Genomic DNA, 70,796 nt, shown 5'->3' with positions numbered 1-70,796 from the left:
CATGCACACGAGTTATCTCTTAACCTGCTAATTGAGACGATTAGTAGATGCAGAAGTGGGAATAAGTACTTTTTTAATTACTTTGTTACTGTTCTTAAGTAGAATTGTCAGATATCTGTACTTTACTTGAGTATTTATATTTTTGCTCCCTACATTTTTAAACAAATATCTATACAATCTGTACAATCTGCACTTTCAAAACAGACTCCTTACTTTAGGTTCAGTGGTATCATCTGTAGCATTTATACTTGGGGGTGTTAAAGTGGGACGGAGGGAGTGCAGGTGTCCTGTTGTGTTTGTGGTACTTCAGAAATATAAGAAAGAAAGGGCAGAAGAGGAAAAAGAGAGCTTAGATTTAAAGGGAAGGACTGCTCAGTAACACTTGATAAACTGCAAATTTAAAGCTTACACGTGACGTCATCATTTTACTCACATATTGGATTTGTATATGATGTGATTTGATAAATTATGTATTTTGATTTATACCAAATAAACTGAGTAGACTGACTTTGTGTAGTTTTGTGAAGGATAAACAGGTTAGTCTGCATTAATGTGGTGAATTCAGAGTGTCTGTGGTGCTCATGGTCAGATTAAGGTTTACATCAAGTATAACAGAGATTAATTTGCATTTAAGATAATGATGTTTGGATTAATTAACTGAATTTTTCATATATACTGGTATAAAGACAAGTATATAGTATATTGTTTCAGTGTAGGGGATAGATAGCAGCCATGATAGCTTGTGAAACTGCTGATGTCTTGTTGAATTCAGTTGTGTAATTCCACAAGGAGCAGCAGGTCAGCTGATCACAGTCTAAACAGAAAATCTACTGAAGCTCACATTATAAATTATTGTGAGCTGTGATTCATTTCCCTGTGCTGAGACTCTACACAGATCTTAGGGTTCCCCCACTTGCTGAATCTCACTTTAAACCCTGAATGTTCTCATTTTACTGTTTAGGTCAGGGCTCCGGAGCCGCATGTTGCTCTTTAGTCCTTATAGTGCGGCTCCGCGTGGTTTGGGAAAATAAATTAGAAGTATTTAGCTGAAGTGTATTTTATTTATGTTAGGTTTTTTTTAACTTGTAGTTCTAAATTGGAAGATTATTGTGATATTGAAATATAAAAATAAAATTATATTCTATTATTTTTTCATCGCTCAAAATAAGCGTCACACTCGCGGAAGCCGGTATACCCGCCAAAACGCCGTGCATTTATCGAGACTTTCAACCCCAAATAGGCCAATTATGGATCTTTGGATCCACATTATGTCAGCAGCTCCACCGTGAACTATAAACAATGAAAGATGTTGGCAGATGTGTAAAAATAACTCAGTTGTTAGGTGGTGGCTTTGGCGGAGCTGCCACAAGAGGCCAGGTGGATGAGGGAAGGGGAGGCAGGAGGAGGAGAGACCCGAGGCAGCACCGGTCCGAGTGTCAGGTGAACTGAACTTCAGGTAAGAAGTTATGACCTGCAGTCTATCCGGGTCAGATATAAACCAAGTTTAGGTGGAGTTTATTTTCGTTATGCTGAGTTTTTACAGTCAGTTACAATAACTCGTACTGCGTACTAGCTAGCATGACGGAGTTTCTATACAGCTGGGTGGGTGCTAGGATGTTACTGATGTTAAACTTTATTTAATTCATAAGGTTAGTTAGTAGAGTTGTCAACCGTCCCGTAAAAAACGCAATCGTCCCGCATTCAGAGAAAATATTACACGTTTGGTATTAAGCTGAAAAGGAACGCAGTTTGTCCCGGACTTCAGCTAGGATGAAAAAAGACACAAAGCTGGAGTTATTCTGTGTCTTTACGCTGTCAGCTGTCTCTTCTTCTTTCATTCAATCATGAAACTGATCAATGATCAGCTGATCGGTATTTCTGGCGCAAGCCCCGTCTCTTGTTTGTTTATCGCCCACTTTGCACCAGAAAGAGGAAACCAGCGGATGTCGCGCTAAACAACAGCAGCACGTTTAAGCTTGATCAGCTGTTGTTAGAATTTATTTAATATTAATTTCTAGTATCAGCTGATGTTTGCTGGAGCCACAGCTGTAAAGCTGCTGGTCATGATATCGGTTTGGTTATCTGGTGAGAGGGAAACATGAAGATGAAACCAGGAGATGTCCTTACTGAACCATCAGAGCTGAACAGGTGATGGAGAAACAGGTTTACCTTTCAGGTGACATGAAGGAGTTGAAGTGAAGTTGTGAACAGTTTCTGAGAGACAAATAACACCAGGATCCTTTTCTAAGCAGCTGACAGCTGGTAACTATGCAGGGGCGGGTCTAGCAAAGTTTTGGCAGGGGGGCAGGTAGGGCATTAACAGGGAGAGGGGGGCACAAAGAAATACTTTCTTATTCTCATTTAAAATGTCTAGCTTTTAACAAATACTCTCCAAACCTTACAACCAAAGTTTTTATCTGACGTAAAATGTATAGAAATCATACATATACCAACAAGACTGTACATCACTGTCACAGCAGCGTTTCTTGTCATTCAAAGGCTTTATGGATTTTCCTGTAATACCTGGGGGGCCGGTCTCTAGTCAAAATGCCCGGACCGATTTTTTTTCCCAGTTCAGCCCTGGGCACGACACGGAGAGAATTAATCTGAGAGGGTGCATTAAAAAATAAATGGCCAGAGGTACACATCGCAAATTAGCTCACATAGACTCATTAGTTGCACCTCTTCTTAATGACGGTATCTCAGCTAACAACCCCAACTACCAGATTCAACTTGTAATTGGCTAAAAATCACTTAGCCTACTGGTGAGAGGGACGTTGCTAGCTGTCAGTTTTTACAAGTGATGTTGAAATTTCCACGTTCTGACATTTCAAATGCTTCAGTAATATAGAGCGATATTACATTTATTGCTAATGCAATTATATGGCACAATGACTTCTGAGGAAATTTTAGATGGCACTCGTCATCAAAAAGGTTGCCTACACCCGATAGGCAACAGGAAATAGTACTTTAACTGCAGATTCATACATAACAGATTCAAAGTAAGGACATTCATTGGAATTAGAATTTAAAGTTAAGGATTTTGTTATTATCATGTACTAATATTACATTATTTTTATCATTATTATCCTGTTAATATAGCACAAGGTTCTGTTTCCTTGTTAGTAGAATTATTCTTCAAAGAGCTACTTTTTCACTTTTTCACTTTGAGTATCAGAGCAGGTACCTTTTTAATTTTACTTGAGTAAAAAAGTTGCTTCAGTACTTTCACTGGAGTATTTTTAAACAAAGTTATCTGTACTTCTACTTAAGTAAAGAAAATCAGCACTTTTACTACCTCTGGTTACTTGTTGCTACATTTACAGCCTTATCTGCCTCTGTCTCATTTTTTATTTTTAGAGTGTGTTGCTGTCGTCAATGTTTAAATGTATTTATGTTTAGGAAATGAAATTAAGTTTGTTGGAGAAAATATTCTAACCTTTTCGTTGTCCTTTTGCTTTTTAGTGTCAGCGTCTTTCCCTGCTTGTTATTGCGTCATCCCTCATTCTTCACTGTGTGTTCTGTTTGCCAACTTGCCTGCCTGTTAGTTTTGCTTTCCGAGATTAGTTAGTTTTCTGTTCTGTCTGCAATCCCACAATAAAGTCGTATGTTTTGAGTTCACTTTGCCTCTGCGCTTCCAGCTCTTGGGTCCACCATTCCTGCCTACCTTCACACAGCCATGACATGAGGTTTGCACATGCTTCCCTTTGGGAGTATCAGTAGAAGGCACAGCATATATTTTCAATGCTGTACAGATAATACCCAACGTTATCTATCCATGGTCTGTGATCCTGAACTGCTGGAATATCTTAAACATATAAAGACCCGGATGACCTTCCTGATTCAAAATCCTGATTAAAACATAGGTCATTGTACCCAGATCTTAAAATGTGCTCTAAAAAATTATTTTGTTAGTGTACTACTTGCTCCTGTATTTTAAATTGCTATTAGTAGAATGTTGGTAATTAATAAAATGAACTAGATGTGTCTGTTTTAATAAATGTATAAATATTTCACATTTATAATAATGGCTTACACAGCAATTGGGAATACATTTCATTATAGTAGATGTATTTCTGAAAGTTAATAATTTTACCAAAACTGTGACTTTAGCCGTGAGAATAGAGGTAAAAGTTAATGAGCAAAAGTATGTCAACAAAGAGTACAACAGATGTGTAATTGTACTGGGTCTTGGACCCAGGATCCCTGTAATACAGTTTTGTAGTTTCTGAGTTCCCTGAATTCAATTAGTCCACGATGGGTTTTTTTTTCCAGCTTTCCCCTGTGTTCTCCTGTGTCAAGTTTCTCTGTTCATTACTTCCTCTTTTAATTGATTAGTTTTTGTCTCTTTAGTTTAGTTCCTGTCTGTATATTGTTAGTTTACAGCAACTTTGCCTCAAGACGCTTTATATTTGCTACTTTTAAAAAAAAATGTATATAAGTTTAAGTAATTGTAAGTGTAACTACTCTCAGGCATGTTCTGAGAGTAGTCTTTGGTTATAGTTCAATAGTTTTAGTGCCAGTGGTGGGACAAAACTTTGTTTATTCAACACAAATGAACCCTGTTGTATACCTTAGAACTGGCTCCGTTTTTTGCATTCTCAAGCAAGCGGTCTCAGAACACAAGTGTATGCACAGCACTGTGGGCCTGAAGCTGACAAAGGCCGAGCTATTAACAAGCTGGCATGAATTCAGAAGGTATAGTATGGTGAAAGTTGTCCAAGGACTGCATCACGGATCTCCGGACACATAAGATCTGTTTATCATTAACATTTACAGCTTTTGGCAGTTCGTCGTCTGAACTTTGGAATAAAACATATCCTGAGTCAGAGGAAGAAACACCATTTACCAGACTGACTGACAGCAAGGGAAGCAGGAAATCTGTCTTTTTGTCAAGAAGCTGTTTAGGTCCATTCACACCTGGCCACTGAATTAGGACTAATGTTGCAAGTGTGCGGTTTGACAATTTAAACAGAATGAGAGTAACAGGAAGTTAATGGCTGCAAAGTCATGATAACAGCAAATACCTAGAGTGCTGTTGCCCTTTACCCATCTGTAATGTGTTTTATTGGTGGACATACACTGATGCTTGGTGAATGTTGAGTGCTATAAAAGAAGAAAAAAAGTGGAACAAGATTTGGTGCTTTTTCTACAGTTAATAATAACAATAATAATAATAATAATTTCTAAAAGTTGATTCTGTTCATCTGGACGTTTTCAGTGGGAGAAACGTTTCGTCACTCATCCAGGTGACTACTTCAGCCTAAGCTGACTGCAGGTTTCCCCAACCTTATAAACAGTATATTTGCACTAAAACTAGCAGCACTGAATGAACAATGGGCTGGGAGGTCAGCTCCTTCATCATAATTCAAGGTTCAAGGTTCTTTATTTGTCACATGCATAGTTATACAAGTATAACACACAGTGAAATGTAGCCTGACACGCTCCTCGACATGTGCACAAATTGGGGGGGGGGGGGGGGCTGTAGAGGAAGAACATTATATATATATATATATATATACAGACATATAGTATATACACTGGGTGAATGTGCAGTAGAATAGATATCTGACTATTTTACAGGATAGACAATATAAACATATTTAAAATTAAAGGAATTGAAATGTACATTGTGCCTTGGTTTAGAGTGTCTGGAAGAGTCCTGTCTCAGTCAATTATAGATGATGTGAGAGGGCGGGTGTGTGTGTTTAGGGCACGGATGGCTTGGGGATAGAAGCTCCTCTTGAGTCTCTCTGTCCTTGCCCGGAAGATGCGGAACCTTCTACCAGATTGCAGAAGTTGGAACAGTTCGTTGCCAGGATGGGACGGGTCCTTCAGTATCTGCGCTGCTCTAGTCCGGCATCTCCTGGTGTAGGTGTCCTGAAGCGGGGGGAGAGCAATCCTGCAGCAGCGTTCTGCTGTATGGATCACTCTCTGGAGAGCTTTTTGGTCCTTCACACAGCTGTTCCCGAACCACGATGTCATGTTCTTTGTGAGGATGCTCTCCACAGCGCCTGTATAGAAAATCCTGAGGATCTTTGGAGAGACCCTGAACTTCCTCAGTTGTCGTAGGTGATACAGGCGCTGCCTAGCCTGTATCCTTGTTGGATGACGCTGTTAAGTGCCAGGAGGATTGCCAGGTGAGCTGTGACGTCCAGAAGAACAGAATCAACTTTTGGAGATTTACTTACCTGGATGATTGAGCAAACATCAAGACAAAATAATAATAATGTAATGCTTTTATCATTTTCTGCTATTCGCTACACAAAATATTACAATTTATTTTTTATTTTTTTTTGCCTGTCCCATTTTGGTTCTTTAGCCATCAGAATTGTTGTCTGAAGACCAACAAGGATACCCAATGGATTTACTTTGCCAAATGGATCATCGTGGCATTGCCGTATTGGTCCATTTGATCGATCTTTGTTTTTATTATTTATTATATTTTATTTTCAGATGTTACAGATGGGACAGACATAAGTGAGGGATAGGAAAGGGAGAGAGAAAGAGGAAGGAAAAGAAAAACAGAAGGGGAGAGGGACAGTGAGAAAGGGGGTGAGAAAAAATAAAAATCTCCTGGATCACCTGTTGAGAGAAGAAGAATAGAAAACAAAAAATATTACAATATTAAGAGCAACCTGTTGAAGAGTAATACCAGATAAATAATAAAGTCAAATTCAACTTCATAGTGTTTTTCTTTTCTTTCTTTCTTTTTTAGCTCCTTCTAATTAAAACCTTTAAATAGAATTTCTTTGTTGAACATTTAAGAATACATAATAGATATTTATACAGTAATACATTGTACGTATATTTATATTTCCCGAATCACAAAGAGATAGTTGAAATCAAATAAAGGCGTTTGATTGGTCGTTATGTAAAATAAATAAATAAATAAAATATGTAACTTAAATACATAAAATCATTGTAGGATTAGGGCCACCGGGAGAAAAAAAGTGGGCACATCTTTTTCTCTTCTTTTACAGAATTCAGAGATAAAAGTAAGAATTCATAGATTAAGGTCACAATTTTCTTTCGTTTTTCTCAGAATTCCAACTTTAATCTAAGAATTCTGAAAACGCCGCACACGCTTCCTCGCTACGATCCGCTCTCCTCTGGGAGTTCAGAAAGCAGGGATGGATCTCTGTTAAAGGTGCGGCTGGCACGTCTCCATTTGAAGGCTGAAGAGAAGGCCCAGAACAGGCGGCTGAGCTAGAGTTCGAAACCAGAAGGCTGGAGATAGAGGCAGACAAAGCTGTAAGGCTGTGAAGGCTTGAGCTGGAGTCTCAGCCACAAGCCTCATCTGCCTCTGCTGAAAATCTCAGTTCCACCTCATCGTCTGCTTCTGCTTTCGATAACAATAAGTGCATTTCTTTAGTGCCTGCTTTTAGTGAAGCTGAGGTTGATACATACTTTGCAGCATGTGAACATATTGCTGGAAAAAGGGGACCCTCTCTGATAAGTGGTGCATTGCCTTAAAAGCAAGGACTATGATGCCCTGCGTGAGTCTGTAATGTGTTTTGTTGGTGTACATACACTGATACATACTTGGTGAATGTTGAGAGCTATAAAAGCAGAAAAAAGAGGAACCAGATTTGGTACTTTTGCAACAGTTAATAAAAAAATAATAATACTAATATTAATAATAATGTTATGCTTTTATCATTTTATGCATAAGCTACACAAAAATATTACACATTATAACATTATGGACACAAAGTAAGAGCAACCTGTTGAAGAGTAATACCAGATAAATAATAAAATCAAATAATAAAATCAAATTCATCTTCATACTGTTTTTCTTTTCCTTCTTTTTTTTTTTTTTTAGCTCCTTCTAATTATAGGGACCAAAATTTTTAAATAGAATTTGTTTGTTGAGCATTTAAGAATATATAATAGATATTTATACAGTGTTGAGATGAAATTATTTGAAGTGCCTCAGTTCTATCCTTTATATTAACTAAAATGCCATATAACCATATAGTGTAGTATTAAATGGACACGGCCCTGAAAAATAAAGGCATTAGACTACGTGTCCTTGGGGGGCAGAATGCTGTAGGCTCTTGCCCACGCTTGCCTGGGAAAAAGTAGATAACAGGGGAGCATCTTCTAGTAGAAAGTTACTGAGACACTGTTGTTTAGACTGGAGTGAGAGAGCTTCTGTAATAAAACTGTTGGGGGTCCACCACCATTTTGAGATCCACTGCAACGGGTCATGCAGGACGCATCTCCCTCCTAGAAGTAATTGTGTAAGAGAATAAAGTGTGAAATGGTCCACTGAGCAGTGTTTTGTCTTCTATCAGATTGAGGAATCAAAAGAACTCGGTGAAGTGTTGATATTTAACAACAATAATACATTGTATGTATACATATGTTTCCAGAACCACAAAGTGATAGAAGAAATCAAATAAAGAAGTTTTATTGGTCGTTATGTAAAAAATAAATAAATAAATAAATAAAATGTAAACGTGAATATAATAAAATAAAGAACTCGTTAAGTAAAGATTTTCAAGAATATAATAAAATATGTAACTAATAAAATAATTAACAAAAAGTAAAATAATATTACGAATACATGCTATTTATGAACAGTTAAGACCTTGAAAAACTTCAACTTGAATACATAAAATTATATACTTGTACTCCTTCCTCCCATACGGAAGGGGATTAGGGCCACCGTAAAAAAAAAGAAAAGAAAAGTGGACACGTCTGTTTTCTTCTTTTCCAGAATTCTGACTTTTTTTCTCAAAATTCTGAAAACGCCGCACACGCTTCCTCGCTACGATCCGCTCTCCTCTGGGAGTTCAGAAAGCAGGGATGGATCTCTGTTAAAGGTGCGGCTGGCACGTCTCCATTTGAAGGCTGAAGAGAAGGCCCAGAACAGGCGGCTGAGCTAGAGTTCGAAACCAGAAGGCTGGAGATAGAGGCAGACAAAGCTGTAAGGCTGTGAAGGCTTGAGCTGGAGTCTCAGCCACAAGCCTCATCTGCCTCTGCTGAAAATCTCAGTTCCACCTCATCGTCTGCTTCTGCTTTCGATAACAATAATTGCATTTTTTAAGTGCCTGCTTTTATTGAAGCTGAGGTTGATACATACTTTGCAGCATGTGAACATATTGCTTGCGCATTGCAGTGACCTAGCGAGTCTAAATATGCATACTTGTGCGTGGTTGCGTTCTCGTGTACTCCTCATACGTCATCAGTCGGAGACCAACTACTGTTCCAATTCAAAGTACGCATCAAGACAAGAACGCAAAACATTCCTGGATGTGTTTTATCGAGCATGCATCGGTGGTGACTTGTGTGGACTTGGTACAGCTAAATATCCCAGAATGCTTTTCTTCCACAACTCAAACGCGGCAATACAGTAGCGGAGAAGCGCAGCTAAAAAATGACTCTTTCTGGGTCACAAAATAAACGTTTACTTTTTTTCAGGCGAGAATGTAGCTGTGTAAACTTCAAATGTCTGCTCAATTTAACAAGACATCACATATTTCTAAAAATGCTCCCACGTTTTCGGAGACGTCTGTTACCCACCAGCTCGATAGCTAGCCAGGGTTTCAACGCTCACTAGAGCCGGCGAGAACAGCAAACTCCCAGCACACTATTTTCAAACCCCCACGATCTTTCGCTACTCAGGTTAAACACGATATATAAGTCACTTAGATCACTTCTAAATGTTAATTTGGTTTATTTTAGTGTTTTATGTGTTCCTGAGTAAATTGGTTTGGGCCAGATTAAAGTTACGCTTCATAACATAATAATCACAGTTAAATTAAGAGGGGATGGCAGTGAAAACTCTGGTGTTTCCAGAACCACAAAGAGATAGAAGAAATCAAATAAAGGCATGTTTTTGGTCGTTATGTGAAAAATAAATAAATAAAATGTAAAAAGTGAATACAATAAAATAAAGAACTCATTAAGTAAAGTTTTTCAAGAATATAGTAAAATATATAACTGATAAAATAGTTAATAAAAAGTAACGTTATATTACAAATACATGCAATTAATGAACAGTTAAGACCTTGAAAAACTTAAATACATAAAATTATATACTTGTACTCCTCGAAACCAGAAGGCTGGAGATAGAGGCAGACAAAGCTTGAGCTGGAGTCGCAGCCTTATCTGCCTCTGCTGAAAATCCCGGTTCCACCTCATCGTCTGCTTCTGCTTTCACTATCACTAATTACCTGCTTTTAGAGAAGCTGAGGTTGATACATATTTTGCAGCATTTGAATGTATTCCTGGAAAATGTCAGATTCTCAGCAAGCCAAAGGGGTTGGTTTTGTAAAAGCTGAAGCCCGTAATGAGGTCCATGGTTGTGGTGGTAAGGTGCCAGACCCCTGTTTATATATATAACTTTTTCTACTCTGATTTTATGTTTTTTGTCTGATTTTAGATCAATTGTGTTAATACAGTATGTCAAAATGAAAACATAACTGTAAATTCAGACACGTGAGGTTGTTCTGAAAAGGATGACACCGAACAAGGCAAAATAAATATTTTTTAAAGGTAAAATGTGGAGGGAAAATCAAAAGTAGTTAAAATGGCCAATTATACCCTGGACCCCAGAGGGTTAAACGTTTTTTAAAAGAACCTTTCAGGTGGTATGTGGAAGGGTTGACGTGACCCTTCAAACATGAAGTTGATGCCGGTGCTGTCGGGGTTGGGGCAGTGCTGTTGCAAGACTTGCAGGGTTTAGACCGCCCCGTTTGTTATTATTCCTGCAAGTTTAATAAAAATCAGGTAAACTACTCCACAAAAAGGAGACCCTGGCTTTGTTGTTGGGGTGCAGCATGTCACCTGTTGTTCTGTACACTGATCACAACCCACTCATATTCCTTGCTCGCATGTTTAATCACAACCAGCATCTCGTGCGCTGGGCTGTGTTATTGCAGGAATACAATTTAAGTATTCATCATAAAAATGGTTCTGAAAATGTTTTAGCTGATGGTCTGTCCCGATTGTAAACTTGTTTTGAGCTGTTTTTTTGTTACACTCTGTGGGGTCTGCTTCCATGCTCTAATCTCTGTAATAAAATATTATGATCAACAAAAAGTCTAAAGTCATCATTGGTGGAGTGGACCTCAATGTTTCCTCTGCCATGTTTCACTGTGGAGCTGGTCCATTGTGGTATCTGCGGTTGTTGAATTTATCCTTCTATTATCTACACTGATGATACTGATCAATAAACAATGTCATCAGAAAATGCTTTAGTTTTTTTTCTCTCCAGTTTTTAGTGGTTTGGGTTTGTTTGGGTTTTTTTTTTTTTTAGGTTTTTCATAACAGTTAAGATTTCAATTAAATTTTATTCATATAGCGCCAAATCACAACAACAGTTGCCCCAAGGCACTTTATGTTGTAAAGTAGATCCTACAATAATACAGAGAGAAACCCAACCATCATATGATCCCCTGTGAGCAAGCACTTTGGCGACAGTGGGAAGGAAAAACTCCCTTTTAACAGGAAGAAACCTCTGGCAGAACCAGGCTCAGGGAGGGGCGGGGCCATCTGCTGCGACCGGTCTGGGAAATAGTTGTAAATGAAAGAGACAGAATCCTTCAATCATTTCAGCTTCATTAGAATGAACAGAAATTTAGCAAATACAGAATATCATAGATTAAATAAAACATTTGACATAAACATGAACCACATTTAATGACTGAAGGCATTATAAATATAATTACCCTAAATGGCACTGCTAAGACAATACTGACACCTTCACTAGTAGTATCTTCACTTTATTCATAGTGCTAATGTATGGAAACATCCTGTGAGTGAAGGTGTGTATGTGTGTGTTAGTATCAGGATCAGAGAACGACAGCTTCCCTCTGTTCCAGTCCAGATTCACTCTGATCCTCTGGAGCTTCTTCTTTATTAGGAGAGCAGTGTCTGGAGCTGATGATAAACATGCTGAGTATTTACCAAAACTTAAAGCCCTCAGAGCCCAGGACAGAGCAGGGATAATCAAACCTCTCTGGATTATCAGGAAGCTGCTGCCTCTCTCCTCCTTGTCTCACACTGGTCAGATCTTCAGACAGGATGATTTCTGGATGAGCAGTGTTTGGGTCCAGGATGAGAGGAGTGTAGGAGACCATGTCCTTCATGTTGTTCCAGATGTTGAAGGTCAGGTTGCCCAGGTGTTTGGCCTGGTCTATCAGAGCTCCTGAGGGCAGCTGTGGATCATCCAGCAGGGGGCAGCGCTGGACTCTTTCCACTGCAGCCTTGTAGTTGTGCAGGAATGAGACGTCTTCAGCTCTCAGCTCCTCCTCTGTGGCTCTGACTGTGTCTGAAAGAGCTGCTATCTCTCTGCTCAGAGCCTCCATCTTCTCCTTCATCATCCCACTCTTCTGCTCCTCTTCCTCCCTCAGTGCAGCCAGCCTGGCCTCCTCTTCCTCTGCTAGAAACTGGTGAAGCTTCTTAAACTGCTCCTTAATCTGCCTCTCTGTGTGTCGGGCCTGGACCTTAATGTGTTCTGCTGTTTGATCAAACTTCACTTGAACTTCTTCACAAACCTTTAACTTCTTCTTTAAGGGCTCCAGAGTTTCCTGAAGTTCCTTCTTGTGTTGTTGTGCAGCTTCATCGATGGGTCTGAATCTGTGATTGGTGTGTTTTTCTGAGTCTCTGCAGACGACACACACTGGCTGCTGATGGTCCAGGAAGCTGATGGTCTACTACCACTTAAGGTGGTAGAGTTTGTATGCCCCTGTGGTCTGGGAGCTGGACTGACCAGAGCAATTGACCCTTTTAATATCACCCAGCATATTGGTTTCAGAACCAATCTCCTGGGTCTGGTCTGGATTGTGTCTTTATCCAGAATGCCCATGGTGAGAGGTTCAGAGTGAGGGATACTAGAGTTATCCTGAAAGATAAAGGTAAAGCCTTTTTATTTTTGCTTTTGCACAAAAAATCAATCCTGAAATCAAGACTTTTTTGGGGGTGGGGGGGTGCTTTGCACCCAAACAGACAGACAGACATCACGTTCGTAATGGTAAGTTTTAATTTCCCATCACAATCAAGACGAACAGGATGATTTGAAAAATTCACCCACTTAGGGTGGTGGAGTTTATATGCCCCTGATGATCAGGGTCTCATAATTCTATGCCTGCTTTGTACTGAAGTCTATAATCAGCCTCCTTAGTCTTGCTGATGTTTAGGAGGAGGTTGTTTTTCTGGCAACAGTTCTCCAGGTTTCTAATCTCTTCTGATGTTGTCAGAGATCAGGCCCACAATAACAGTGTCGTCAGCAAACTTGACAATGGAGGTGGTATCTGATTGGTTACACAGTCATAAGTGTACAGTGAGTACAGCAGGGGGCTTTAAACACAGCCCTGAGGCACTCCAGTGCTGAGTGAGATGGAAGGAGACATGTTTTTTTTTCACCCTCCCTGACTGGAGTCTGTCTGTGAGGAAGTTGAGGATCCACTGACACAGTGAATGAGTCAATGAGACCTAAATCCTTCAACCTGGTGAAAAGCTTTGAGGGAATTATTGTGTTAAATGCTGAACTGTAGTCCATGGACAGCATCCTAGCATAATTCCCTCTGCCAGTGTCCAGGTGACTCAGGGATGTGTGGAGCAGGTGTGATATGGCATCGTCTGAGAAACGATCAGTCAGCTGTATGTTGCTGAAGGATAAAATACTGGTCTAGACCTAATATCTATTATTTTCAAGATGTCTAAAGACACACTCCCACCTCTGTCACACTGCAGGGAAACAAAACAACCTTTTTGAATTCAGAACTTTATGGTCAAAGTTCTCAAATGGCTTTTAGCTTGATTCACATCCGGTAACTGAGGAGTAGTAGGTCTAAGTGCATTAAGATGAAGTCAGTGGCTTTCGGGTCACGATAACAGCTCATGCAGAAGACTGTGCTGTTGGTCTTTACCCACCTGTCACAAGTTTTATCAGTGCACATACTCTCAAATATTCTGGGTGGATTTTGGATGCTATAAAAGGAGGAAGAAAATTGAGTTTCTGGATTAAAATGTTTTCATATTTTTTACAAAGTGACAGTGACAGTCACAAGGAGAGAAAAAAAAGTCCATAAGAAGAAATCATCAGACTTGCACAGACTACACCAAAAACAAGATTTAACAAGAACTGCACCAATACAACATGAACTGTGGATTGTTTCCCCCATATTTTTTTGTTGAAGAAAATTTCTTTAATCCAGATTTAGTACTTTTTGTCACACTTACAACAACAACAACAACAATAATATTGTTACACTACTATATAACACTATTGTTTCTATTATTTGCTCCTTTATTTAAACAATGAGATCAAGATCTCTTAGTCAAAAGAGACCTGTGTACAAAAAATACAAAAATTGAGAAAAAGAGCCAGATAACAAAATGACACATTATAACACACACAAACTCTGGAATAGTCCTTCCAGATTAATAAAACCTTTAAAGTGTAATCAGAGAATGCAACTGCATATTCCTTTACGTTTATCATAGGTACAATTAAATTAACACAAGAAAGAACTTAGTATTGTATTTTTACAATGTGCTAGTAATAAACAGAAAAAAAAAACGAGTCCTCCCTCCCGCCAGACGTTTCTGCGCAGTGACGTCATAGCCAGAGAAGATGGCGGCTGTGCTGAAGGCGGAAGGTAAAGGAGCTTTAAACAGATTGTTTTACCTCCGAACTCTGTGCTGCTCTCGACTGTCTGCTCTCGTCTAGCTCGCTCTGTTTTATACGGTATATCTGGAAAGGAGCCACCGCTGGCTGGCTCGGTGTAGCGTGCTGTGACCGGCAGGTGAAGCCCTGCAGCTGGGCTCCGGGACTGCTTTAATCACCGCGGAGGCGAGCCTGTTACCAGCAGCTAGCCGAGCTCCGCCGGTGGAGTTAGACGGCTAGCAGAGCAGCTAACACCCAAACATCCGCACTCGCATCTGAGTTCCCCTCCGAGTGTAGATCATGAGGGCTTGAATAAATGCAGCGCTGCGTTAAAACCTGTTGTTGTCTGGGTAACTGTGCTAATTGTTAACGCAAAGGCGTGAAACGTTAGCTTTGACCAGCCAGCTGCAGCTGAGCTCCCGCGGGCGGGGTGCTGTGCTCTGAGAGGCGGCCATAGCACCCATGAGAATCCGGGGTCTGAGCCCGGCCTGTGGAGACCGAGCCTGTGTGGGAGGAGGATGGATCCTCTACACAAGAGGCTCAGCGTCATCTGTTATCTGTGAACCTGCCTCAGTGAGCGTCTTGATGATTAGAACTAAATCAGATATCGATCAAGTGACAGCTGGCATGTTTTCTGTGTGTGTGTGTGTGTGTGTGTGTGTGTGACAGCAGGTGATGTTTGGGTTTTATTCACGAATTAATCAAAGAAGTCATTCTGTGGGTTAATCATCACACACTCACACCGTGAAGCTGTTGTTATGTAACTAAACACACACAAACACACTCCTATCCCAACACACACCCACTTTACACGCTCTCCATGTAAAGTGGGTGCAAATTCAGCTGTTGCTAGGCAACAGGGAGCTATTGAAGAAGTGCGTGGCTGTCTGTGTGTGTGTGTGTGTGTGTGGAGCTAGCCAGTTGAGATATCAGATGTGTGTGTGTGCAGCTCTTGTTTGTCATTGATCACACTGATGACCTGTTCTGTGTGTGTGTAGCGGGGCAGTGCAGGCCGCCTTGCCTTGTGTGAGACTCATCCTGCATGGACTCGTCACCATGAGCAACAAGGAGATGGTTTCCCCGGAGACAGGTCAGTCCCATCCACCTGCACACAGACAGTGACTGCATGGTGTCGCGTTTGTGTGTCCATCAGATCAATGAGTTCTTCTTTAACGGATTTCTGATTTCCTGCCAGGCCTCACGAGCTGCTGTGTTTGGTGCTGTGTGTCTTACTGTAGGTGTAGCTGGTTGTGTCTTTCATCGTGAGTCAGAGGATCAATATGTCACTTCTTCTTGCAGTTGAAGTGTTTTAGCTCTTTCTGTCTTCTCATGTATTTGTTTGTGACTGTTTGTCCAGCTGGACCGCCTCTTAAACTTCGCTGTCCTTCTTTTATTATTTATGCTGTTTCTTTGTTATTGTGTCTGTTTTCGCTTTGATATTTGTTGTTATTTATCTTTTTTTTATATATAAAACTATTAGATAAATGTAAGATTACGTGTGTTTATTCTTATTTATTTAACCGGTTTTATATTATTGGGGTTTTTGGTTCTATCTCAGGTATATTATTACTGAACTGTATATTTTAATATTACTGGACATAGTTTTATTTCAAATAAACAGAATTTTATTTTTTATTACTGATATTTTATTACTATTATTGTTAGTAGTAGTTATAAATTATGCTATATTATTTTTTACTTCTACCCCTTTCCTTCAAATCTGTTCTAAAAAGGTTTATTTTTATTGAAGTGAAAAAATGAAAAAATAATTATAAAAAACAAATATTTCAAGTTTAACAGTTTTTATGTATTATTATTAATATAAGTTGGATACTTTTTTAAGCTTGTTGTCCACATTAGCTCTTTAGATATTGTTTAAATTTCATTTTCGTGTTGTATTACTTTCATTTTGTTTTTATATATTTACTGTTTAGTTTACTTGATCATTTTAACTTTATGTAAAAAAAATTGTTAAAAAAATTAAATCATGATTAAACAAAATCATTTCATAGTGTTTATTCATGTTTTAATTCATGTTAAAATGTTTAGATATTATACAATTTGTAATAATTATTATTATATGTATATTAATATGTAGTTTTTTGAATAATAATAACAAACATCTAGCCGTTCTCTTCAGAGCAATGGCTAGATGTTTGTTTTGGGTTTTTTCAACTAGCTGCTTACGCGTCACTTCCATCATTAGTCGGTTAAAAGATTTATTTTTGTTTAATTAATGTTAGTGTTGCTAACACTAGCAACACTAACACTAGCGGTGTTAGTGTTGCTATGACGATGTAATGGCGCCCCCTGTGACCTTTGCTCTCTGATGGAAAGCTGTAAATAAGGGAGGTGGACAGTAAGAAGCCGTTTTGTTGGTGTTCTGTGGTTTTCTGCTCTGTTCACGTGTGAAATGACTCAGTGAAAGGCTGATCGCAGGTCCTGTACTACAGGACGGTATGTAAACAAGAGTGCAGACATATTAATCTGATGAAATCAAAGGATGAACCTGCTGGAGGGCAGATGTTAGGAAGCTCCTCTGAGGGAACATTAGAGACGCTTTGGTTGCCGAGGCGTCTGCAGCTGTTTAATTTTACCCGTTTTAAGTCTTTACCAAAGTTTGACTGCAGCTCACAGCGTTACGTCGTGTAGGATTTCATTGTGTGTAATCTGTTTCAGCTACCAGTGACATGGAGATGCTTCAGTCAGATAACGCCCTGCAGACTCACTGTGGTCTGATGATGTTTGCTGCTGTAGAGCTCTGTTGTGTCAGCTGTGTCTCAGTAAACCAAACAGAAGAAGTCAGTGCTGCTCTGACTCAGTGACCTCATCCACTAAACTCTGTTTCAGTGTTTCTGAATACTTTCCTACTTTTAGACTCAGTGACAGTCTGACTTTTTCCTCTCGATGAAATGAATGAGCTCCTGGGTGCTTCGGTAACATATCGCGGAACAAGTGTCCCAGTTTCCTGCAGTACATCAGAGTTATACTGGGTCCCCGTGTATCTTTACTGGTGGAGGAGGGGTGGGGTTTGTGAGATCTTCAAGCTCGGCTCCTCTGTTAGAGACCTGAGAGTTTGAGGGTCAAGATTAGCAAAATAATAAAGTACAAAAGAAAAAGGAAAAAGAAAGAAAGATGGAGGCAGGCTGGAAAAACGGTTAAGTCTCTAATTGAACTTGTTTATATTGTAAAGCCAGTGATGGTGCATGAAGCCCCTGACAGGACATTTTCATACCTTTAACTCGTTGAACTTTGGCACGCAGTCATCCACACGGACCCCCGCGCCCAGCTACACCTGAGTTCGGCGGCTTTTTGCTGCTCGCTGTGGTCAAACTGAGGTTGCACACGTTGCCAACTCAGACGCGTCTATTTTTAGTCTCAGTTGTGAGTGAAACGCTGGCTCTGCCCAGCTGCGATTGGTGGAACGTGTCCACTGTCTGACATTGTGTTTTTCTGTTCATCAGTCCTGGGTCATTTTGTCCTTCATGTCATATCCTGTAAAAACCTCTTAAAAAGTGGTTGTTTGTTTTTACCTAAAATGTGACTGTTTTCCGCCGTCTTTGCTGAGATCCTGAGATATTCAGAGATTAATGTTCAGGATTCGGGCCTTTGATCGGTGCTTCTTCCACATAGCATCATCTACCTCCACCTCTTCCTATCCCAGCATGCTCCTCTGTTACACCAACCCTCTGCATGTCCTCCTTCATCCTTGAACCTCCTCTGAGCTCTTCCTCTGTTCCTCCTGCCTGGCAGCTCCACCTTCATCCTCCACCCTCCCTCCTCTGCACATGCTCAGACCTTCTCAGTCTCTCTGACTGAGCTGTCCCTGTGATGGACTCATTTCTAATCGTGTCCTCTCTCACTGAGGGTGATGATGATGAGAATTTGAAGTGTTTGTCCGCATCAGAACCAGCAGAACCACTAACTGTGTGTGTGTGTGTGTGTGTGTGTGTGTGTGTGTGTGTGTGTGTGTGTGTGTGTGTGTGTGTGTGTGTGTGTGTGTGTGTGTGTGTGTGCAGAGAACAAAGGACAGAGGAAGGTGTTTCTTCCCAACAAGCTGCTCGAGTGTCTCCCTCGCTCGTCCAGCCTGCCTAATGAGCGGCTCAGGTGGAACACTAACGAGGTGAGTTCTCGTGTGATCCTCGTTTCCTGTTTGACGCAACCGGGGGAGGCAGGAAGTGACATCACACGGAGGATATTATCATTATCACTGTTTAAAACAACAGACAGAGATAGGATCAGAGAAGCAGGTTAAGAATGAAAGCAGAGTTTCAAACTTTAAAGGTAAGCTGTTCTATTACCCACGTTCGTGTCCTCCATCACTGCTGTTATCATCACTTTTAAGTGAGGACTTTCGGGGCAGGCTCAGAGGTGCGATCCCTTTAAAACTGGTGTCAGGCTCTGAGGAGGATTCGGTTTACTTGCGACTTTCCCCGCAACCCTCCCTGCCCCAGAAAGACAGTCAGAGAGCCCTTGGGCCTCCACCCACTGTGAGCGTAGGTGACTGCATCAGGTCGGACATGCACGTGAATACAATGGTAACAATAGCAGAGGGGCCGTTCTTTAAATGTGAGGCAGAAACCGTCAGTTTGAGGAACTAAAACCTGCACAGGCCTCGCTGCTCTGATAAATATGAAACAGAAACTCAAGAAGTCCCGTTATTTATTCAGTCTGCACACGCCACACTGTCTAAACCCGATGAGCCTGTTACAGTTGACAGTTCCCGCCGTCACCATCTGTGGGGTTTTCTGACTTTGAAAGGAAGATTTGGCAGTTCCAGCGTCACAGATGTGGCTGATTGTTTTATTTTACATAATTATAACTCGGATATTCTGGTCGTTCTAACCAACAACTAACTGCTGCTCAGTCCGATGTTTTACTGGGACATTGAAAGCCTCCTGAAGTTTTCGGGGTCACGAAACGATATGACAGAAAACGTTTTCTTTAGCGTCAGTAGAAAACGTTTCATCCTGTATGTCGACTGTAACGCTGTTTTTACGAGCAGTTCACTCTGAGCTCTACGTGTGATTTTAAATCATGTAAATCGTCTTTGTTTCTTCAGGAAATCGCTTCCTACCTGATATCCTTCGACAGACATGACGAGTGGCTCTCCTGCACCCTCAAAACCAGGTACAGACCCAGAGCACACCTGTCATACACAAACAGCTCAGGGCCTCTCTCCTGTTGGATTTTATTGATTGATTGATCGGTTTGTGTGTCAGGCCGAAGAATGGCAGCATCATCCTGTACAACAGGAAGAAGGTGAAGTACAGAAAGGACGGATACTGCTGGAAGAAAAGGAAGGATGGAAAGACGACGAGAGAAGACCACATGAAGCTGAAGGTCCAGGGCATGGAGGTCTGCAGCACGTGCACACACACACCTGAGCACAGCTGCTCCCCCTGAAGGACGCACAGTGTCACAGCACAGCAGAAGGAATACTGTTTGTGAGATTATTGTGGGAGGAAATAAGATGCATTTGCTGCCCTGAACATTATCTCTATGAATAAAGACGAAGCTCGTGTCCACATCCTGTTTTAGATCAGTCAGTTAGTCCAGGCTGCAGCAGCGACACAGCGTCTGCTCTTATTTTGAAAGGATCGTGCTGTTCTATTAGCGAGTGTTGAGGCTGATCCCCTGCTCAACTGTGCTGGTCTCTGGGTTTCAGTGCCTGTATGGTTGCTACGTCCATTCCTCCATCGTGCCAACATTCCACAGACGATGCTACTGGCTGCTGCAGGTCAGAATAAACACCCCGTCACACACACATTAACACACACCACGCTGCCACTGGTTTGCAGCCAGTTTTCCAAGTGGTGTTGATTCAGCGCTTACAAGGAACCATATAGAAAGAAGTTGTCCTCAGCTTGTTTACAGGTTCCTTTTATTTACTGCAGTGTGTGAGCGACTGCAGGCTTAAACATCATTAAGATGTTTAAGCCTGCATTGAGATTAAATGTTGGTGTTTCCACTGACAAAGTTCAGAGCTCGAGTTTACTCCTGAAGTATGATGCTGAGTTCCCTAGTTTATTGATAGATGCAGTTTATTCTTCGAGTTTAGTTCCCAAATTTATTTACTGTTTTTAATTTAAAAGTAAAGTTAAGGATTTAGTCTCAGACTGGTTCACCAGTTATGGTACTGAGTTCAGCTCAGAGTTTAGTTCCTTGTTTTTCCATCGTTTTCAAATTTTAGTCTCTCCTGGGGTTTAGTTCCTTACTCAGAGTTTAGTTCCCAATCTTGTCATTTAGTTACAAAGTTTAATCTAGTATTAGTTCCAACCTGCTACCCAACTTGTTTAGTTCCAGATTTAGTTGTAAAATTTAGTTCCCAGTGATTTAGTTCTTACCTTAAGACCATGGTTTGTAGTTCCCAAACTGAACTTTTGGTTCCCAAGTGGTTACAGCTTGTTTTCCAGTTAGTTAGAAAGTTTAGTTCCCAAACTACACCTTTAGTTCCAGCGTTTAGTCCCAGACTTACTTCCATGTTTCATGTCTAAGTTTAGTTACCTGGGATTTGGCTCTTGACTTCAGACCAGAGTTTAGTTCCCGAGTTTAGTTGCTGTATTTAGTTCCTGGTGTTAGTTTCCAAGTTTATTTGCCAGTGTTTGATCCTAGATTTATTATTTGTTTTATTATTTGTTACTTGAATTCCTGAGTTTAGTCGCCAGTTTAGTTACGAGGCTGCAGGTAAGGACGAGCAGAGTGTGAGGGTCCCTAAAACTGCGTATCAGAACTAAGACATCAACTGCAGGCTATAGCAAGTGTACGCACTTGCAGTCTCAGTTAGCAGTACTTTCCCATGCAGACACATGCACATACATGCAGACACAAAATAATAGAAAATGTAAACCTAAAATAGTATTAATCAGTGTGTTTCTGTGCGACAGAACCCAGACATCGTGCTGGTCCACTACCTGAACGTGCCATCCCTGGAGGATTCTGGGAAATGCAGTCCACTGCTTTGCGCGGTGGCCGACCGCCATGACAGCGTACGCTGGAGCCGAGACGACCTGCTGAGCCAGCTGAGGCCCATGTGTATGCACGAACACCTAACTGCATGTGTTTGCCACATTGTGTGGATGCAGAGTGTGTGTGTTTCGTAGTACTAATGTGTAGTTTTACTGCGTTTCAGTCCACAGTATGAAGTGTTCAGTTGGTGCGGGAGATTTCAGTATTGAGGAGTTGGTTCAGCAAATCCTGGACCGACAAAGAACCAAACCACAGCCGCGCACACACACCTGCCTGTGTAACACTGCCCAGGGTGAGCCCTGAACACCTTCACTGTGACATCGCTATGACATCACAGAGTGAAACTAACCACCCGGCCCTGTTTATCTCTGAGCACAGTATCATCCGGAGTGAACATTCCCCACCGATGTAACAGCACCAAGCATCGCATCATCTCCCCGAAACTCCCGCCCTCTTCCTGTAGGCCATCCGCCTCGCCGGTGTCCTCTGAGCTGGGGGAGGTGGGGAGAGGAGGAGCGGGAGGAGAAGCCAAACTGCCTCACCTTCAGGCTCAGACCAGCCCGGTCTCATCTCCCTGCCCCTCGTCCACGTAAGTCATCCGCACAGGAAAACGAGAAGTTATCAGTCGAACTGTGAACGTTCCTGCTCGAGTCCTTTTGGTTTGGTGGTTCGTTTTAAGCGAGATAGCCCAAAGAAAGCAAAGAAAAAGCCATAAAGCACTTCAATTAAAATAGTTAAAAAAGTCATCGGCTTTGTTGGAGCATCTGTGATTCTCGTTATTGTTGTCCTTTTGAACTGTTTGATCCCGAGAGAACAGCGTTTTATTTTAAAGCAGCCCTGCCTCAGATTCACACTGACTCTGCAGAGAACACATATGGACTCACTGATTGTGAAATTCATGAACAATTTGTGGCAGAAAGTTGTCAGAGGGTATTGATCATGAGGTCGTTTCCTGATTGATCGATTAGTCCTGTTTGTTTCCCACAGCTCCTCCTCCTCCCCGCCTCAATCCCACCGAGCTGCTGTCACCATGAGTAACAACGGTAACGGTTTCTACGGAGACCGCCATGGCAACCTGACGACGGTGGCACTGCCACAGAACGCAGTCATTGTCATGGCGACTGCTGCCATAACAGGAGAGGGAGGAGGGGGCGGCGTGGCGAGAGCGGAGGAGGCGGGTTTGCGGAGGAGCCTGTCATTCACCGGCTCAGGGCAGTTGCTGCTTTCCCCGGCCCTCCCTCCCCCAGGCATCAAGCCCACCTCCCCTTCCCCTCCAACTTCCTCCTCCTCACCTGCCCCCCCTTCCCTCCCCCCGCCTCCTGTGCAGGCACCAGGCGTGACCACCCTCTCACTCACTCTTCTGCCCTCCCCGGTTATTGGAGGCCTTCTCTTAACCCCGTCTTCCTCCAACACATCCACCTCCCTCTGCTCCCCACCACCTCCTGCTGCCGCTGTCTCCCCACCCTCTCCCCCCTCCTCCCCTTCACCCCCGCCGCCACCTCCCCCATCCCTTCCCCCTGCCTTTGATCCTGACTCGTTCCTCAACTCCCCCAAACAAGGCCAGACGTACGGCGGCCCTGTTCCTCCTCCTTCCTCCTCGTCCACCCCCACCTCTTTCATGTGCACCACCTCCTCCCCCTTCTCTCCCCCCTCCCTCGCTCTCTCCCTGTCCCCCACCTCCACCCCTCCATCCTCTGTTTCCCCTCCTTCCTCACTGTCCTCCCTCTCATCTTCCTGTGAAGTGGACAGGAGAGACTCAGTCCTCCCTCTTTCTGCCTCTCCTTCCTCCTCCTCCTCCTCCTCCTCTTCTCCCCAAGTTCAGTCTACAATGCCCCCCTCCCTATCACTGTCTCCCACGTCCACTGTGGCCCCGCCCCTGCTGCCGCTCTGCTTGGAGCTCGGAGCTCTGGGGGAGTCGGAGGCAGTGAGGGAGGATGCAGAAGAAGAGGTGAAGGACAGGAGAGGGGAAGATGATGATGATGAAGGAAGTGCTCCTCCCTCTAAACTCGCTCTCCTGCAGGTGAGGATGTGCTCGATCTATTTCTTTTTAAAAACCTTCAGTGGGGGACTGTTTCCTGTAGCAGAAGCTTGTGACCCTCCTCCTACATCAACACCCTTTTTATTTCTGTGCCTTCCAGACAAACCATGCCTCCTCCAGCTTGGCACCACGGCAACAGACCATTAGCAGTTCTGCCTCCCTGCTCCTGGTGTGTCAGAGTGCGGCGACCCAGGCCTGCCAGCCGGCCAGTCAGACTTACCGACAGGCTGACGAGCATCAGCATCCGTTAAACCCCGGGCAACACTCCAATCACCTGTGTATACCTGAGGCCCCAACCCCAGCTCAGACATCCCGTCAGCCCTTGTTGCTGCAGCAGCAGTCTTCAATATTTGCCAACAGTGACGCTAACATGGACTCCACACCTGCTGCTGTTGCCATGGATACTGCTATCCAGGTGAAAGAGGAGAGCAGGCGGGGCTCCGACTCTGAGGACACCTGCATGAACACTCAGCTGGAGGAGGAGGCGGAGCCCTGCGAGCGGGGAGGGGAGGAGCTTGACATCTCCTTTGACAGTCAGTTTCCTGACCTCATCTCTGACCTCATGACAGAGGAGGCCAATCCTGTCGCGGCTCATTGCGCTGCCGTCTCCGCCGTGCCAAGCCCTGCCGTGTTTCCGGCAGGAGTCCGCTACGTCGTTCCCCCCCAGCCCTCCCCTTCCTCCTCCTTTCTCCCTTTTCCTCACCCGCTGCCCGCCTCCTCCACACGCCTCGCCTCCATCACAGATTTCTCCCCGGAGTGGTCGTACCCCGAGGTAATCAGTCGCCAATAAATCAGCTTCACAGTCGAGCAATCAGTCAATAGAAAATCAATCAGAAAGTTTACGGTGAAGGAAGTGGAGTCCGGTGATCGGGACATTGATCAGACGAGTCAGTGATTGATGCTCTGAGCTTCTTTCACAGGCAGGGTGGAGTTCAGCTGCTCGTCCACAAGAGGGCAGCAGAGTCCAGCAGCTGATTCAGACCAGTCCCTACCTTCACTGTCGTCATTGTCATTATTTATCGTCAGTGAGGTTTTATTGATTTAACTGGGTAAAAGTCAGAAGATTGAACCTGATGTCCATAAAACTGCATGATGCATCGATGCAGCCGACTGTGATTGGCCTGTTCACTATGGTCAGACCCTCCTGCTGCTTCTTGTGGTGTTGGAAGTTTGTACAGGCCACGTCGTACATTTATCGCAGAAGTACAAATCACACATCATAAGCCGCCCCCAGAGAGAGAGCTCGTGGCACGATGATTTCTTTGTGTTCTTACTCGTCTCGCAATTGAAAAATGTTTTTTGTTTCATTCTTTCTAACTGAGGGAAAGCTGGCACAACATCACATGACCAATTTAAGACGACACAGCTACAAGATGCAGTGACCCAGAGTCTCCATTTCAAATTGGGTAGAAAGGGAGGACTTCAAACTATAGCTTTTAAATTGTGTCGATAGGTCGCGTAAAACCAGTTATGATTAAAAAATGGCGACGGAAAGCGGGTGAGTGGAAGAAAGAGAGAGAGTGAGTTTTCATATTCGAGACATTAGTGACGCTTAGTGTTTGGAGGCTGTAGTTAGTGTGTTGTGTTTTGTGTGTCAGTTATGCTGCTGAATGTCACGTTTGCTCCACAAAAGCCACCGAAGGCAGATTCCAGTGGAAACGCTTCTACTCGGATTTAACATTTTTTTTGTCTGAATTTAGATCAATTGTGATACTATAGTGTGTAAAAATGAAAAAATAACTCCAATTTCAGATATTTGAGGTTGTGCTGAAAATAGTGATACCAGACAAGGCAAGAAAAATAGTTTTTAAAGGTGAAATATAGAGGTAAAATCAAAAGTAGTCAAAAATGGCCAGTTATACCCTGGACCCCAGAGGGTTAATTAAATATTTCTAAGAGGGAGACTCAAGAGAAATGTGATGAATTGAAGGGGTCAGTACGGTGGGTTTGGTGGTGCGAGGAGCTCAGATGATCCGACAGGTGTATTTTGCTCATAGTGAAAGGTAAGGTATCTCAGAAAAATTATGCGTAGATAATTGTAATAAAATATTAATTTTTAATGTTTTTTTCATCGCTGTTGTGTTTTGTTTTTTTAAATGCAAACTCTCTATGGGTTGCAAAAAACCCTGTATGTGATGGAGGGAACACAACTTTCAATTTATCCAAGATTCGACGCGACAAAAAAGATGTAAATTTTTGCTGGATGTAATTAAACAGATTGTCGTCGCCCTGCTGAGTTGGTGGTGAGGGCACCCAAGTTTGTGAACGCGATAATTCAACAACGAAGCGATGTAGGGTTTTGAAATCGTGCCACAGGTGCTTCTACTAACAGGGGTAGCAAACTTTTAACATCCTCATCTTTAATAACGAACTTCTTCTTGTGTACTTTGATCAGTAAACATGTCGATTGTTCTGTCTCTGGAGACAAAGTGTTGCACAGAGTCAAATGTCAGGCAAGAGGTTGAAAAAGTTATTGTCAGAATTACAGATGTGTCATCCTCACGTCACACAGTATAAAAGGATAAAGTAACTGTGTGTGTTATTAAATACATAATAAATATTTTGTATTTAAATACATGTATCTAAAGGTGTTTAAGTGATGACTCATCAGTCATCGCCGTGTCCTCTGCAGGGCGGAGTAAAGGTGCTGATAACAGGGCCGTGGAGCGAGCCGTCGGGTCGGTATTCATGCGTGTTCGATCAGAGCACCGTCCCCGCCTCGCTGATCCAGCCTGGGGTGCTGCGCTGCTACTGTCCTGGTACACACAGATTTTCCTCTTCCAGCCTGACTATGCTGATTGAAATGGCGCGTGTGACCTGACAGACTCTCCCATCTCCTGTCTTTCAGCCCATGAGGCCGGCCTGGTCTGTCTGCAGGTCCTGGAGTCTGGAGGTTCGGTTTCTTCTTCGGTCCTGTTCGAGTACAGAGCGAGGAACGCCAGCTCTCTGCCCAGCTCTCAGCTCGACTGGCTCTCACTAGACGGTCAGATTTTACTCTCTATGTCGCCACCTACACATGACAAATAATTAACGTGGAAGTGGGCTGAAAGAGAATTTAGAGATCCTGATATTTCAGATTTTGTACTGCCAAAAAACAAAAAACAGATGATGCTTGATATGTTTGAATCTCAGGCATTACAACCCCAACACAAGGCAGTCTGTATCAGTGAAATCAACCAATCAAAACCAAGCCTACAAAACATCGAAAAGTCAGTTCAGTCAAGTAAACTCTACCACACAAGCGGTTCAGAGGTCAGATACACTTCTTCAAAGCTCACTCCAACCTCAGAACCAAACTTTCACTCAGTTTAGGATGTTCCAAAATCCCAGTTTGTTCTCATGATCGTGAAGAACAGCCACAAACCCACAGAAACCAACACAGAAGGACAAAAAGCAAACAGAAGTCAAGTATCTGGAAGTATTCTGGAAGATTATCCACCAGGCGAAGTGTCCCATCAGAGGTTCACCTCCTTAATCTTACTTATGAGGCGAAACCAGCCAAAATGTTGAAGCTGTGAGGACCAACCAGTCTGTGGGCTACAGTATTTTTGTTGTTGGTGGTCCTTATACTGCAATGGAAACTGTTCCAATACATAAAGAGCGTCTAATTTGTTAAGCAATCACATCCTCCCTGCACACATGGTGTCATCACCATTACACTCCCTCCAGTTGGTTCTTTGGAGGACTGTACGGAAGTCTGTCTGAATATGTAGTTTGTTCTTGGATGGAAAATGATGTAGTAGAAAAAAACTAGTAGTAGTAGAAGTTTTAAATAAATTGTATCAGCATTTTGGGTTCAGTGCCTCTGTACTGCAGTGGTTTACACATTCGTCTAACGTGTTCATGGGTTCATGTTTGACTCATGCGGTCAGGAACAAACTGCCTGTTAATCAGAATGTTGATGGTTTGAAAGCATTTAAAGGCCAAAGTGCTGTATGAATGTGAAGTGTAGTTAGAAGGTTTACAGTGGAGGAACTACTGTTCAGTGATCGGGATATTGATCAGACGAGTACTCTGAGCTGCTCTGCTACAGTCAGTGTGGGCTTCAGCTGCTCGTCCACAAGAGGGCAGCAGAGTCCAACAGCTGATACAGACCAGTCTCTACCTTCACTGTAGTCATTGTCATTATTTATCATCATACAGTGAACTTTTATTTTAACTTGGTCTTTTTTTCTGTAACTTTGCGTATAGCAAGGATTTTGTTTCATCCGGGGCCGGGTCGCAGAGGCAGCAGCCTAAGCAGAGAAGCCCAGACCTCCCTCTCCCCAGCCACCTCCTCCAGCTTATCCAGGGGAACAGCAAGGCGTTCCCAGGCCAGCTGAGAGATATAATCTCACCAGCGTGTCCTGGGTCTGCCCCAGGGCCTCCTTATGGATATTTTAATATTTATTCCTAAATTCATTTACAGTCCTCACATCTGTCTGCTGCTGAAACCTTGTGGCAGTATAGTGATACTTCCTATTAGGAAGGCTTTCATCAGTGACAGTGGCTTATTGTTTTGTTTGTATTAATTAATGCTGCACTCACCGCTGTACGCTGGCGTCCACCTCCTAAAGATATAACTGCATGTTACGTTGATGCAGCTCACTGCAATAGTCTAATTTTTATTGAGCCAGAATTGACCAGGATGTCAGCTAATACTAGTTGCCTTAAAATCAGATCCATCCTAAATCAGCACTGAGTAACATTTAAATAAAGTCTTTGAATTGCACTCATTGAAATTAGAGCTTAGAATTCTTGGACAGTACATTTAACCACACAGCAGTCATATTATTTGTCAGATTATTGGATTTAAAAAAGAAGGATCCCACAGCACAAGTTCTAGAGGCCCAGTACAGTTTTCCAATTAGCTGATGCGAGGCCTAGCAGACAGCTAGCAGCTACAGCAACCTGTCAGAGATCACGCCCCTAATAATGAATTATCATAACTTTAACACGTGGCATATTTTTAAAAGAACACCCTCTGTACATTTGTAGAAGCAAACAAACAAGATGATATAATCTGAATAATAAGTAGAGGATCAGTAATAGAGCCTTGTGGAACTCCATTCTGAGTTTTGTTTTTCTCTGTGATCTCTGTCGGTTCCTGCATCCAGAAAAACTCAGATTTTAGTTTAAAATACTTCAGGTCAGACATTTAAAGACTGTTAAATGTGTACTCATGTTTTTCTGACACAGAGACATGCTGATTTCTGCTGTGAAGTTGGACTCTTTAACACTTACACACTTGGGGGGCCTCTGGTGGACATTAGTGGAACTGCAGCATCTTGTTTTCAGCTCGGTTGGTTGTTGTGGTCAGAGTGAGAGGGCAGCTGCCTGGCCTCAGCTGTCTGTCTGTCGAGGGTTTCCGTCTCACATTCAGGAATGTCACACAGTCAGTGGAGACACTCTATCAGCCTCCCCTCCCCGCCCCTCCCCTTCCTTCTTTGTGGGTTTCCCAGCATGCCTTTCTGCAGTGTTTGGACGTCCTGCCTGCTCTCTCTCTCTCTCTGATCCTCGTACCGCCGCTCAGTCTGCCTCCTCATGGCATGCGTGTCTTTGTGCGTTGCTGCACACATAAGGATCCCGTGTAGACTTGTCCTGTGACATCACAGCATACCCAGCATGCTCCTCACCTGAAATCAGACGCCCACAGACAGACAGACGATGGACACTCGGCAGCAGGATGGTGCCGGTAGGACCAACCTAAGAGAGTGTGTGTGGGTTTTTTTTGTTTTTTTTTAATGTGATGGTTGTCATGGTTACATGGTTGCCACGTAACCACAGCAACCACCCACAGTCATCAGAGAGGTAATTTTCTTTCTGTAAACTTGTATTGATTATGTGTTTAATAACAGGAACAAACATGAGAGCTGCAGGTGGAAGTAACTGTTAAAAGTTTTAAAACTGAAGCCACATCTCTCACGTTGTGCGACGCGTAACGTGTAATTATTTTTGACCTTAAACCTAGAAAACGTTAACTTTAATGTGCTGTCTGCCATTCTCTGAGGAGAGAATCTGAATCATTGCTTCTTCCTTAAGCATTGATCATCTCATCATTTCTGTTTGGATTTTAAACTCTGTTTTTTTAGACTTTCAAAGCCGTCACGACGTTCAGGTCCCCGTGGCCGCCGCCCCGGCTGACGGAGTCCGAATCAGACGTCGTTTTCTTTGAGTTTGTGTCTCTTTGTAGGTGTTTTTGTTCGTTAGCAGACGAAGGTCGATCCAGAGAAACGGGTAAAATAATCACAGCAGCTGTTAGAAAGCAGGGAGTCCCCTGTGTGTAAGAGTGTGTGTGTTTGGGGGGGGGTCCAGGTCACAGGCTATATTAGGGACTCTGCTTTTATTTCCTTCACACACACTCGGTGTGCCAGGCGGCTGAGCGATTGAAGTCAGTCAGATAGTTTCCATGTGAGACACTGTGTGTGTGTGTGTGTGTGTGTGTGTGTGTGTGTGTGAGTGATAAAGAGGTGCTCTTTAAAAAGTTATTTAGGAGCAGCCTCATGGTTAGAGCTGTCAACACACACACAGTTTTCTGAGCTTCAGGACTCCGATGATTGACGGTTTGTCCTCCTGCTGTTGAATCTGCAGCAGTTTACCAGAGATAACCCTCGATACCGGTGCATCATGGGAATTGTAGGACCCAGGGAGTTTTCTCACTCAGCAGCCCTGTTAGTAGCAACCCTGTGCAGTTTACGCTTCAGGAATAAGTGACGTCTGTTAGTGGAGACGACCTTGCAGAAATAAACCTATAAATATTGTAAAGTTTTGTTTCGCCATGCTAACGCCCTACAATGCAAAAAAATCACCCCGCAGCGCTGCGTCAGTAACTATAGACGATGGATGACAGGGTTTCACCCTCCGTGTTCTCTTCCTGCAGATAATCAGTTCAGGATGTCCATTCTCGAGCGGCTGGAGCAGATGGAGCGCAGGATGGTGGAGATGGCCCGCGACAACAACCAACAGCAGCAACAACGGCAAAATCAACAGCAGCACGGCAGCCAGCTGGCCACGCCCCCTCCTCCTCCACCAGAGGACCACGAACAGGTGAGACTTCATACCAAACTTTCCTGAAAGCGCTCCTTACCTACAATAAGTCACGATTGTGTTGGATTTCTGTCTCCGTGTGTTCACTCCTCTCAAAGCATGTCAACAAATACTCTTTTAAGAAGAGATTAAAAAGTCAGTAAAGAGGTTTTGATCTGAGTGGGTGGACTGAGCTCTGAATCTTTGTTTACTCACATTCACCGAGAGTTAAGAGGTTCTTAATGAACTTCAGAGCAAAGCCATCCAATGCTTTACAGTTATTAATAATATCGGTGATCTGATGCTGGCGTAGAGAGGAGCACGATAATCATGGCGGGAAAAATTAAATGCACTTGTGACGTTGTGCAAAGCATTAGCAGATGACAATGATCCAATTCTGAGCACATTTTAAACAAAGAGAACCAAGATGAAGACTTTAACACAGCTTCTTATGTTTGTTCCATGAACTGAGCTGACTGTAGGTCAGAGCGGACGCCGTGTTTATCATCGCTGAGCTCTTAGAAAGTGTTTAGCACCCAGCGTCTGCTATCACTGACGCAGGTGAGCAAACTGTCGAGGCTGACAGGGGGACATAGAGCTGCAGTGGGCGGTATCACAGCTGAGAGTGGTCTGGCTGGGAGAAATCATATAAGTGGGCCAAGGATAGAGCCCTGAGGAAGCCATGATTAAAATTAACAGCAGAGGAAATGGACCGCATGTTAATGGATAACTAACAGCGACAATTTTTATTTATCTAGCACCAAATGACAACAGCAGTCACCTTTATAGTGTAAGGTATGGATGATGTCTTTGTAAGAAAGCTGTAAAACTGAACTGTAGGTAACAATTCAGTCTTGTGACGCCGTCTGTTCATCAAAAAAAATACAATGAAAAGTCGTTATTTTCACATCTTTCATTTGGTGCCCACACTCAGGTCATTCAAAGTAGCAACCTGGAGCCAGGAGCCAAACAACAACAATCAAAACCACCATGAAGTAACTGAAAAGTTACTACACAGAGTAAAAGATGACGAATGAAGCTCGATTCTGAAAGCAGTAACAGTTCAGCTGAACTTTTAATTTGAAAATCACTAAGACTGAAACTTGGATGGATCCTCCTCTAAACTGATCAAACTGCAGCAGAGGCCTCGCGGCGAGCGCGTACAGCTGGATCCTGTGAAGAACAAACGGTGTGACCTCTGCTGAACCTCCCTCCGCCCCCTCGCCCTCCCTCTGATGTCATGGGAATTTGGCAGACGCCGCGGTCGAGTTAAAATAGCCTCGCTGTGACAGAGAGACACTTGACCTTAACTGAAACAATCTGCTGTTGTCTTGAGAAAGAAGAGCTGCTCAGGGAGGCCCCGTTAACCCTCTCGTGCCCGGGCTGTTACGCAGCTGTGCACATCTGTCAGTCAGCTGTGCACACACAGATGTTTGTGTGTGTCAACGCTCAGGCGTCAGCATGGTGGCACTTGGATTGAACTCTGCCTGCTTTTTCCACTGATCGAGAAAATTAAAAATCACATTGTCTGAGCAGCTGGACACAGCAACTAATCTACACTGAACTGTGCTAAAGGAGATTCACCAGCAACCTGAACTCCTAACGAGCAACATAAAGCACAACTTTAAGCCTTTAACAGGAGCTTTAATGCCTAAAGAGTAACTTGAAGAGCAACTTTCATCCGAAGGGTAACTTTGAAACATCAACAACACCCTTAATCCTTAAAGCTTTAACAGCAACTTTATCACTTAATGATCGGCTTTTATTCCTAACAGAAAAAAAATTAAGAGTCACTTTTTTTGCTTAAAGGCAACTTTAAACTCCGAGCAGCAACAATAATCCTTGAAGAGCAACTTTGTCCCTTATAAGTTAGGCTAAAGCAGAGCTTCCAAAAGTGTGCCCCCCACAGCCATTGCAGGGGGGGCGCGGTATGAAAAAGGGGGGGGGGAGAAACAAAACACTTGGAGTTGCAGTTTACGTTTTTAAACCCATTTTTGCACAGAGAGGCATTTTTTGAAAAATGCTTATTCCACGAGGAACAAATGAAAGAGCAGCTTTAAACCTTTAACAACAACTCAGCTCAAACAGCTGCTTTGAAACTAACTTCAGTCCTTAAAGAGAAAATTAAAGTTAACAGGTTTAAAGTGGATTATACTGGAACTGGATTAAAGTCATCCTTTAGCACTAATCCTTTATTGCTTAAAGAGCACCTTCAGTACTTTCTCGGACTACAGAAACGAAGGGTGGCTTGTGAAGAACAACACTCAACTTCAGCGGCAACTTGAATCCTTCAAAAACAAAATATATTATGCAAATAATATCTGCATAAAGTTAAAGAGCGATGCCTTAAAGATGAAATTCAAGGGCAGCTTCCATACCAAAAGAACAACTTTAAAAGCAACTCTAGCAACTTAAAGGCATTTATTTTTCCTTAAACCTTTCATAGAATCAGTCAGAGTAACTTATCCTACCAGGAGCGTCAGAAAGAGACCCAGTGTTTTAGCTCGATCGCGGCACTTTTGCAGACCTAGAGTCTTTGATTGCTGACCTGAGCGAACGTAATCAATCAGCCTGGAAACGTCGCTTTGAATTAAAATAAAAATGTTGAGCGTAAACTGGAGACCGCAGAGTTTATTTACTGCGCGGGTTAGCGTGCGGTTAGCGCGGTGTTAGCATGGTGTTGGTGCTGCAGCTGTCCGAGAGCCTGATGGATGACTGACAGCTGGGTGGATCACAGAGACTCTCTCTCTCTCTCCCTTTCTGCCTTCAGTCATTTTTAGCCGCGCTTGTCCTCACAGGGAGGGGAGGGGGAGGTGTGCATGCCTGGGTGAGTCGCAGGGAAAACTGGAGGGGAGGGAGGAGGGTATGAATGTAATGTTTCCTACCAGCTGGAGGAGAAGGAGGTGATTTATAAACTATCATTTATCAAGCTAAAGGAGCTCCCCTGTGATTGGTCTAAAGTGTCACATGACCCTGTGAAGTCAGGTAGCAGGTGAGGTCAGAGCAGGTTAAAAAGGGCAAAGCTGACATTAAGCTGTCTGATCTGTGTGTGTGTGTGTGTGTGTGTGTGTGTGTGTGTGTGTGTGTGTGTGTGTGTGTGTGTGTCAGTCCTCTCAGTGGTTCGAAAGGAGGATTGTGGGAGTGTGCGAGCGGATGATGAGGGGCGGTCGGTGGTCAGGGGGAGGAGGAGAGAGGCTTCACCACTCCGTTCGTCACCGTGGCATGACGCTGCTCCACCTGGCTGCTGCACAGGGATACACACACCTGATCCACACACTCATACACTGGAGGTAAACACACACACACACACATTTTCCTGTTACTGCTGTTGTTTTTGCTTTGTTGACATTGTTGTTGCTGTTCACAGGAATGTAAACGGAGACAGTCTGGACCTGGAACAGGAAGTCGATCCTCTGAATGTCGACCACTTCTCCTGCACGCCGCTGGTAAATATACACACACAAACATCAGTGGCCAACGGGGTCAAAGTTCATTGTTCAATATTTCAAATTTGTACCAAGAAGAGGAACTTCTGCCTTAAAACACCAAGTTTGATCCCTAAAGAGCAGCTTGCATCCTGGTGTATTACTTGCTGTCGTATTGCTAACTGAGTTGCAACTAAAGGTCAACTTTCATTGTCCAGCAGTAACGCAGTGAGCGCCATATGAGGAATGTAAAAGACAACTTCAACACTAAAAGAGTGACTTTAGTTTTCAACTAATGTTGAAGAGCAATCCTTAATCAATACATGAATTAAAGCAAATCTATTCACTTTCTGGATAGAGACCATCTTCCATCCTCATAAATGGAAGTGTCAGAGTTGTCACGCCAACATCTGGTTGCTGCTTCCCTCACCTCTGTGTCACGTGTATTCCAGATGTGGGCATGTGCGCTGGGCCATCAGAGGGCGGCAGAGCTCCTCTACAGCTGGAACAGTCTGGCTCTGGGCATCCCTGATTCTCTGGGACGCTTGCCTCTTGCCGTTGCTCGCTCCCGAGGACACACTCGCCTCGCCACGGCGCTGGAGGAGCTGCACATGCAGCGCACGCTCGCTAACGTGGTGTCCAGAGACGTGCACACGCCTCCAGCAGACACGCACACACCGCAGCCACCACTGTCCCCTCTCTCCACCAGCCCAGATACAGGTACTGCTTACACCTGTTGCCCATCATGTGGCCTGAATCCATCTCTGTGATTGGCTGTAACAGTATGCACTCTTCCCAACAGGTCTGAGCTCCTCCAGCAGTCTCCCCTCCCCCAGTGACCCCTCTTCACCCTCCCCTAGCTCTGCTTACTCCAGTGGCCCCGCCCCCATGGAGACATCGCCCTCTTCCCCTTCGTCTCCTTCCTCCTCTTCCTCACTATCTGTCTCCCCTCCCTCCCCCTCCTCCCTACCTCTGGAGTCCATGTGGGGGGAAGAGACAAACACCACTTTCAGCACAGGTAACATTAGCGTTCATTTATTTGTAATTCGCCGACGTACCTGATGAGGTCACTGATCGTCAATTTCGATCTTGCAGGTTTGAACCCTGGTGGTTCCAGAGACTCCCCCCTTCACCTCATGGACTATGAGAGCGTCTCTGCCAGTCACGCGCAGTCATACATGCACACGGCGAGCAGGCGGCGGTCGCACGCCACACTGGAGGAGCAGCTGCTGAGCTACAGTGAGAATGCCGAGAACGAAGGCGAGGAAGAGGCGTATCTGGAGGAGGAGGTGCTGCAGGTACCAAAATATAGTCCCGTACTTTAGACCAGACTCATTTTTTAAATGTATTTAATGAAAAAAATTTCACTGTTGCTATGGTTACCTTCCCCACACCACAGGTTGACATGGCAACGCTAGCAGAGCAAATCATCGAGGCAACCCCAGAGCGAATCAAACAGGAGGATTTCCCCAGGGGGGCGGAGTCACCGCTCCGAGAAAGGTGGGACAACCCGGCCATACAGGACACCTGGCTGGCTACATACCTGGAAACGGTCGACACCCACGCACACTCCCCTCCCAGGTAAGCCCCTCCCCAAAAGAGGCCAGAAAAGTGTAACCATTAGAACCAAACGTTGTCATGAGATGTGTGCACATGTGCTTGCAGGCGCGTGTGCCCCCCCTCACCACTCAGCGCTTTAGCCCTCCAGAGGCTCCGCCCTCCCTCTTCTGCAGCATGGGCAGAATTCCTCAACGCCTCAGCCAATGGAAAGATGGAGCGAGATTTCGCCCTGCTGACGCTGACAGACGGCGAGCAGAGGGAGCTTTACGAGGCCGCCAGAATCATCCAGAACGCCTTCAGGAGATACAAGGTGCACATGGCGTTATGGGAAGTGAGGGAGCGAGCAATATTAGGGATAAAGGTTTCCTTCTAGTGCGGGGCGAGCCGTAATCCACCTCTAAGTTTAGTCTGTGTGTCCAAGAACACAGTTCAGTCCCGTAATCTAGTCCGATCGTTCACTTCCTTCTCCCCCAGCTGAATTTGGTCATGCTAGTCTAATTCTCCAAAGGTTTGTTAACAAGGGCTGAACTGTTAACAAAGCATTTGGACCCATTCAGCACCAAAAATGTATTTCTGTATTCTCCACTGCTCTTTATCAAATTTGTGTCTGCTAACAAAGAACGAAATGCCCTCAGTATCTCAAACATCCACATCATATATGCAGGATGTCTGCAGTCAGACAAGCATACCAGAGGAAATACATGCTTAAACTTCAGAGGTCACTCTTTCATACCATCTGCTGCTGTCATCTAGGTTTGGTTTGGCAGTTTATTCCCAGGAATCTTAGTATTTTCTCTTTATTTTCAGGGTCGGAGGTTAAAGGAGCAGCAGGACATGGCTGCGGCCGTCATCCAGAGATGCTACCGGAAGTACAAACAGGTGTGTGTGTGCTGAGCTGTTTGAGTTTGTCTCGAGCTTCACTAACACTAAACTAACCTGCCATGTCTCTTTACCATCTCTCTCTCTCTCTTTCTCTGGCTAGCTAACATGGATAGCTCTGAAGGTAATATGGCTGACAGTAGACGTAGTGATGTGTAGTCAGTACATCGCCCTGTGTGTGTGTTGGTGTGTGGCTCACTGTTTAACGACCGCAGTAATGTATCCGTACTACCTCGAGCTCATGATGTCACTTTATTTTACATCCAGTTTTCATTCGAGCTGGAACAGAGCGGACCAAACCTGGGAAATTACATAAAATTGTTAAAGTAGGGCTTCACTGTGCAGCAATAAAATACTCAAAGAACATTGTTAAACTCTGCTCAGAGGTTAAATGGGCGAAATGGAAAACAGAAAACGAGTGCTGTCAGCGTTAATCGCGTTAAAATGATGTTAACGCCATAACCGCATTAATGCGGCAAATCTCCGTTAGCGAGCTGATGCTGACAGCACTGAGTAAAACAAAAAGAAAGTCAGATTTATCTGTCCTGAACTGAGGTACAGTATTTGAGGTTCACCAGAGTGACGACATCAAACAGAAAACGGATGATGGATCATCTCTCCGTCAGTTTCTCTAAACACTGTTTCTTCTGTACGAACTCTGACACTCCGTTTGCCTCCTCAGTACGCTCTCTATAAGAAGATGACCCAGGCAGCCATCTTGATCCAGTCCAAGTTCAGGTCGTACTACGAGCAGAAGCGTTTCCAGCAGAGCCGGCGGGCCGCCGTCCTCATCCAGCAGTACTACCGCAGCTACAAGGAGTATGAGAGGCTCAAACAGGCACCAAGAGGCACCGCCACCCACAACTCCAAGATCAAGTAAGACCTTATCACTCCTGAAACAAGCTAATAAACCTGGTCCGATCGCATGGAAACAAGATTCATTTCTGTCCCACAAAAATAATGTAGTAATGTTAAGACGGTGTCTTCTTCCATACTCTTAAGTATAATAGTTTCCTAAAAGGAAAAACAGTTTCATTCTGATTACAAATTGTTCCCTCAAGAAAACAAGGAAATTTTTATCTTTTCCCACAAGATAAAAATTTGTTCCCTCAACACAATGGACGAGTTTCTCCTTGTTCCTTCTGAATATGAATTTGTTCCTTCAAGAAGTACAACTTAGCCCTTAAATAAATAATTCTTTAAAACAGGTTAATAACTTGTTCAGTCAAGATAACTTTTTCCTTCAAAAAGGTCATTTGTTCCCTCAGGATAAAAACTTAAGGGAACAAGTTGCTGTCTTCTTTCTGTCGTCTGCAGAAAAATAATTTGCTTTCCCACAACAAGATCATTTGTCCCATCAGGATAATAACTTGCTCCTTTGGGATATTCACCAACGTGTTGAACATCTGGACATATGTTGTTAACTTGTTTCACACAAGAAAATAACTTTCAAAATCTTCTCTAAATATAATCACTTGTTCCCTCAAGTTTTTCTCGAGAAGATCAGTTGCTGTGCTGCCTTCATGTCAACAATGAAGCTTAATGTAAAAGTTCTCTTTAAATAAGCCTCTGCATCGAAACACAGATTTAGTTCCTCATTTTTAAGTAAGTCCCATTTATTAATGTAGCACTTTTTAAGAAGAGAATGTGCTACAAAGTGCTTTACAGGGAACTTAAGTTATGTTGTTTTTGTGTGATGCATTTATCAAGAATATTATGCGTCTCAAGTGCCTTACTTACTTGTGACCAAACAGCTTTTTTTAATATTTCTGTAATGATGGGAAGTTTCAAAATGGGTCTGTAGCTTGTCTGTGGTGTGTAGTTCTTGGCAGAGGTTGAATATCTGCTGTTCAGAGCACCTGGGTAAAGAGCCAGAGAATAATTGATCAAAGTGACCACAGAGGGCCCAATTTAAACTTTAAGATAAGGGTTTCGTTTGAGTTAGATCTCTTAAGTTGTGAGGTTTAGAGACACACACTGATGACAGATATTTTCTTTTCTCGTTGTCACTAAGGGGGTCGTTTCTGACAAAGAAACAGGACCAGGCAGCCCGCAAGATCATGAGGTTTCTGCGGCGCTGCAGACACAGGTAACAGGAGGAATTTTTAAAATTATAATGATATTTTTTCTGTCAGCCCGAATTGAGTTTTAAATATATTTTTACAGGATCAAAGAGCTGAAACAGACGAGGGAGCTGGAGAGGAGAGGACTGACCACCTAAACCATTTCAACCTTTTCTCCTCTCCTCCAGCGGGGAGAGGGATGACGGCGGGAACGAGAAAGTTCGGCAGGTTTAGTTTGATGTATACAAAGAGAAAAACCAAACGAGGAAACGACAGATGGAGAGAAGGACAGTGACGGAGAGATGCCTTACCCCACGCCAACTCTATCTATCTACTGATCTATCTATCAATCTATCTATCGATCTATGTCTTCTCTCCTGTTGAATGTAGCTGTCTGTCTGCAGCTTGAAGCGCTCCGTTCGTAAGCAGCTCAGCCTCCGTGGGCTCGCTTCTTTGCCCTGAGCAGTGTCTTGTAGTGAGATCCTGGCGGTCTTTTCTTACTCCTCATCTGACCGGACAATCATTGAGCTTTCAGTCTATATTTACAAACTGAAGATGACATCAGGAATTGATCTGATCAGTGAGTTCACTGACAGAACAAAATGAACTGTTTTTGTAATAAAATAAATCAAGCTTTTTTTAGTAAAAACAGAAAAAAACCAATCCTCAGATTAATTGCTGAGGATCCCTGTTAATATTGACCGCACTGCATTTGTTTACCTTTATATTTATTTATTGATTATTTTCAGTAAAGTGCGGTGAATAACAAGCCTTCCTCACACTGCCAGATTGAAATCCTCTATCGGGCGCTTCTTCCAACAGGTCTGCAGTTTGATTTTTCCTTTCCATAACAATCAACAGCAGATGAGTCAGAGACCTGAAGTTAAGAAGAGCGCTTTGTTTTCACAAGGAAGCACACTGAGAAAGCTGCCTCCTGGGAGGCACAGCTCAGGGCACAGTGAGCCCACATCCAAGTGTTGTTCTTTTGTTTTTTGTCCCATAATTCACTGCTGTTTGTCATTTTGGGGTTTTTTTTATATGAGGGATCGAAGGGACGTGTGAATGTTTGATTTCAGCTGCGGCACTTTTGAATGGAGCTCTGCTTCTTTTGAAATGTACATGATTCTATCAAAGCTACTTATAAATATATTTAAACACAGCCACATATAGAAACATATATACATATATATATTCTAACGTTGGACTTTATAGATGCTCTGGATGTTTTTATTTATTACAGCATGAACTGTTCCTGTGAGTGTGAGTGAATGTGTGAGTGTGAGTTCTGCACAGACTGTGAGGTCGAGTCTTAATAATCCCACCCCCCAGGCGACGGAAGCTTTCCCCGAACCCTGACCTCTGACCTCAGTCAGATGCTGATTTTTCTGTTTTAGTGAGAAGATCTGATCAGAACACAGAATTAAACAGCTTGTTTATTGTTTACCTTAAGTACCTTAGAGATCTGGTTGTTGCTGCCTGATCTAAACCAGAAGCTTCATTTTTTCTTCACATGCGCAAAAAGGGCTTCTTCCTGTTCCTGCCTTTCACAATAAAGGCTCTTAGTGTATCCACTTGGAGAAGATGGACATTGATAAAATGTAAAGCAGATTGTAGAAACAAAATCAAATTTTATTTTCAGGTTTATTAGATCCTAAACGGAGAACATGTTAATATATATGTTAATCAGTATTCATGTTGGATTTATTTGGCAGGTTTTTAAGGAACCAAATCTCAGAGAGAAGTCTGCTCCAGGTTTAGGGAATAAAAAGTAGTAGATTTGTGGAACACAGAGTCCGATGTGGGGAAGTAGAACTTGCAATAAGTACTGCCACCAAGGGAGTGGAGGGATCCAGATCACTTAATGAAAAAACTCCACAATTTCTCTGCTTCCTGTTTCGATGTCTTCTACTGCGCGACACCTGTCAATTAAAAGAATGCAATGAGTGCTTCACTCATCAAGCACCTGGATAAGACTTAAAGGGCCCTCCATCCTTTATCTTCCATTTATCTGAATTCAGGCTGTGGTGGCAGGAGGCTCAGCAGGTATTCTGGATGTCCTTCCAGATGCTCAACACTGTCCCCCCAGGATTCTCCTCCCAGTTGAGCGATAAACCTTTAAGTAAGATAGCAACACAGATGCAGGTAGTAAGATGTGTTTTTTTTAAATGATTATTATTAATGGTACTTTGAACTTTTAAGCACAGCCGCTTCCATTTGATCAAATCTCACGTTATTCTTCCTCTGATGAGGTCAGAGGTCAGATGGAGCTCCTTTCTCTTCCATATTTTAATCTGTGCAGCATTTTATTTCAGGGCAACATTGAGGACAAAGTACTCTCCAAGTCCTGCTGTGTTTTTTAACGATGTGCTTTTGTTAGGCGGAAGCGCCCGAGCATGAGCTTTCATTACGAGTTGTTTGCTCTCAGTTTTTCTTCTTCAGCCATTGCAGTGAAGCTTTGCATGAGTTTGTATCGACTTGTTCTGCATTTTAAACCTTTAAGATGAAATCATTGTTGTATGATTCAGATGATTAAATCAACTGTTTGCTACTCGTCTCTGTTGTTTGGTTCCTTATTTTAATAACTGAACCAAAGTAATATATTTGTGATTTTCTTCACCTTTTTGTGTATTTCTGTATTAATGTGTAAATTAGATCCTAAAAGCTTTTAAAACAAAGTTTAACCTTTGTTAACTTGTCATTCCTAAGGGGAGTCAATCCCTGTAAACTCCAGTGTTAAGACTTTGCAGTCCAACTTCACAGCAGACATAAACATGTTTACAGCCCGATACATAAAACTGCTCCCCTCTCTCCACACTTGTGAACAAGAGGCCGAAATACTTACACTCCTACACTTGGGACAGTAACTTGTCCCTGACCCGAAGTGGGCTCTCTGCCATTTTCCATCTGAGGACCATGGCCTGACGGTGCTGATGGCCACGAACCACTGCAGTGTGAGCTGGAGGCCAGCACCTGAAGAAGCCATCAGAACAACATCATCTGTGAAAAGGAGGGGTGGAGCAGGGGTGTGGCATCATGTGCAGCTGATCCACACAGCTGTTCTACATCAGCTAATCATGCTTCTATATATTTTCCCACAATCACGTTTTACATGTAAAATGACAAAAGGTTAGGGTTCTATTGTATATGAGCAGGATGCCGGGTTACGAAGGGAGCTGGAGGACAGGACAGAACTGAAGGGTGCAGCTGGAAAGCTGCTAAGAAGAAACTGTTTAAAAATGAACTGTAGATAAACATTAATTTACCTTGTAACACTGTGTGCACCGGGTTATTTTTCATGAGTGATGCCAAAACCCAGTCATAGGATGACTGGCAAGAATGGTGGCAGAGCTAACCGCTGGATCAGGAGCAGGCGGTGGAGCACCACAGACAGCTCAACTGACTGCAGCACCAGGACCAGGCCAAACACCGGACAAAACCACTGGAGGTTCGGTGTCTCTTGCCAACACTGCTTCCCCTGGCCCCGGCAGTGACACTCCACCGGATGGACAAGGCATATGACCCCCAGCCTTCATGGAGGTCTTCCAAGCAACAGCAAAGGCGTACCAGTGGCCCGCACTGGAGTGGTCACTGCAGCTGCTGCATTTGCTGTCCAGAGAGTTGAAAGTGGCAGTGGTGACCCTTCCTGCAACAGCAAGGGCCAACTTTTCAGATGTCCTCCAGGTAATACTGGAACAACTGGGGCTTGAACCAGAGGACCACCACTGCCACTTCCGGAGAGATAGAACGGTGCCAAAGGAATGACCATTCATCTATGCCATGTCGCCAACAAGTAGTGGTTTTTGATACGGGCGGTTGCCCAGGCGGCATCGTGGTGGGAGAGAGGGGACACAGATCACGCAAGCAAAATTTTATCTTCCAAAGATGTGGATGTTGTAAACCGCAGTTTAACGCGTCGTTTGCGACGACAGCACTTATAGACTAGAAAAAACAAACCAACAAACACGAAAACACCAGACATTATGATACAGACTTATAATTTGCACCAATGGTTTTCCTCGGTGCGCCTGCTCGCTGCTGAAGTCAAAGTAAACTTTATTGTCATCTCCGCTACAGACAGTCCAGTATATAGAGAGACAAGAGGACGAGGCTCCAGTTACAGCAGTGCAAGTAAACAAACAATAAATATAAGAAGAGTAAGAAAATAAATATACACTTTAGGACTCGGGGTAAAGGGATCAATAACAATTTAAAAATATATATTTATTTGATGATTTAAAGCAGGGGCGATTCTAGGATCAGAGCTTTGTGGGTGCTGAGCACCCAGAGAGCTGCCCAGCCACCCAAGATACACTTTACTCGTCACAATGAGACTTCTTCCCTGTCTCTGTCGATCCCTGCATCCTCCCTGTCATCGTCTGTTGTCTTCGTCTCCTTTATCAGTCATCATAATTTTACCCTCTCTGTGCAAGTCTGCAAATTTCTTTATTAAATCATAAGATTCCTAAATTCATCAAATCTCTGTGCCTGGGTCCTCGTCACAAACCATGACATCACTGTTTTGTGCATTTTAACACAATTTAATCCGTGAAAGAAAAACAAAACACTTTTTTGAAAAGTCTGTAACAAAACCATCAAATCAGATAAAGGTTATTTTAATGCTGCAAAAGAAGAATGGATTGGAATAAAATAAATACATATCCTAACCTTAATTACTGGGAGAATAATGAATGATGCTCACAGTGAGTAAAAAGTAAACTGAGTGCATTTTTTGGACAGAGATTCACTTTTAATGTGTATAATGTATAATACAGACACATAAAAAACACTCCCGAAACAGAATAAATTATTACAAATAAATTATTACAAAATATTAATAAAAACTATAAAAATGGAGGACACTTTGCCTGTGGTAGAATGTATACCATGTATGAAAAAATCTTTACTGCAGATACTAATTTTGTGTTGTAAGATTTATGAGTTTCATGCTTTCATAGTGGTCCTTGGGAGAGCTTGACATTTTTATCAGGTGGTTCACACTGTACAAAGTGTGAGAAACACTGATAAGTGTCTGTGTGCTTTTGGAAAACATTTAAAGCTGCTGTACAGAATCTTTGAAACAAGCTTAAAAATTTTTAGAATATAAACAGAGCATCTGCTTCTCTTTGCAGCTCCTCACTCCACCAGGGCTGTTTGGCTCTGATAGTGTGCAAATGTGATGCACGTACTGCGGCAGTCATACAGACAACTGGACGGTCCAAAAGTTGGCCTACCTATTACTGGCTGAGGTTTTAGTAGAGTTGTGGCTGAACTACATTAAAATATATCATTGATTTTAATCTCCCCGATCAATGATAATGTTATGTTGGAATGTTGTTAAAGAGGGTCAAAATGTTTCAACCCTGTTTGTTTAGCAGATTCTGTACAGCAGCTTTAATATAGGGAGGACACAACTTCCAGACTGTGAGTAAAATCAGGTTTTTTCTCTTTGTCAGTTTAACAGTTTCTGCCTGTCACTGCTCCCTGTCTGTTTGCTTACCTGGTTCTTCCTGACCTTGTACTTTCTCCTCCCATTCCCCTCTTTCCTCTCTCCCTCTTTGGACTGACAATCATACACAAATAGATTCAATTAGATGAAAAATTACATTAATATGTAAAAAACAATACTATTAAGATCACTAATAAAAAGTCGTCTCTCAAAAGGCAAATAACCAAACCACACGAACATCTAATAAAAGATAAATATTGAAACACTGATCCAACATTATTCTTGATTGACGGATCATTTAATTTTACACTTTTACCTGAATGTGGCTCCTCTTTTTGAAAAAAAAAAAAAAATATATATAATAATCCTTATATCCATTATGAACCTGGCTGTCTCTCTGCACACACACACACACACACACACACACACACACACACACACACACACACACACACACACACACACACACACACAACAGGAGTTATAAGTTTAATGGGCATTCAGTCAGTTAGCTAGTTAGTATCCATTTCAAACAGGACAGTGGTAACAACAGCAGGCTGCGGAGAATTATAAGTTTTAGATTTTAAATAGGCTGTATACATTTCAATGTTAGCAACAGGACGGCCAAATGTGGCTGATTTTACTACAGGAGGACGGATTGTAGGGTAGCAAACATTGTCAGAAAAGCAGCTAATATGTCCTGTTTTAAGCCAGACACTTACACCTCCGCTCTGCTGCGTCTCAGCCACCATCGCTCTGGCAGCAGGAGCTGGAGCCACAGCAGGGGAGAGCCGAGCTGGAACAAACTATTTTGGGAGGAGGGGGTATCTATACTTTTGTTGTTAAAATGTTACATCTCAACCAAGTTCTGCATGCTTTTTATATTTTTAGTAGTGTGTCACACAAACAGCAAATATTGTCAAAAAAAAGTAAGAAAGTAAGAAACTTCAGCACCCCCAAAATGAATCAAAGCCCAAAAATGGGCTAAAATTGCCCCTGATTTAAAGTCTCACACACAACCCGTCAAAAGGGGAAGGAGGTTTCTCTGGTGAAATTCAGTATGGTTCTGATAACAGTTTTACGTTAATGTACAATTCTCAATATGTTTTATGTGTGTGTGTGTGTGTGTGGGGGGGGGGGGGCACCATAGGGAGTGTTCGCCCAGGGCGCCAAACAGGCTAGGACCGCCATTGTCGCCAGCCCTCAACACCCTCCCTCGGTCTGAAAGGGATTCCGTCCTCGGCCACCATCCAGCTGCCCTGGTGAGCCTACAGGAGGAACACATATCATATGTTTCGCAAATGTAAAGTGTCCAAAACTGTAAAACAAAAAACAAACACACGAAAAAACGTTTGAGCTGGCTGAAGGAGCGACAGATTGCCAAATTGCAAAACTCTTATCTGTGTCTCTATCAGGTAACGTTCATATGTTGATTCATGGTTGTCTTCAGTTTTTGATCTACTGCAGAATATCTTTAAGGTTATCTGCTATAAAAAAAAAACAAAACCAGGCCAGGAAAAGCTCCTTCATGTTTTTCTGTTTTATCCTCAGTTACTTTGACACAAAAGCATCTGCAGTGATGCTCACACCTCACAAGTGTCTGCTTAGTTTAGATAGATAGTTTACACTGAGTTTTTAATTGCAGAGAAACAGTCAAATAATTTGGAACGAAATATCTTTAATTTACAAGGTTTACAGGGTTCTTTTAACAGCCCATATCCAAAATTAATGATCATATTTATAATATTTCTGACTGAGTCAAAATTGAATTGAATCGAATCATGACCTTGTGAATCAGAATAGAATCAGTTGTAGAAATCAGTGACAATAACCAGCCCTGCTCACACACTTCTAGATCTGAAAGTCTACTTTTACTGTTTATGTAAAGAAAGACAAAGTCCTGCCTGCTGCTCTACACGCATAATAAAAGCACAGTAACGTTATTACTGACTCACACAGATTTCTGTAGTCAGAGAAGATTCATTCATGCACACGGACTAGCTGACCAACACCTGCCTTCCCTGACCGCTAGCTCGTTAGTTAACCAGCTAAAAACACAGTTAACTTAGCGAAACAGTGCGGAGGGGTTTCGGGTCCGTCTGTCGGTTATTTTCAGTTTATTGAATAACACCTCAGGCTGTCAGTGTGTAACAGTCTTGGAAAGGTTCATTATCACTAACAGGATACTGTTTTCTTCACGGCTGACTCAGCGGAGGAGGATTTAAAAACGTACTTACGATCGGTGAGAATTAGCCCATGAAAATCTGATAAATGTCACAGTTTTATAAAGAAAAAAAGCACATTTAGTGTTTTTTCCTGTAAATATATATGTTTAAATCAATTAAACATAAAAATCTAGCGCCGTGCCAGCTTCTGGCTTTGCTTGACAGTGTGTTAAACAAAGCGGATCACACGAACAAGCAGAAAACGAAGCCGATCGAGCCCCAAACCATCTGCAAACCTGTGCGGTTATTACAGTAAACACATAAACACAGCAGTCTTTCCTCTCTATGTCAAGAACAACAGAAGAGTCTAACGGCTGCAGCCATTTATTTCCTCTCCACACACGGCTCGTTCTCTGGACGTTGAGCACCGTGAAAACTATAAAATAAGAAAAAATTGATACCCGTACAGTCCTTTTGAACTATAACAAGGAGCAACAACAACAATGAGCCTAAGTTAATTCAGGTAAGTTAAAACAAGTAATTCTGAGACATACAGTCACCGATTAAATAAATACACAGTTCGGTTAAATAAAATATAACAACAGATCACCTCTCATCACATACCTCAGTCCGCTTGCCAAGGGTGCAAACTCCGGGTGCTGCAGCTGCTAGCTTGCATGACACACATGTCTAAGATGGACTTTGTTCAACTTATCCCTGCCGCACGACAGACTGCTCCACACACGTTACGGGGCATGCCTCTGAGCACATCTGTCCTTAGTGCGACTGCGCATACAGTTCCGACAACCCCCGCAGATGATTTATGGTACAGATCAGCGGTTCATTACAGTGTGGCTTTATAAACGGAGTCAACTCCAAAGCCCTATAATGAGTAACACGAATGTTAACAAGCTACACAGCACCGCAATGGAGGGGCTCATCACACTTTTGATGTGGCAGCTGTGGCGATGGCGGCGACAAGAGGAGCCGGATTAACGGGAATCATGGCGGAGAAGAACCAGGACCAGCAGACCATAAACCTAGAGACCAGCGACGGAGGGCAGCCCTCCGAAGCTCCCAACGAGCTCCAGGTCAGCGTCCCGGATGTTTTTTACTCTACAACGGACCGTTTATCATCCGGTTTGTTATGGTTTTAGTTCGGTTTCGGAAAAAGAAAATAAAGACGGTTGGGCTTTTGGCGCCTCTGAAAAACAAACTAATAAGAAGGGGCAACCCGTCCACGAGAGTACCCACGAGAGTACCCACGAGAGTACCGTGCTCCAGAAAGCTGTCGTCTGTCCTGCAGACAGCCGGGTTTGAGAGCTGCAGTCAGGCTTCTCTGAGGTTCAGGCTCATGTTAATAAACCATTGTTACTAACAGCCAGACACTGTAAACTTGTGAGTGTGTGCAGTGCTACAGTTTAAATAACCATCCAAACTACTGTTACCTGACGCTCACATATGGCCATGAGTATTATAGCTACATGTACACTTTGTGCTTCTGTTTGTTTCTATCGTCTTCGTTAATCTGACTGTTAAGGTGGATTTCTTCTGTTGTAGTACCTTAGTTTTCTGTGTTTTTAAATGCCGAAGTTTAATAATTCACAGAAAGAATTAAAGCCACACATTAATTATAACATGTTAATAACCAGAAAATATCTTTAGACACCACGTACACCAATAAAAACATGTTATTCCTGACTTTTACAGTACCATTAAAACAATAATAACCCACACATATATTATAATAGTTAGTATACAAAATGACTAAACTGTTCACCCTATCTGTAAGGGAGAGGCCAGCTAGCCTTCAAAGGATTTGCACCAGAGAGAAACTGTACAGCTGCGATGAATGCGGATCCACTATCTACTCAATCAGATAACCTGAAGAAACACATCAAAATTCATACTGGAGAGAATCTGTTCACATACAGAAAATATGGGAATGCTTTTACTCTTTCAGGCTCCTTGAGTCGCCATCAGCAAATCCATATGGAGGAAAGGTCTACCAGCTGTGACCAGTGCGGGTCTGTGTTTACTCAGTCAGGTAGCCTAAAGATACATATGTGTATTCACAGTGGAGAAGAACCATACAGCTCTAACCAATGTGGGAAACGTTTGACTGTGCCAAAAACCTTTAGAGTAGAAATGCAAATAAAGAGCTGACTGGAGAGAAACTCGACATGTGTCATGAATATAGAACTGCTTTGATGCTTTTATGTTCCCTTAGATGACCTCAGTCATCCTAGAAAACCTTTACTCAGAAAGGTACTCTGGTGTGCCACATGTTAGTTCAGGCTGGAAACAGACCACACTGGGGGAAAGAATGCAAAACGCTTTCAGGAAAAGGTTGAATTTAGTGCTCTGTGAAAACCTTCACGGCAGGGAATAAACTGACAGGTGGTGCTGCAGCTGACCGAGACACTGAAGTCCAGACTTTAGTGTAGACCTTTAGAGTTAAAAATGTATTGTGCAAGTAGTCTATACATGTTAGAAAGGCTGTTGGGAAGTAACCTTTGACATCTGTGGTATTGAAACTGAGCAGATGAAATCAATCAGACTTGTGGAGAAAATGTTTTGTTCTAAACCTCTGAGATGATATATTGAATTGACAGTTTTCTGTGACTCAGATGAACAGATCAGTTGTTTAACATTCAGTGCTTTTGTGTTTTTCAGAAGCAAAAAAAAGGTAAAATATTACAGCTATTAACTTGTTCCTTATGCTGTCTTGTTCACTTAAAAAGAAATGATTGAACTACTCCCCTCTGTCTGCAGGGAGCGAGCAGAGTTGTAAAACTACTGATGGTATATAGTGTACCATACCTTCATGAGTATTATTTAAACTGTACTGTACTGCAAAAATAGTGTGTTGTTGTAAAAACGATGCAAAAAATGCAGTTAACAATAGAAGAGATATCATAATAATTCTTAAAGAAAGTCAATGTGTCACTGAGTACAGTTTCCTTCACCATGAAAAGGCACTCAGGAACTGGTGCAAACTGAGAGGAAGAACTCTGGCATACACAAAGCCACAGCTAAATCAGAAGACAAGTTTCTAAAAGTCAACAACTTGTGTGATAGGCACAAGGCACAAGCGATGAACTGGTAAAGACGGGAAGAAGGTGTTATGAACTGATAAATCGAAATCTGAAATATTTTGTACATCACACAGTGGTTTTTCAATATGTGGCATCAAATGTCAGACATGTAGAACACGTGATGGGACTGTTGCTGAATTCAGGATCGGTGACTTATAGAGTGCGAGGCGCCCTGAACTAAAATGGCTACCACAGCATTCTGCAGTGTTGTGCAGGACCCACTGGTTTGTGTCTAGTTGGTCCTTCTACAGAAAGATAATGACCTAAAAGTTCAACCTATGATAGTTCTAATTTAGACAAAAAAGAAGAAGATGAGCTCAAAAACATGGAGGTACCATCATAGATTGGGCCCATCAAGTTGTTTTGGGATGAACTGGACAGAAGGTTAAAAAGCACCCAACAAGCGCTACCCATTTATGGAAACGTTTGCAGCAGAATTGGGAAGAAGCTTTTGAAGAACATCCCCAAAGTGGGATAAACGTTTCGTCACTTATCCAAATGACTTCTTCAGTCTCAGCTGTCTACAGGTTTGACCAATCTTATAAACAGTACATTTGCACAATGACTGAAGCTAGCTGAATGAACAATGAAATGTTTCTGCCACTGAAAATGCTTTTTCCAGATGAAGAAATCAACCTTTTGGGATTTACCTACCCAGATGACTGACCATGCATCAAGACCTTTCAAAGAATATTTTGTTTCCACTGTAGAAAGAATAACACTAGTGTGTTCAGCTGTCATAGGTGTCAAATAGGTTACTATTTTGATTTAAAAGTCTAGAATAAATTTTGATTACAAATGGATCCTGTGATTTTGTTTTTTAACCTCAGTTGTTTATTTGTTCTGTGCTTTCATTTCAAAATACAAAAGAGACATTAAACTGCTTGGGTTTCAGTAAGACTCTGGAGGTGGTCTAAAGCTTTTGACCAGAGTGTGTATATATAGAGAAAATATATATACTTCTGAGTAATATGTAAACATCTGTTTTCAAAAGAAAGAAGCTGCTGATAAAAACCACAGTTTTCAAAAAAATTGTAATCAATAAACTGTAATAACAATAACTGGGGGTGAAGGCGGGTGGTTGGGGGGGGTGCGGGGGCTCCATTCCAAACTCATTTATGGTGGTTCATTATTCTATTGTGAGAGTATAAATTCAGTTACAATATGACGGTAATAGAGAAAGAACTTCTAAATTTTAAAATTTCAAGATTATAATGAAATTTCAGCAGCAGTGTCAGTCCAGCAGACTGCAGAGTTTTCTCCAACTGATACCAGTCCAGCAGACTGCTGGCTGCAGTCCAGCAGAGTACAGGGTACAGTTCAGCAGGCTACAGTCCAGTATCTTATAAGCCCTGCTGTAATCAAACACATTGTTAAGATATTCTCATTTTTTAAAATGGAAGACATATTTTGAGAAATATGAAAGGAAGATGAGCCGATGAGGTGGTGTAACACCTGATTTTTCTCTAGTTTTAACACCTGATGCACTGGGTGCATTTTTAGGTAAATAGTTTGATATAACTTTGCTGTTTGCAGTTTTAACATATTTTTTTTTCAAGATTACAGTTTATATTTGCATTTCAAGTTATAAAAATGATTTTTTTAAACATGTATGTGGTTTTTACAGTAAAAAAAAAATACACTTTTTCTACTCAGATTGTATTTTTTTTTTTAGATTGTTTGTGTTAATGCAGCATGTCAATGAACAAATAACTGTAAATTTAGAGATTTGATGTTGTACGGAAAAGAAAGATACCAAACAAGGCAAGGCAAATCGTTTTTAAAGGTGAAATATAAAGGTAAAATCAAAAGTTGTCTGAAACAGCCAATTATAGCGTTATAGAGCAATGGACAAGCAACACAGCGAACATAAGAGAGCGACTTAAAATTTGCCTCTTCCATTCTAAGTTTCAAACCCCAAACCAATGAATTACAATCCATTTGGGTTTCCATACACAGCTGACATGTCAGACCTTCAGAGATGGTAGCAAAGTACAAATACTTCGTTCCTGTACGCTGAAGTACCATGAACACAACGTATTATATTTTTGAAATTTTAGGGATTAGAAAGTACAGAAATTTGTTTAAAGTTGTAGGGGGGAAAAGTAAAATTTTAAGTGGCAGGTATATCAGCAAGCACACAAACTGTTTGTGTGCAGTTTGTCACATTCTGCAAGCTGAAGGTAAACCTGCTATATTTCCCAGAATGAGAGGGAACGTCACTCAGAGATGCAAAAAGCAGAGGTGATATTTAGAGGTAAGGACTGCTTAGTGGGAACTGAAAACATTTACATTTAAAGCTTACATGCAATGTCTTCTTTTCTTAAAATCAGATTTTGTGTTTGTATATGATGATGATTCAGGGCATTGAAGATGATAACAGTGGGTGGATTATATTCTTAAACTTAGTTACAGCGCTTTCAGAAAGACATCTACTGTGATAAAGTCTACTCTCCACCGCTGTGTAATCAATTATTGTAAATGTAAATGTTATCAGGAAATGATCAGACATGAGAGGGTTTTCAGGAAACACTGTTAAATGTTCAGTTTCTATTCCATATGTTAAAACAAGATCTAGAGTGTGATTAAAGTGGTGGGTGGGTTCTTTTACATTTTAATCTACTGTGGATCTCCTTTTGTGGTGTTCCTGGTGGACAGTGTTGGGAAGGTTACTTTTAAAATGTATTCCACTACAGATTACAGAATAAATGCTCCAAAATGTATTTTGTAGCGTATTTCGTTACGTTACTCAATGAAAGTAACATATTCTGAATACTTTGGATGACTTAATATATTACCATGCTTTTTACAACTACATGAATGTACTATTGCTTGTGTTATTTATTGCTATTACTGAAGGTTACTCGTCATACCAATACCAACTAGATTTTTAAATGTTAATATAAATGAGTAACAGTAGGGTGGACATTAGGTAAGGCTGCACTTTTTGCAGCGATCTCGTATAGAAAATTATTCAGCGCGTATATAAAACAGGTCTGCGACTAGTAAAGGGACCTCTGGCTAATACGTCGGGTTCGTGTCGGGCTCGTAGCCGAAAAATAGCTTTACTTTGTTGAGTGGGTCGACTTTGCTAGCGAGAGACAGAGAGAGGCGTTGAAAGTCTGCTCCAACAGAACATATTGTTTCAGAGGAAAACACAAACACAGCGTGCAGTCGAGTCTTAATAGCTTACTTACAGCTGGGCTCGTCAGGCACTCTTCTTGGCTGCAGTGGTTATTATTATATTTACATGCTTCCAGCTCGTTTCTGCTCGATGACAACTCGTACTTTTCCTTTTTCTCCCTCCCTCGCTCACAGACATATAACGGGTATAGCAGTCCATTCTCCCTGCAGCACGGACTACACTGCCCATGATGCTACATTCTTTGGGGCGATGCCTGTAACACTCTGCCTGTTGCCTTCATATTAAATCATTTAAAAAAATATTTCTTCACGTCATTATGAGACGAGAGATTGAGACACAGACATTAGCGCCTCTTAATGTGTGTTTTGTTTGGGTTTCCAACGGTGTGTAATTACCAAAAATAGTAACTGTATTCGAAATACCACCTTTTTAAACGGTAACCGTAAAGAAGTATAGTTACTCATATTTTGTATTTTAAATACGTAACGGCGGTAAATGTATTCCGTTACTTCCTAACGCTGGCTGCAGCTGATGAAAACAGTGCATTGTGTTTGATGGAGGACTGAAGTGTGTGTCCAGCTGAGCTCTCTGTGTGCTCATATATACAGATGCTGATAAACACATGTTTGTATTTGGACCCTGTTACTGATCAGGACCTGCTGTGTGTTTCCTGTCCACAGGTCTACAAAGAGTCGCACTTCCTGCTGTGGTTCAGATGTTCAACGTGTTGCTTTGTTTCTCACATGTTGGCTCCACGGTCTCTGCTGCTGTGGGCTGATGTCATGCAGCAATACAGCTGCTCAACATCTGGCCTTGTTTTCATCAGCAGATATTTGACTTTTAGATCACATGATATTTGCATCCAACCTTCAAACACGTGTGGAGAATTTATTATTTCTTTGAAAGATTTTTTAGTAAATAACAGAAAAAAGAAAGTAAGAGAAAATTTTATTCTATCAAACAGGAAGAATTCCACACACATGTAACTCACCACTGTGTGAACATCACAGGGGAGAAATCGTTTCTCTGAGTCAGAGATGAGTGTCAGTAACACAAAAGTAACACTCAGTGTCATGCAGTGACTTTTACACAACCAGATCAGATGAAACAACTCACACTAAAACATGCATTTTGCTGCACTCTTTACACTTATTTCTTTTCTTTCTGCTCTTTTATATATTTTGTAAAACCACAAAAAAATATTTTATATCAGCAGCAATTTTTCTCAAACTGCTGCATCACAGCTTTCATGCTCTGACCTGCATGTGAAATGAGATAAAAGCTCTTTATTAGTAACTTTTACAACTTCTGGCAGGTTAATGTCTGAACTTTGGAGTGAAACACACCCTTAGTTACAGGAAATAACACCACTGTCTGTAACTAAGTGAATCCACCTTAACACCACCTGTGTGTGTGTGACTGCATTACACTCCCACTGCTGGGAACCTGAACAAGAACCAGAACAAAGTCTAAAATAGAAGCTGACAAACAGCTGCACCACCGAGTGACACTTTATTTTATAAACTTCACAACAGGTTTCATGTTGTGACCTGTGGAGGTGAAAAGACACAAAAACTGTTTTACAGCTTTTGAGCTGCAGGCAGGATTGAAACACACCTTAGGTAAAAGTCCAACAGCAACATTTTTCTCCTCCCCTCACGTCACTCAAATGTGACAAACCAGGAAACAGGAAGTTCTTCGTCCTCAGTAAAGAGAGACGCACAGACGATCAGACTGAGCTCAGACCAAACTAGCAGCTTCCTCTGAGTGAGTCCAGCTACAGGAGAGAAAAGTGGAAAACTCCAACACTGCTGCTTCAAGCTGCTGACGCTCCACACACTGAATGTGAGTTTGAGCAAAAACACGACTCAAAGGAAGTTTCAGTGAAGGTGGTAGAGGAGGGAGGGGAGCCAGGACTGACTGTACTTCCTGTCTGCTGTTTTCAGCTTCACTCACAGACTCAATGGCTTCCAGATCAGAGGAGGATCTCTGCTGTCCGGTCTGTCAGGAGGTCTTCAGAGATCCTGTTCTTCTGTCATGTAGCCACAGCTTCTGTAAAGACTGTCTGAAGAGATGGTGGAGAGAGAGACCAACACACGAGTGTCCAGTTTGTAAGAGAAGATCTTCAAAGGAGTATCCACCTTTAAGTCTGGCTTTAAAGAACCTGTGTGAGTCGTTCTTACAGGAGAGAGATCAGAGAGCTTCAGAGGCTCTCTGCAGTCTGCACTCTGAGAAACTCAGACTCTTCTGTCTGGACCATCAGCAGCCAGCTTGTGTCGTCTGCTGTGTCTCAGAAAAACACACCAATCACAGATTCAGACCCATCGATGAAGCTGCACAACAACACAAGAAGGAACTTCAGGAAACTCTGGAGTCCTTAAAGAAGAAGTTAAAGGTTTGTGAAGAAGTTCAAGTGAAGTTTGATCAAACAGCAGAACACATTAAGGTCCAGGCCCGACACACAGAGAGGCAGATTAAGGAGCAGTTTAAGAAGCTTCACCAGTTTCTAGCAGAGGAAGAGGAGGCCAGGCTGGCTGCACTGAGGGAGGAAGAGGAGCAGAAGAGTGGGATGATGAAGGAGAAGATGGAGGCTCTGAGCAGAGAGATAGCAGCTCTTTCAGACACAGTCAGAGCCACAGAGGAGGAGCTGAGAGCTGAAGACGTCTCATTCCTGCACAACTACAAGGCTGCAGTGGAAAGAGTCCAGCGCTGCCCCCTGCTGGATGATCCACAGCTGCCCTCAGGAGCTCTGATAGACCAGGCCAAACACCTGGGCAACCTGACCTTCAACATCTGGAACAACATGAAGGACATGGTCTCCTACACTCCTCTCATTCTGGACCCAAACACTGCAAATCCATATCTCATCCTGTCTGAAGATCTGACCAGTGTGAGACTAGGAGGAGAGAGGCAGCAGCTTCCTAATAATCCAGAGAGGTTTGATGATTATGGCTCTGTCCTGGGCTCTGAGGGCTTTAACTCAGGGACTCACAGCTGGGATGTTGAAGTTGGAGACAGTACACGGTGGGCACTGGGTGTGTTAGCAGAGTCTGTGAAGAGAAAGGGAAGCATACGGTCTGCATTATGGAGGATACGGTTCTATGAAGGTAAATACTCAGCATGGTCACCATCAGCTCCATCAACTGCTCTCTCAGTAGAGAAGAAGCTCCAGAGGATCAGAGTGAATCTGGACTGGAACAGAGGAAAGCTGTCGTTCTCTGATCCTGATACTAACACACACATACACACCTTCACACACACTTTCACTCACAGGATGTTTCCATATATTTGGACTAATGATAAAGTGAAGGTGTGTCCGTTGAAGGTGTCAGTGTCAGTGCAGCAGATGAGTTGAGGATGATGATGTTTCTAATGTTGTTTCCTGTCAGTGAGTTGAAGCTGTTAAACTGCAGCTGTCCTCCTGCTGCCTCGTTGTTCCAAAGCTCTTTGTTTCTCTTTTAGTTCTCACTGTTTCTTTCTGTTTCTGCTGTCCACCTTTTCACATGGAAAATCATTTCACTGTTTCTCACTGAATGACTCCCCAAACTAGATTTGAAATTCTATCAAGTTTCTAATCATTACAAGTGATTCATGTTTCTATTTGATGTGTAAATGGAGATGATTTAGTTTGCTGGGATATGGACTGACATGTGTTGAATGGGAGGAGCAGTTTGTTGTTGTCTTCTTGTCTGTTTATGACAACAATAAATATGTTGTTGAAACAATGATTCATGTTTAACTCCATATATGAAATGTTTCTGATCTTTGAATTCTGTTTGATTAAAGACTTTCTTCATGACACAAATGAGATTTCAGTGTATTAATAGAACTAAATAAGCTCAGAGTTGAAAGGCTGGAGTATTATGTACGTGCTTCACTGTCAGGATCTTCAGGGGGATTCAAAGGGAAACATCAAACTGCTGTAATGAGATAAACTAGTTGGGCTGAACACACTTATCTGTAGTTTGTCTCCATCCAGGATCATCAGAATATAATGAACATGTGTGAAGAGCCACAAAATGCTGCTGCCCTCTCAGCATGATGAGCTCCAGCCTTTGTTAGCAGGACAACAGGAAACATGAGACAACTTTCAGAGACAGTAACCAACTGTGGCCACAAGATGGCAGCAGCTGATCTGAGATCCTTTATTGGACAGAAGGACTCTGCTCTGTGACGTCATCAGAGAGACGGCCTTCACTCTGATAGATCTGACGTCATGTCTGCACTGCGATGATGAAAGCTGATAAACACATTGTTATTGATCCATGAAATCACCTCTGTCCTCTCAAGTGTAGCTGTTTACAGAGCTGAAGAAGTCCTTCATCATCAAAACAGACAAACATGTATTTCCTGTATTAAGTGACGTCATCCTCACTCTGACCTCTTACATACATTCTGTTCAGTTTTCCTGCTGTAAGAAATAAACTGTGTGAAAATAGAAATGCAGGGAAACATCCATTAATCACAGCTGAGCCGTTTGTTTCTGACTCACATTCAATGAGGCTTCAGGTGTAAATACCTCAGAAGTGTTTGTGAGTTCAGTAGAAGCAGACCCAGTTGACCATCATGGCCTCCACAGCACTACACAATGCAACAGAAAGGCCTTCATCATCTGCTGAACCACCTCTGAACCACGACGCTCTCCCTGCATCTAAAAGCTGTTAGTCAGGATGAGATGCTGCTGTGATCGCTCACAATTTACCTGTGAGACCTTTGTAAATATTGTCTTTGTTTCTGGAGGAAACACCTTTAGTCTGTTTGTATTTGGAGTGCAGATCTGGGCGTCCATCACTTTAACCTGCACACGTTTAGTTATTGAGTGTAGTTGATGTTTGGCAGCATTTTATAAGTGACAGTTCATGAACGGTGAAGGAACAGAGGACGCCTGACCATCCTACCTGTGTCAGTAAGAAGACTTTCATCACAACTTCACAACTTAACACGACTGAAACCTGAATCCAGTGTTGCATAGTTTACTAACAGTGTGTGCTGACACTGAAGTTAGCAGTTTGTTTCCTAAGAGCTGCTGGGACAAACCACAGTGACCGGCTACAGAGTTTAGTTAAGGTGGTTCTAACATGTGACCTGTTGAATCATTTACAGGGATTTATTTTTCATTTAAAGCATCATTTGTGAAGTTTTTATGAAGTTTAGTTCAAAACCAACAACATGTGAAATAATCACACCGTGATGCTTCTGCCTTTCTAACTGTGAGAAGAACTGTTAGCAGCTGGCAGCAGATCTGAGGAAGCAGAGGAATCGCTTTAGAGAGCTGATTGAACCAGAGCAGCATCTGACTGTGTGTCTGAATAGGGAAGGTCAAATCAGGAAAGACATAAAATCTCTGCAAAATCAAACATGCGGATCATAAACGTACTGAATCAGTCAGGGCCCAGGTTCATGATGATGGCCTCTGGTGCTGTTGACCAACAGGGTGTTAATGCAAACAAAGGAAGAGACAAGGAAAGCTGTTCGGAGGCAGCAAGACAGAAGGAAGGACGGGACTGTGGAGGTGAGAGTAGGGACTTTAAACACAAGGACTAAGGCTGGTAAAGGGAGTGCACTCGCTGCAAAGTTAGAGAGACAAGACTGAGATGGTGTGGACATGTGCATGGGAGGGACAGTGGATACAATGGACAAAGGATGTTGAAGATTGATCTTACAGGCAGCAGAAAAGAAAGACCACAGGGAAAACTAACCATGCCATTAATCTGGCCTCATGATTCTGAACCTGAGCTGCATTAAATCCTCCTCTCATTTAGTCCCATTCATTTCATTGGTGTGTAAAATCCTGTATTTCCATCCCAAAGTTTAGTCCTTTGTTTGGTTCAGAAGTATCGTTTTCCTCTCAAGTCTAAAGTTGAACCATCTGAACTTCTGAATTCAGTCCCAGAGTTTGTTCTTTTTCAATCAAGAAAGAAAGTGTGTGAAGGTTAAAGGGTTACATGGTCGAAGAGATAAAGAAGGTAGACAGGAGTAATGGGATGTTGAAAGCCAGGCTTTCACACGACTCAGCTTCCTTTCAGTCTCTTGAAAGGAGAAGAAAATCCCAGGCCTCATGTCACCAAGTACTCAGTCAGGGCGAGAGCTCCATTTACTCCTATCAGCAGAGAGAGAGAGGAGGCAACGCTGTGCTGTAAACAAATGTTATTGATAATTTCAGTATCTCAATAAAAACCTGCTCTCTGTTGTCAGGAAGGAAATAAAACAGGAGTTCTATAATAAAACAGTGACGTCATCCTCTGTGTAACCCGACACTCACACACTGCACCGCCAGAAAGAAAATAATCTGTAAAAAGATTAAAAAAACACATCCATTAAATACAGGTGATCGACTTCTTAACTGTTTTCATGGCAAATTAGTTTTTTCCTTTTTAATTCCCACCAATGCTTCTGCTGCAAATTTATCATAAACAACAGAAGTAATGAAGGTTCACAGACTCAGTAAAACATCATGCCAGTGTTACAGGATAAAACATCCACAGCAGCATGATTTTTAATTCATTAAAAACAAAACCTGATGCTATGTCAGCCTCTAGCTTTGCTTGACAGTGTGTTAAACAAACCTGATAACATGAACTCCCAGAAAACCTACAGTGACCCAAACACATGGTTCTTACAGGAAGCGCTGCAGTCATTCCTCTCTGTGTTTGGCTTTACAAACTGATTTATTGTGAGCAACACGAATGTTACTGTGTCGCTGTTTCACACAATATTATCATCAAGATGTGGTGATAGCCAAATTGTCCAGCAGGTGTCACTGTGGAGACGGTTTCAGGTCGTCTCGAAGCCTCGATACACTTCTACCAGCACTACTCCACAGCTGGCGCTCTCTCTCTCCCTCTCTGCGGGGAAACAACACCAGGGCTGCTGCACTGAGGAGATGACAAATGAGTAATCTTTGAGGCAACAACAGGAAAGCAGACTTACAGATGGGAGCTGGTTCACTAGCACGGTTAGAGGAGGAGGGTGAAGGTCCTGGATCCTGGATCCAGCAGGCCTGGTTAAACAAACAAACACAAAAACACTACATATTCATACTGAGAGAGAAATGGCAGCGACACACAGCAGGCCTGGAGGACCATGACACACACGTACAGGCGAAGGATTGTCTGCTGTTTCTTTGTATGTCACGTTGCGGGGAGGAAGAATAGGAAGAATACCTCACCTTTGTCCTAGAGGTCTTTGCTTTTGTGAGGACCCAAAGAACTGAACTGATGGGAGATGCACAAGGAAAGGGGCTCAGGTCCACTGTGAGGTAGCCTCACTCTGACAGCTGAACCTCAAATCACTGTCTCTGTTCTCAGCTGATCAAGTTCATTCCTGATTCTCTTCTGTGATTGGCTGAGCTTCAGGCCTGAAGCTCAGTGCATGTTTCCATGTCGGGGTGAAGGTGGAGCTTTGTGTGTGCCGCAGCAGCCGCCTCCACCCGGAGCACTCAGGTGTGAAACTATGAGGAAACTGAACGTCCTCCTCTTTCCTCAGAAGTGATCTGTGCGCGTCTGGACTTGTTTCCACTGATCTGGTTTAACAAGGTGTGAAGCTGAACTCTGAGCTGTGACAGTGAAGCAGTGTGAGAGTGTCAGTAGATGATCAGCAGAGGAAAGTGAAGCTGCTGTGAGCTGATGTCCTGAAGGGCTTTTAAAGAGTCTCTGAGTTTGACAGGAACATGAAGATGTTTGTGGTGTTTGTGATCCTCCTGCACGGTAAGTACACCTTCCTCTCTCTGCTCTCATCATCAGCTTTTCTTTCATCTCTCTCTCTTTAATGTGTTGAAGTGCAGCAGGAGGAGATTTCCATCAAACACTGGATTCTGATTCAGATCAAACTAACAATCCAAAGCAGCAACTTTCAAATCTCTGGATTCTTCTTGGTGGCTTTCAGATGAGCTCATGTTACAATCAGCTGCTGTGTGTGTTGTTGTGTAGCTCTGTGCCTCCCATCGTCTATGGACATTTAAATTCTCATGAGTGGATCAGGAAGTCTAGTAAACTGTGATTTTTTTTTTTTTTTTACAATAGTTTCAATACAACTAAAGTATCAGGTGTTTATTTTGTGTAGTTTTGTAGTTGTACTGCAATGCTACAACAGTGTATTTCAAGCATTTGTAAACAACTTAATGTGTTCATCCCTTTAGCATTTCCAGCTGTTTAATCCCAGATCTGTTGTTTATAATAATATATCTTAGTTTGATATTATATAAGAGAGTACTGCGCAGATGTGTGATGAGGTCACACTTTAAGAGTTTGTTTCATAATTTCTTTGACCACCAGCATCTCTGATTGAATCTGTTTTTTCATGGAGAGACTAACTGTAAAAGTTGTCTCTTTCATGCCTCCAGATAAATGTCAGTACGGTGCTAAACTGAAGGCAAGCAGTTAATTTGTGTTTCTGTTTGTGTGTTCATCTCAGTTTCCCAGCATGCCCTGGCTCTGGTGGTGGAGGTGAATGAGGGGGAAGACTATGTCCTGCTGCCCTGTCGGTACTCCAGTATTATACCTGAGACAAATCCCACTGTGACGTGGACTCGCAATGATCTTGATCTGAAATCTATTCACCTACGACGAGAAGGAGGAGATGATCTTACAGGACAAAACCAGCGTTACAGCAGACGCACATCAATGAGGTCTGACGCTCTGGACACTGGAGACTTCAGCCTCACTCTGAGAAAACCAGAAGTGTATGACAGCGGCAACTACACCTGCACCCTCAGTTATGGAAACCATGGAGTAGAACGTAGACTGACAGACATAGAGCTGGAGGTCAAAGGTCAGCAACTAACCTTGATTGATTAGTTTAAAAAAATTGCCTACTTACATAAACATTCCAGTTATTGTTCTTTTCCGGGTAAAATGAAGTGGCAAACCGTCCTGGCTTTATGAATATGAGCTACAAGCATACTCTGATGGGCAAAGTTTTACCAAAGTAGAATGTCAGAACACCGGCATTGAACAAAACATTCATTCTCCTATACTGGCACCTTGTCTGAGACAATAATCCTAGATAAGCTAGCCGCATGTTGCTGGCTCTTTAGCACAGTTTGAAAACCCTGATATGTTTTTCTCACCCGTTAGTTCATTAGGAGGGTGCAAGGTTTGTTTCATCTGAGTGCTCGATTTAGCATGAAAAAAAATTTAAAAAAATGTCAAATGAGTGATTTTGTATTATTTTCTGCAGTGAATGAACATGTAAAAGTATCTGTGCACCACTCCACGAGGCTCAGCACACTATCAACTGATAATGGCCACACAAAGGATGTTTAAATACTTTATTAACACTACTGGAAGGATAGAGTCAGAGGAGAGGAATGTAAATAAAGTGGAACCCCGACTTACGAAATTAATTTGTTCCCGACGGTCTTTCGTAAGTCGAACATTTTCGTAAGTCGAAGCACCCATCGCGCCTTTTGAGTAAATGATAGCCTATAGGCTAATTGCTAACTGCAACAACAATACGTTGTTCAAGTGGAACAGCGAAGCGCAAGTACGAAAGCAAAGGGGGTTGTCACGTCATTTGGAAGGCATTGTGGGCATTGTAGGCATTCTGGGCTCAGCCAATCAGAGCCAGTGGATTTCGTTACACGGGCATTTTGCCGTTAAGTGCCTTTGTAACTTGAATTTTTCGTTAAATGGGGTATTAGTAAGTCGGGGTTCCACTGTACTAGGATAACAGTGTAGTTCACTGTTGTGGTAATGGCTGCTGCTTCTGTATGTGATCATTTTTTGTTCCTTGTCCTCTCAGACCAGCAGGTGATTGTGAAGGTGGTAGAAGGATCGGAGTCTGCCATCTTGCCCTGCAAAACGACAGCTGACCTCTCACAGGATGCCACGGTTGAGTGGACTCGCTCTGATGTAGACTTCATGTTGGTCCATGTGTATTCAAAGACACGTAACACCATCAGGGAACAGGATGGCTTTTACAGAGTCCGAACGATGATGAATGAAGACCCACTGAGAACAGGAGACCTCAGTCTGACCCTGAAATACCCCACAGATGGAGACAGTGGAGGATACGTTTGCACCATCTACAGGGACAAAGACATCCTTAGACAGAAAGTAGTGCTGCAGGTCAAAGGTCAGTGTAGTAAATGCAGGTCAAAGGTTGCTGCTACAAGTAAGAGCGTAAGAGTTCAATTTCTTATTTTATTGTTTCTTCTTAGAACGATCTTGGGCCAAAGTTCTAGTGGCACTTCTGGTTCTCCTGGTTCTTGTTGTGGTTTCTGGAGGTCTTTTATATCATTTCCGGCAGTATTTGATGTCAGGTGAGTGTCTCCTACTACACTACCCATAATGCCGATGGTTAGCAGGTGTCCTCTGGTGGCTCCTTGACTGCGGCTCACACAAACTTGTTCCAGAAGCTGAAAGAGTTGAGAGTTACAAACAGCTGATACAGAGAGCTGAAGAGAATCTCATGTGATGACAGCTGCTGCTGATGTCATCATGTTGTGCTTTGTTGTCCTCTCAGTTTACGAGGTGAAGGTGGATTCAGGTGTGAAGTCTGTCCAGCTTCCCTGCAAAGCCGTAGTTCACATACCGAAAGATGCTAAAGTGGAGTGGAAGGACATGAAAGACAGGCTGGTCCACGTTTATGGGAACATAAACGTGGACCAGCCTGAAGAACAGCACCAGTTTTACAAAGGACGAACAGAGATGAAGAGAAAACTGCTGAAATTTGGAGACTTCAGTCTGAACCTGAAACACCCCAAAGGCAGAGACACAAAGACCTACACCTGCACCGTCTACAGCAAGGAGGAAAACATCCTGATAGAAAAAAAAGTACTGCTTCAGGTCAAAGGTTAGTACACTTTCAATAATGACTATGCCAGAACTCAGCTCGTGAGCATATGTAACACATTTGTTTTGTCTTAAATGTAAAACTTTTATGGATCATTTCAGTTCAATTAAAACCATTTCCTTCTGAGAAGCTACAGTTTGATTTGCGTCGTACACTTCTCGGCCAAAAACGAAACAACGTTCTGCTACTTTGTTGGACAACCAACAAAGAGCAACACTGACACTGTGTTTCTGTCCATCATCAAGCCACATTTATTCACACCGTCAACTGTCTAATTAAGCTAATCACATGTTTAGACCAATTAGTGACTCTTGGGTGCCTATAGATGTAACTGCTGATTTTGAAATTACATAAAAACACCCATATTTTTAAGTGTTTTTATGGTGACACTATATTAATGTCTAAAATTGTCAGCAGATTTTCAAGACTAGTCTTTGGAAAGTATAATTTGGAAAGATAGAACTAACACCACCTAACCCCCACCCACTCAGGCTCAACCAACGATGAGATAGATTCACCAGGGGCAACGGGGAACAACCACCCTGAAGACCTCAGTCTGACGCTGAAACACCCCACAGATGGAGACAACTCCACCTACACCTGCATCGTCTGCAGCAGGGAGGGAAACATCCTCAAGAAACAAGTGGAGCTGAAAGTCAGAGGTCAGTGCTGCAGACCTCTGACTTTGTTTTCTGTTTCCAGCTAATGAGAAGCTGATTGTCGATAAAAGTGGCTTCCAATTCAAAAGTGCCTCTTTGAGTTTGGAGTCAGAGTGAATCTTATGGAGTCAGTGCAGGATTTCTTTGCTAAACATGCCAGGCGAGTGTTTCCTTTAGGTGGAGAACACAGGACACACCGACAGCAGTAGCTCAAAGCTTTGAGGACACACAGAAATATGATAATGAGTGGAAACACTGGTGGTTTTAAACAGCAGCTGGGGAATTACTTCTTCTGCAGAAAGTAATTAGTGGGGAAGAAAGACCATGATTTAGGTCCTTGCAGTGTGAAACCAAACACACTGTTTCCAGGTAGTTAATGTCTTCACATTAGACCCAAATCAGTGTGGAGTATTATAACAACAGGATTCCTTGTGCATACTTGTACACGAGTGTTCATATGCGAATATACCGCCAACACTCCAGGAGGATTGCCAGGATTTATACATCGGGGAAACCAAACAACCTCTGGACAAGCAGCTGGCACAACACAGAAGAGCCACCTCATCAGGCCAGGACTCTGCAGTCTGTTCTCACCTACAGGCCAGTGGACAGTATTTCAATGATGAGGATGTACACATCCATTGATCACTCATCAATGGTCTTAGATCAGTGGTTGCTGATCAATGGTCACACAGTGGCATATTAATGATCAAGGAACTGGCCTCGTAGTCCATTGTTCATTCAGTGGGCTGGTTTGAGTGTAGGTCTGTCGTGGTGCACGTGTGTGTTTGTGTTCCGTGTTCAGCCGAGAGAATGTGTCCCTTCACCTGGTTAAGCAAAATTCAACAATCTTCGATCCACGCTGGTGGCCTTGAATGAGGGGAGAGAGAGTCACAATGAACAGTCTTATTATCTAAAGGAGAGTTTTGTCATTCCTGTCAGCTTTTGCCTTGAGCATCCAGCTGGTGCCAGGGGGGGCGCATGAGATGAAGATGGTAGTTGTTTTGGTTAGTGTGAACAAACTGCATCCAATTTTACAGTAATCTATGTCCGTCACTGGTCACCAGGTTCTCAATTCCCGTTGTTCTTCTTCAAGATGTTATCCATATCGCAAAGCCATGAGCTTCTCCAAGACCTTATCCATATTGCGTTCAATAAACACAGTATGAGTACTCACAGCCCTGCCCATCGTCTATCATGTTGGCCGCTTTTGTTTTTCGATAAGCCAGCTCCAATCAGCCAGAACTCTGTTATCATGATTCCGAATTGGTAGATGTTGTTCAATGTCCTCCATCGAGAGTGTCGCTAGACAAACGACGCAACTGACCATCAAGTATCTGGCAGCAAACGTCTCTACAGGACAATCAGGCTCTCCCAAGCCCAGGAGGGTGTCAAATCTGTTAAGAGACCAGTTGATCAAATCCATAATTCTTCTTTATGTTTTTAGAGAACAAGTCTGGGAGACTCTCTTAGGGTTAGAGAATAAGCAACACTATACAAGACATGAGAAGCCAAGCAGGAAAGATAAGGGAGAAGGAGAGGGAGAAAGTGCGACCGCCTCTGTCAAGAGCCAAGAGAGAATGGATGAGTGATGAAACGTTTCTCCCACTGAAAATGCTGCGTCCACATGAACAGAATCAGCCTTTAGGGCACATTTTTGGACGTTTTCATATATTTGACCAGGTTTTTACAAATAAGAGCTGCTTCATCCAAAGTGGGATGGATGCCGTCTCTCCTAACAACACCAGATTTAATCCTGAAAGTTTCTCAATTATCTAGAAAGCCCACATTGTTTTTTGGACACCACTCAGACAGACAGCAAGCTAAACATATCAACCCTTGTCTTGCTGGGGAGGGGGCCAGATAAAACCACATTTTTTGAATGTGGACTAGCAGTTTAGCTGCTGGTGCAATGTTTAGGAATCAGCTTAATAAGGCCAGGGGAAGCGATTGGAAACACTGGAAATGGTGGACTGGAGCTGTCCTCCTGAATTACTTCATTTTATTTATTCTAGAAACTACTCTGCAGGAGGATTAGAGTAAAACCTTTTCATGCTCTATGCAGGCAGTGCAGATGCACAGGGCCCTTTTAGCCTCCAGACAAAGTAACAAATCCTCTTCACACATTTGTTCAGCATCTCCAACAGCTCAAAAAGTTGCTTTAACTTTCTGTCCTGTTGCCTTCTGCTCTGATCTGCTTCTGTCCTTCAGCTTTCTCTACAACTCTGAAAACTTGCTGCTGCTGTCTGTACAGCTCATCTTTTGTTTGTTGTCCTCTCAGTCTGTCAGGTGGAGGTGGATGAGGGGGTGGAGTCTTTGGAGCTGCCCTTCAAAACGACAGGAAACCTGCCTAAAGACGTTGTAGTGGTGTGGAGGGACAGTGATGACAGGAAGGTCCATGTATATGAGAACGGCTCTGACCAGCTTGAAGAACAGCACCAGATTTACAGAGACCGAACAAAGATGAATGAAGACCTGCTGGGAACTGGAGACCTCAGTCTGACCCTGAATCACCCCACAGAGAGAGACAGTGGAGAGTATACTTGTATAGTCAACAGCAGCAGTGTCATCCAATACAAAATAATCCCGCTGAAAGTCAAAGGTATCTGTCTGTCTCTGTCTTCATGTTCATATTTAAAGATTCTTTAGTTGTCATGTGCATCGTTATACAAGTGCAACACACAGTGAAATGTGTCCTGAGAAGCTGCTCGACTGTGCAACAAAACAAGAAAGAGAACATTATATACAGTGAGTGAATATGTACAAAGAGGACATTATGTGCAGTAAGTGAGTGAATTATATACATTATATAAATAAAATAAAACAATCTGTAAATTTACAGTTTAAATCTCAGAATGTACTTTGCATGAGTGGCGTGTTAAAGTGTCCTGTGCTGTAGTGAAGCCAGAAGGATTGATTGTTAATTTATTTCAAACATGTAAACAATATACAGGTACATTTAGAAAAGAAAATAAGAGAGAAAAAAAATACTAGATCAGACATGATATCAGAATGTGGTAACAATAAGTCCTGTCTCAGTCACGTATGGTGGGGGCATGTCCTGATTTAGCACACAGATGGCCTCAGGATAGAAGCTGCTCTTGAGTTTCTCTGTTTTTGTGCACACGGTGCAGAACCTTCTGCCTGATTGCAGTAATTGGAACAGTTTTTTGCTGGGATGTGACAGGTCCTTCAATAGCTGGGCTATTGTCCAGCACCTACTGGTGTAGATGTCCTGTTGGGAGGGGAGAGCAGCCTTGCAGCAGCGTTCTGCTGTACAGATCACTCTCTGAAGAGCTTTTTGGTCCTTAACATAGCTGTTCCTATACCAGGATGCGATGTTCTGTGTGAGGATGCTCTCCACAGCGCCTATATAGAAAGGCCCGAGGATCACTGGAGAGACCCCAAACTTCCTCAGTTGTCAGAGATGATATTTGTGTGTGTGTGTCTCTGACTGTCTTGTGTCTCCTCTGCAGGGAGAGTTCAGGTCCAGGATCAAACGGGGGACATCAGGAACAGAAGCAGCTCCATTGATCCGACTCCTCTGATGGCTGATCAATCAGTTTTGATCTGTGTGTTCTTTGATTATTGATCAGTGATGTCAGAGTGGAGTCAGTGTGATGTTGTTGTTGTGTGTTTGAGACTTTTAGTGTCCATGAAGGTCTCTGCTGCCGTAGATCCTCTGAACTGTGACAGAGGTCTCACTCTGGAGGAAACTCTCAGCACTTTCCAGCAGCTCCTCCATCATGGAGGACGTTCCCTCACTGTAACAGGTGGAGGAGAGAGGAGAGGAAGCACAGGTGGATCCTCTGAGGAAGAGGAGCCTTCCTACAACCACATGATCACATGACCAGAATGATATAAGTACAAAGTCAGATTAATGGGTTTGCAGGTGTCCTTAAAGTCAGAGTTCTCAGATGCAGAAAACTGTCACTCTTTTTACCTGTTATGTCACCGTGGTAACTGAATGAAACACTGCATTTATGTCAGGTTTTTTTAATTGTTTATTTTTCATTTTATTTTTTACATGTTTAAAGTAAAGCAATCAATAACACATCATTGTAGTATTAAAGGATCTCTCCATATGTTTCCATTTAAAGGTCAGTCTCACACAAAGCAGACCAGTGATTTTACTTTACTTCCATGTGATGTGTTGTTTGTATGTCTTTTGACTTCATGCTGGTCATACTGGGTTTTGTGCCATTTTTGAGTTTTGCTTTTGTATTTATTTATTTATTTTAATTTTGTCCCAATTGCTAGTCTTGGTAGCCGGGGATCAGTCTGCCAGGGCCTCCACTCTGGCCACCGCCTGGCACACATTGCACCTGACACTACGGCGCCTCCTGTAGGTGGTGGGCCTGCAGGAGGATGGGCCCATGTCCCTTTTTTCGGGCTGTGCCCAGCCGGGTCCCATGGACTATGGCCCCATAGGGGGCAGATTTGGAGGACCATTGGCTGAGATTTGGAAGATCCATGGCCTCCAAATATGAGGGTCCTCCAAATCTGAGACAGGTTCTGTGTTTTCAGTTTTGCTTCTGCCCTGCCTCATTTTGTCAGATTGGTCCCAGCTGTGTTTCCCACCTGTGTCCCATTGCCTCATCACTCTCTGGTGTGTTAAAGACCTGTGTTTTCCTCTGTCCACTGTCACGTCATTATCCTTCGTTGCTGTGTGTTTCTGCAGAGTCCCACGTAAATCCAAGTTTTCTGTTCCAGTCTTAGTTTTCCAGTTTCCTAGCTTTAGTTCCATGTTTCTAGTTCCTAGTTTCCTGAGTTTTGGTTATTGGTGCTTTTATATTTGAATGGCTTGCTATACTAGTACAGCTGCCTCCCTATCCCTCTGTGTCTTGTGAGTCCTGCATTTGGGTCCTCATCTTGCTTGCCACTAGGGCTGGGCTATATCATACCGTTCACGGTAATACCGGTGTAATTTTGGGCAACGATAGGAAAATGAAATATTGCGATAGAATATAGGTTAAACGCGCATGCGCAGTGCCTATGTTTACATACGCACATGGCGGCGACGCAGAACAAGAAGAGCGAAAGTGGATCGTTAAATGAAACGGATGAACCAGAGTTGGTTTGTAAAAATGCTGCAACTTCAGTGGTGTGGGACTGGTTTAGCTTTAGTCCCTCAGATACACAACAAAGCACTATTTTTGGTAGAGCGTGCTAGCGGGCCGTTGTTATTACCGCGTTGTTTGGAAAATACGGCACACTTAAAATCAACCCTTTGATTTCCACTGGAAATGCCTTTTGGTTAAACTGTCAGCAAGGAATTTGCATTTGCACTGTTACATTTTTATATAACTTTAATGCACTTAAAAAACAGCTGCTTGTTTAAGTGAAAATACATTGATGGGTTTTTTTTTTTTGCACTAATAAAGTTGTGGAGTTGTAAAGTATTTTGTCTAGTGTCAATTATATCATCAGTTATATCGTTATTGCAAATTTTCAAATGTATATTGTGATAAATATTTTTGGTCATATCGCCTTGCTCTACTTGCCACAGCACTAATCTTGACATACTGTATAAGCAGAAATCATATCGATCCAAAGGCACATTTATCAATTCAAGTAGACACAAACCTCAAGCTTATCAAATTTATTATCATGTAATTTATTAATCAACTGGATGAAAGATCAACCAAACATATTTGCAGAAAGTAACAAGGAATGAATATTGGGTAACAGTACTGAACACGTCCTGAGTGTGTTTGGATGTTAGTGTGCACGTGTGTGGAGTTTTCTGTGAAAACAAACTTGTGTGACCTTTTTGCCACAATTTCTGTGGCTGTGGGTGCTGTCTGTTGATCGAATGTGAAATGCTTTGCATTAAAGCACTCACAGGTCAGAATTTGTTTTGCTGTGCACTGGCAGCTGACGTCCCTGTATGTCAGTTCTCCTTGAAAGGTTCACTGCCTGATGTATCCTCAGTGGATGGAACTGATGGCCCATCTTTAGCCATCTCCTGAACTGCTTTCTCAACTGCTTCAAACAACTTGATTGCCATTTCTGCCTTTTCAGAATCTGGATTTAACAGGAAGCCAATGAAGGGAAACCAAAACGGGAGAAATCTGCTCTCTCTTTCTAGTCCCTGTCAGGACTCTTGCTGCAGCATTTTGGATTAACTGAAGGCTTTTCAGCAAGTTTTTTGGACATCCTGATAATAATGTATTGCAGTCGTCCAGCCTGGAAGTAATAAATGCATGAACGAGTTTTCCAGCATCACTCTGAGACAGGATATTTCTAGCAGTCTTACATATTTGTTTAATATGTGCGTTGAAGGACATGTCCTGGTCAAAAATGACTCCAAGGTTCCTCACAGCGTTACTGGTAAGGTAATGCCATCCAGAGTAAGAATCTGGTTAGATACCATATTTCTAAGATTTTCAGGGCCGAGTGCAATAACCTCAGTTTTATCTGAATTAAGAAGCAGAAAGTTAGCAGCCATCCAGGTCTTTATGTCTTTAAGACATTCCTGCAGTTTAACTAATTGGTGTGTGTTATCTGGCTTCATTGTAGCAAGTACATAAGCTAGAATAATTTAAGTTGGTTATGAGTAGTTGGGCTAATTCAGAAGATATCAGATTCGGCTCTAGGAGGTGAGTGAAGTACAATAAATATACAACCACAGATATTGTGATTACAGTTATTATTTATAGTGAAAATAAAGTGCAATTACCAAATACCAATATTTACAAATTCTGCAGACAGGAAAAAGATAAAACATAATCCAAGCTTGTAAAATATCCGCTGCACAGCGGTGCAGCAACCTCGTCCAACCTCTGGCAAACAATGTCCATAAAGTTTATTTCATGATTGATATAAGTCCAACGCGTATGACAGTCTAGACAGGTTGAAATTGGAAGTATGATGATCAGCACTAAGATTCCAAGACTGAAATCTCGAAAGTGAGATTTGGGGGGA

General features: G+C 42.6%; 3 protein-coding genes and 2 long non-coding RNA genes across 10 annotated transcripts in view; 4 read left to right on the top strand and 1 right to left on the bottom strand.

The window, feature by feature from the left end:
• The first annotated feature begins 14,557 nt into the window (after window positions 1-14,557).
• Window positions 14,558-40,476, top strand: camta2 (calmodulin binding transcription activator 2). Of its 4 annotated transcripts, none has more exons than XM_040034211.1 (26): window positions 14,558-14,615; window positions 15,622-15,713; window positions 18,643-18,746; window positions 19,686-19,753; window positions 19,846-19,981; window positions 20,292-20,363; window positions 21,511-21,658; window positions 21,756-21,884; window positions 21,971-22,181; window positions 22,580-23,612; window positions 23,731-24,402; window positions 26,263-26,389; window positions 26,479-26,613; window positions 30,490-30,656; window positions 33,753-33,925; window positions 34,003-34,081; window positions 34,513-34,780; window positions 34,863-35,078; window positions 35,156-35,358; window positions 35,460-35,641; window positions 35,726-35,930; window positions 36,428-36,499; window positions 36,603-36,623; window positions 37,182-37,375; window positions 38,514-38,588; window positions 38,666-40,476. In XM_040034211.1, exons 2-26 carry the CDS (start codon window positions 15,680-15,682, stop codon window positions 38,718-38,720), a joined length of 4,779 nt encoding a protein of 1,592 aa, XP_039890145.1. In that variant the 5' UTR covers window positions 14,558-14,615; window positions 15,622-15,679; the 3' UTR covers window positions 38,721-40,476. The 4 variants fall into 4 exon arrangements, with proteins under 4 accessions (XP_039890145.1, XP_039890143.1, XP_039890146.1 ...); XM_040034209.1 differs by having other exon boundaries at window positions 33,744-33,925; XM_040034210.1 differs by lacking the exon at window positions 14,558-14,615 and adding an exon at window positions 14,639-15,196 and having other exon boundaries at window positions 33,744-33,925.
• A 278-nt stretch (window positions 40,477-40,754) lies between these two features.
• LOC120735086 lies at window positions 40,755-42,411 on the bottom strand. Its single transcript, XR_005696173.1, has 2 exons — window positions 41,826-42,411; window positions 40,755-41,532 (listed from the first exon to the last, which is right to left on the bottom strand). It is a non-coding gene; the product is annotated as an uncharacterized LOC120735086 (long non-coding RNA).
• Window positions 42,412-46,948: 4,537 nt separating this feature from the next.
• On the top strand, window positions 46,949-50,074 carry LOC120735081. The gene is made up of 2 exons (XR_005696168.1): window positions 46,949-47,264; window positions 47,966-50,074. It is a non-coding gene; the product is annotated as an uncharacterized LOC120735081 (long non-coding RNA).
• A 3,971-nt stretch (window positions 50,075-54,045) lies between these two features.
• Window positions 54,046-55,846, top strand: LOC120735052 (nuclear factor 7, ovary-like). The gene is made up of 2 exons (XM_040034227.1): window positions 54,046-54,261; window positions 54,363-55,846. Exon 2 carries the CDS (start codon window positions 54,380-54,382, stop codon window positions 55,769-55,771), a length of 1,392 nt encoding a protein of 463 aa, XP_039890161.1. The 5' UTR covers window positions 54,046-54,261; window positions 54,363-54,379; the 3' UTR covers window positions 55,772-55,846.
• A 4,033-nt stretch (window positions 55,847-59,879) lies between these two features.
• Window positions 59,880-70,796, top strand: part of LOC120735047 (E3 ubiquitin-protein ligase TRIM35-like) — a 51,872-nt gene continuing 40,955 nt past the window's right edge. Inside the window, exons 1-7 of one of the 3 annotated variants that reach the window (XM_040034214.1) lie at window positions 59,934-60,122; window positions 60,829-61,185; window positions 62,158-62,490; window positions 62,576-62,677; window positions 62,881-63,210; window positions 63,702-63,872; window positions 66,151-66,471. In XM_040034214.1, coding sequence (XP_039890148.1) covers window positions 60,086-60,122; window positions 60,829-61,185; window positions 62,158-62,490; window positions 62,576-62,677; window positions 62,881-63,210; window positions 63,702-63,872; window positions 66,151-66,471 — 1,651 coding nt within the window. In that variant the 5' untranslated portion in view covers window positions 59,934-60,085. Of the gene's footprint in view, window positions 60,123-60,828; window positions 61,186-62,157; window positions 62,491-62,575; window positions 62,678-62,880; window positions 63,211-63,701; window positions 63,873-66,150; window positions 66,472-70,796 lie in introns of all 3 variants that reach the window. The other 2 variants (XM_040034215.1, XM_040034216.1) reach the window with 2 other exon arrangements.

Source organism: Simochromis diagramma, unplaced genomic scaffold, assembly GCF_900408965.1.
Source record: "Simochromis diagramma unplaced genomic scaffold, fSimDia1.1 OVJJ01000747.1, whole genome shotgun sequence".
Classification (NCBI taxonomy): Eukaryota; Metazoa; Chordata; class Actinopteri; order Cichliformes; family Cichlidae; genus Simochromis; species Simochromis diagramma.
The sequence above is the reverse complement of the archived record's forward strand: the minus strand, read 5'-3'. Positions and strand labels throughout refer to the sequence as shown.

What these genes read in the sequence shown, in the direction of transcription:
- LOC120735052 (XM_040034227.1), top strand. Translation starts at nt 54,380, where the DNA reads ATGGCTTCCAGATCAGAGGAGGATCTCTGCTGTCCGGTCTGTCAGGAG.
- camta2 (XM_040034209.1), top strand. Translation starts at nt 15,680, where the DNA reads ATGAGCAACAAGGAGATGGTTTCCCCGGAGACAG. An exon ending in GATGCTACTGGCTGCTGCAG is followed by an intron (nt 20,364 to 21,510) that starts GTCAGAATAAAC and finishes TCTGTGCGACAG; the next exon opens with AACCCAGACATCGTGCTGGT. An exon ending in CACACACTCATACACTGGAG is followed by an intron (nt 33,926 to 34,002) that starts GTAAACACACAC and finishes TGCTGTTCACAG; the next exon opens with GAATGTAAACGGAGACAGTC.